The following is a 70,345-nucleotide window of genomic DNA, read 5'->3' on the forward strand; positions in this document are numbered from 1 at the left end:
TGACTGTGACATACAGGTCTGGATTCAATCAGAGGTACTTTGTAGACCTCTGTTGACAGTGACATAGAGGTCTGGATTCAATCAGAGGTACTTTGTAGACCTCTGTTGACAGTGACATACAGGTCTGGATTCAATCAGAGGTACTTTGTAGACCTCTGTTGACAGTGACATACAGGTCTGGATTCAATCAGAGGTACTTTGTAGACCTCTGTTGACAGTGACATACAGGTCTGGATTCAATCAGAGGTACTTTGTAGACCTCTGTTGACAGTGACATACAGGTCTGGATTCAATCAGAGGTACTTTGTAGACCTCTGTTGACAGTGACATACAGGTCTGGATTCAATCAGAGGTACTTTGTAGACCTCTGTTGACAGTGACATACAGGTCTGGATTCAATCAGAGGTACTTTGTAGACCTCTGTTGACAGTGACATACAGGCCAGGATTCAATCAGAGGTACGTTGTAGACCGCTGCTGACTGTAAATACATTTTCAATTAATTCCAGTGAGAGATCCTGAATATTACCTCTAGATGTGTACGTGATAACGAGGCTAAGCTGTTATTGTTTTTTTTCCTACACCCACGGCGACGGACGTTACACCGCTGTCTGAGGCCAACCAGGCTGGAGGAGCACTCGCTGAACATACTTCCATCACAGCAACTAATAGAAGCAACACTTTTGCACCAATAACAACTGGGAATTCAGTTCAAGGGAACCTGATCTATTATTATGGTGAGAAGCTCATCTCCAGACAGAAGATGGTTTGATTACCGTTTTCATTTGATGGTGTTTAAAAAAAAAATGTTCCCTCTCTCTAGGCCATGCCAGGCAGACAGGTGTGGACCCTGGACCGGAGATGGTTGACCAGGTAATGGATAGGTTTTATAATTTATTATACACAATCTTCATAATATTGTTCTACATGTTTTGAAAATGTATCTACTGTTCTGTCTTGTTAACTTCCTGTAGATGACACAACCAAGACTGGTGCCACTGAATGACCAGAGCAAGAAGAAAGAAAGTAAGTCAAATTCAGTTGGTACCTCAGATGAAGAAAAAAAGACAATCTATTAATTTCACCCAAAGTAATATATATATATATATTATTTTTTTTCTTTGCAGACACCATTCGCCTCAAAGGCAAGATCAAATTAGCCCTTAAGAAGAGGTCCGGGAGCATACTAGAGGGTGTGACACAAAGTAAATCAGCCCTTAACAAGGTCTACACAGAGACTTATATGGTCACTTGTGATTCTGCCACCGTCAATAAAGAACATGAGGTGTGGCAAGCTGAAACCGCACACCTCCAAAACACCTCGGAGGCCTCCGTCATAAAATGTCAAGATATCTTCAAGCATGATGAAGAAGAACCCATCAGATGTGTGGTGTCAAAGGGAGTAGCTGGCATTGGGAAAACTGTGGCAGTCCAGAAATTCATCCTGGACTGGGCAGATGGGAAAGAGAATCAACATCTAGACCTTTTAATTCTCCTTTCTTTACGGGATCTAAATTTGGTTAAACATGGGCAATGCAGCCTGCATGGACTTCTTCAGGTCTTATACCCTGAACTTAAGGACATAGACATAAAGATGTATGATGACCATAAGATTTTGTTCATCTTTGATGGCCTGGATGAGATCCATATGCGCACGTATGAAATGTTCCATATGAATTGTACATCCATTACCTAGTGAACCAAACAATTGTCAGTTTTAAGAAGTACGATTCAACTCATGAAGATACTTTGAAGCAAAACAAAGACGTCATTTTCAAATTGGGACAGCTAGCGTATCAGAACCTGTTAATTCAAAACGTGCAGTTCACAGAACAGGACTTGGAGGACTGTGGTATTAGTGTCATGGATGCTGCTAAATGCCCTGGCCTGTGTACTGAAGTTGTACAATTAGAGCATGGACTGTATCCCAAGAAACTGTACTGTTTCATACACCTGAGTGTTCAGGAGTTCTTCGCTGCTCTGTACGCATTTCATGAATTTGAAAACCGCAGGATTGACTCAGTGAAAGCCTTAATCAAAAAGAAGAATGAAAGCACTCCCATTGATTTTTTTAAATATTTTCTCAAAGGTGCTATGGACAGTGCATTAGATAGTAAAAATGGACACCTGGACCTTTTCACACGCTTCCTTATCGGGATTTCTCACGACTCCAGCCGGGGCCTCCTTCAAGGACTTCTGGGAGAGACACTCAGCAGTTCAGAACACAACAAAAAGTGAATTGGATACATCAAGGTGTTGAAAAGAAAGTCCCTCTCCCCAGAGAGATGCATCAACATGATCCACTGTCTGCTTGAGCTGAAGGACCACACTATACTACAGAATGACAACCAAGTATCGTCTTCAGACACACCGCTAACTCCCTTTCAGTGCTCTCTCTTGGCTTTTATGTTCATGTCAGAGAAGCCTGAAGAGTTTGACTTCAGGAATAAACAAACTTCAGAGGAGGGTTTCTACAGACTGTCTCCTGCTTTGCGGTCTTGCACTACAGCATTGTAAGTATCACTGTGAAATGTGTATCATTACATTAAGTGTGTATATCAAACATGTGTACGTTTGCATTGTGATGTTCAAATTGAAAAGATTAAAACAGCAATTTTGAACTCACTCTTTCACAGGCTCAACTGGTGTTACATGACACCACTGCTATGTGCAACTGTGGCCTCAGTTCTCCGATCTCTGATTCGTCCCACCTTGAAGCTTCTGACCTTGGACCTCAGCTACAATGACCTTGGGGACTTGGGGTTGGAGTCCCTTGCTTTTGCCCTTCACGAGCGTTGCACGCTGCAGGGACTGAGGTATGTACAGCAGTATGTACACATTAAGGGTTTGCCTTAATCGCTGAACTCTGCTGACCTGTGGCTATAGATGCTTCTTCAATGTTCCTAGTTTTAACGGTGAATCAAATGTTTATTTCAGAATTATTTTCCCTATTCATTTACAGACTCTCTGGTTGTTTGATCACATTGCCTGAGACCGTGTCCTCTGTACTGGTCATAGGTTTGAGGTCCGACCCCTTCCAGATGAAAGCGCTGGATCTGAGCTACAATCCCCTCGCAGACATTGAATTGGATTTCCCTTTTCAGCTGAAGCTGAAGTGAGTTAGATTGTGTAAAAGAATACCAATGTGCTTCTAAATCAAATATTCACAAGTAGATATAAACGTTGACAGATTAGAACAACAACAATGATCTGTTAGTGAATTACCTTTAGCTATGACCCTTGTTGCATCCTAGTGTCAATATAATTTGGGGTGGCAGGTAGCCTAGTGGTTAGAGCATTGGGCCAGTAATGAAAAGGTAGCTAGATCAAATCCCCGAGCTGACAAGGTAAAAACCTGTCGTTCTGCCCCTGAACAAGGCAGTTCATTTTAGTGGGAAATCCACTGTTCCTAGGCTGTCATTGTAAATAAGAATTTGTTCTTATCTGACTTGCCTAGTTAAATAAATAGAAAATATACTGCATCGCCTCAGTAGTTTGAGCATTTCCAGGTTTTCATTCCTCCCTCTTTATTTTGTGTCTTTCAGCCTGGAGCACAGAGGAGAGAACAGGAATAAACCAGGTCTGCAGAAATGTGAGTAAATATTCATCTATCATTCTCACCTTTGCGAACACAGTAATTCACAGTGGCCTCTGTGGAATATTTGACATCTAGCGGTGTACCGATGTACCAATACATGTGTAAAGTGTGACAGCAAAGCTTGTGTTACAGATTGTCATATAAAATTCTTCCCAGTGTGAGAAGATTTCCCAATCGTTCTGATTGTGTTGTTATTGAGAACTTGAACTTGTTCTCAACTAGCCTACCTGATAAAATAAAGGTGAAATTTATCCCAGCGTGAAAATGTTCCCAGTTCAATAATTGCACGCTGTGATAAATTGTACAGCATGCCGTCACGATCAGATTGATTGGGAACTGTTTCACGCTGGGAAGATTTTTACTTGACACAGGTAACTGAAACCTTCTAATTCTAATCTGAACACATTTCAGATGCATGTGAACTCACACTAGACCCCAGCACAGCCAACTGTTTTCTCATTCTGTCTGAGGGGGACAAGAAGGTGACGCGCCAGAGCAAGAAGCAGCTGTATCCCATCACCCAAGACGGGTTTGATAAATGCAACCAGGTGCTGTGCAAGGAGGGCCTCGACAAGCGGCATTACCTGGAGGTGGAGTGTCTACACAAGGTTCACATAGGCATGGCCTACAAGGGAATAGAGAGGAAAGGAACCGGGGAAAGCGTAACACTAGGATGCAATGCCAATTCTGGGACTTTGTACGCCTCGAAGTATAAGGGCCATGCGCAGCACAAAGAAATTCTACACAGGTTACAGCTCCCCAAAATCAAAGCACATGTGCCCTACAGGGTAGGAGTGTTTCTGGATTGGCCGGCCGGCACTTTGTCCTTTTACATGGTCAACCAATTGGGCACACTGACCCATCTGTATACATTCCACACCACATTCACTGAGCCTCTCTATCTTGGGTTTGGACTGAACTCTCTGACTGCAACCATTCATCTCTTATAGTCACAGCCTACGACAGTCTTACAGACATGTTTTGCTGTGTCACATGGTGGAGTGGGAGAGGGGTTTAGACAGTGGTGTAAAGTACTTCAGTAAAAATACTTGAAAGTACTAAAGTAGTTTTTTTGGGGTACCTGTACTTTACTATTTATAGTTTTGACTTGGACTACTTTTACTTCACTACATTCCTAAAGAAAATATTGTACTTTTTGCTCCATACATTTTCCCTGACACCCAAAAGTAGTCATTATACTTTGAATGCTAAGCAGGACATGAAAATGGTCCAATTCACACACTTATCAATAGAACATCCCTACTGCCTCTGATCTGGTCGACTCACTAAGCGCATGCTTGGTTTGTAAATGATGTCTGAGCATGCCCCTGGCTATGCGTAAGTATAAAAAAAACTAGAAAATGGTGCAGCCAGGTTTACTTTATAAGGAATTTGAAAAGAGTTATACTTTAACTTTTACTTTTGATACTTAAGTATATTTTAGCAATTACATTTACTTTAGATACTTAAATATATTTTAAACCAAATACTTTTAGACTTTTACTCAAGTAGTATTTTACCGGTTTGACTTTCATTTATACTTGAGTCATTTTCTATTAAGGTGTCTACTTTTACTCAAGTATGACAATTGGGTACTTTTTCTACCACTGGGTTAAGACTGTATTCTCTTGTATCAAAAGGAGCAGGTCCCTTGGCTTTAATGTCATGGTAGGGGACACAATGGTTACTGCCAAAGATACCATAAGCTACCTTGGATGGAAGTTAGATAGATGACTATCTGGCGACAGTTTGGCCTTAAAAGCTCTCAATCAAGCTTGGTTAACTATAAGGTGTCTGTACCACATCCATACTGTAATGCAATTGTGTTATGCATTAAAGAAAAAAACATCAGTGTTGCTGCACAGTCATTGCATGGGCCACGTTCAGTCTCCAGATAGAAATGCCAGTAATAGAGCCGACATGATTCATTGTTTTACATGTCATGGAGACATGTTTGTTCTACATAAAAAAAATGTCTATCTGAAGATTCCACAACGTTGTGTCCTGCTGAACATGCCCCTTGTCTAGGCCATGTTTTTTTATTGCACAAATCACATCTACAATACAAAACAGATGAAAGTGTAGACTACAAAGCGTAGCATAGGCTTTTACAAAAATACCTTGAAGTACATCCCACAGGTGTTTGATAACTCTTTGTTGCTTTCTTAGCCTATAGCCTAGTTTCTAATGACTGTCTCTGAACAGAACATAAGAAACATGTACAGGAATTTGTTTTTTCTTGGCAAATCATGAATGTTAATCATGGTTACCTGGGGGGGGGGGGGGGCTACGCTGCAGTAGATGGGACAGACTCAGGGTGGACTTAGTGGTTTGGAGGCCCATGTCTATAGAGAGCAATATAAATAGTGTATTTTTGTAGGCACCGAAGCTATTCGGAACTAGGAAACTCAGAAATGTCCTACTTGCTGATTCGTTGAACACTGCACGTATATGTTTTATTTATTTATTTCACCTTTATTTAACCAGGTAGGCAAGTTGAGAACAAGTTCTCATTTACAACTGCGACCTGGCCAAGATAAAGCAAAGCAGTTCGACACATACAACAACACGATATAACTACTACCAGTTAGCAAGTTGGAAATGTGAGTTTTTTTCAACTAGCACTTGAAAGCAGCGTAACTCTGCAATGGCTCATTGGCCAAAGCTTATGGGGAAATGAATGTTTTTTTTTGATAAATGGCAAAAATAAGGTCTGTGCCTTGACTAATTAAGCAAATACATACATAGATTTTCTGCCAGACACATTTAAATCGCATTACAAACTAACAAGCCTATGTCTGAGGAAAATATTTGGATCAGTTAGGCCTATGGGTCTCCTTTTGATAGTTTCCCGGGTATAGTGATGCACATTAGCAGGACAGTCATATTGTTACTAGGATATACTGTATATTGGTATTAACAGATACAATTAGAGTTATGGGCTTCTCCTGATTCTGAGATACACTGCCTGTCCTGGTCTGGTGGAACATCATTCTTCTGAGTGCACTCTAGCCTATTCGTATCGCAGTTTGAAACATTTCAATCATTTTAAAATCATAGCCACACATTTCTCTATCCCAGGCCCATCGAACATTGGAACCCTTGCTCCGCCAGTGGCTACAGCTGAGAGACAGAAGTAGTAAAATGTACGCATGCAGTCTTTTTCTTCTTGATACAGAGTCCGAAACCCTCCCAGCCCACATCAATTCTCAGAATTTGAGACCCAGCCCGGTAAAAGCCTCAAGCATGAACATTAAGGCAAATTATGTAGGCCCCGTTTTATTTTGTTACCATTATTATATTTTTTAAATACATATTTCAAAATAAAGATGGCGCATGAATGAAGATAGTTTACTCAGGCCTTTTATCATTGAAAAACATTGTCAGTTCCGGACTGGGTGACTGCCATAGACACCAATGGAATAGCAGCTGGATTTGGTCAACTATAGTTCATTGACTTTTATTGAACCAGAAAAAAAAGTGAGTGGGGTGTCTAGCTTCCTCTTCCGTATCGGTTGACTTATGCCTAATTGTAAATCTGCCACTGAGACGGGTGTAATTGCAGACCGCAATTGCAGGCGTTTTCTGATATAGCCATTTCTTGAGTTAAATCACACCCATTGATGCTCGTCATTGGTCCGTGGCCGTTTCTTTCGCATTGGGGACAACAGCTGTTGACGACTAGCAATAGCTAGGTTTCCATCCAATTGGTGACAGATTTTCATGCGAATATTCTCAAATCCGCATAAAAACAATATGCGCATTTTCTCAACAGACAGGTGTTTTCATCAACTTGACTTGTTGCAGATAAAAGGCTGTGCGTGATGACGTAGTGCACATAAAATACCTTTTGCCGTTAAATTCCCCATGTGCCAAATAAAGATAAAGCACTTATCAAAAAGCAATCAGTTTTGCATTGGAGCACACAGAATAGTACTCATCAATCCACGTTAAGTCACATCTGTTTTCACCCGACTTCGCCATGGAGGCAGCCAGGTTCCAAATCTATTGCGATCAACTTTCAGCTGGTGTAAAACGGGCGCGATTAATCGATCCTACTCACTGTAGTGAAGCCTAACCTGCTATAAAAACAAATAATGTGTCGAGAAACGGTCAGTCTCATTATCATCGGAACTGACCAAAGACAAGCGCCAATGGGCGTTTCCTGATGTCAAGAAACGATCACGTCAAGAAACAATGCGAATTGCGTTCTGCAATTGCACCATATTAGAGACTGCGTAGACTACAAAGTGGTTACATGCACACAATAATACGATTATTGTGGATAGTCAGATTAATATAATAGTTCGTTTTAAAACGTTTACATGTTTTGCAAGAATAACGATTTCCCTAATAAGCCTGTTTATATGGCCACATCTGAAATCAGGCTACTGATGAATTTTGATAAATGCAGAAAATCGCCAATCAAAATAAACGTTCTACCACGGTGACCATGTTATCTTTGCGAAGACTATTGGATTCTGAGTTAGGACATATAAAGACAAAGTTTGTATGTGAAAATTGTTTCTAAGATGCATACTTTCAGTTTTTCAGAACTCATCTCATTCGCGCCTAGGCGCGAGGCTCGCGCTACCGGGTGCTACACCGATTATGCTGTTGACGTGTCCTAATCATTTTTAAAACATTGCTCAGAAACCCAGGTGTTTTAATCAACGTGTGCTTACTTCGACCATGACCTTTCGCCGATTAAGATAAGAAGAGCAAGGTGTTTACAAGACTATTGCCGTACTCGGCCTACACCCATAATCAGTTTAATATGAAATAATTCGTGTGAACGTAAACGTACTAAGTGATCGATTGACCGACAACCAATTAGAATGTCGTTGTTGAGGAAACGTTGTGCGGAGTGGGCGGGGAGAGAACGACAGACAGACCGCTTCACAAACTGCCACTTTCTCTCACAGTCGCCCTAGTAGGAGAACCTGTTTTCACACTTCTGACCCTCGACATGTCAAACAACAACGCCAGCAGCAACCTGGTCGTCGCTCAGAGAGTAGTGAAGCAGCTGCGGTTGGAGGCCAGTGTCCGGAGGATTAAGGTAAACGGGGTAGCATCAGCAACACTAACGCCAAACAAACACGGAAGAGCTGTTAACGACACTCCTGTCGCTGGGACAGCGTAGCCGCTCTGAGTATGCTAGGCTAGTGACGTGAAACAAAGTAGCCAACACGAAGTTACAATGATGCAAAGGTTGCTTTATGAAGTTGTCATGTTCGGTATAATAGAGTTGTAACTGTTTCTACCTTGTATCAAGGTTGTCATGTTACAAATGTCTATTGAACAGTAGGCTAGTCTACATCGTCGCCTCCTGTCTGTCAGTAGGCTAGTATTGTTGACATAGCCAAAATAATAAAGGCGATCAAATAGGAAAGTAATTCATAATTCAATCAACTTTTGCGTGTTATCGAGACAGTCCTTAGACCATGGTCCTACATCGGTGGCCTAGTGAAATAGATTGGAAGTCGGGTCAGAGTGTAGGCCTATCTTGGATGAGTCGGTACACTGACATTCCCACGGGTTAGTAATATTCCGAAGCCATTTTTTCTTTCTCTAAGTAAACTTGTCATACAAGTGCCTCTGCCTAGTGTAGCTAGGTTACTTCTAGCTCCCGAAAAGCCTTTTCCGCATGTATGGTTTTCAGTCATTACATTCGCCCACATTTGGCTCTGTGTATGTAAACTACAATTCTGAAACTGTGTTTTAACGTCAATAATCATCGCTTTCTGAACCTATGCCACTTGTCTTTCCTCAGAATCTTTTAAATAAAAAAGATAGTTACTGTAGCCATATACGCTGGATGGGTGGGTGGGGCGGGGCTATGTCTACAGTAGGTGTATATTTTTTATTTGAAAGATTGTTTCTAGCTGACATTAAAGATAAGGAGCATAGGTTACGAAAACCGTTTCGGGAAATCGATGATCATTGACGTGTGTATCTAATTGTAGCCATAGGGGGCGGCATTTCTCCCCGCTCTACTGACCAGTATTTTGCTCGGCCCATACACGAGTAGCCTTAAAGGCCTAGTGCACTAATTTGATTTGATGGGGGGGGGGGGGAATATGAATGATCTTTTAACTGATTTGTCACGGGGTGCTGCAGCACCCTCAGGACCACTCCCCTTGGCTATGTGCATTTCACACTGTTGACGTTAAATCTGAGTAATTATTTTATGGATGTCATCAATCAACTGCATTAGTTTAACGACTGACTACCAGCAATGATCTCTGTAGGCTAGTTATGCTACCAGTTTATACGAATGGTAGTTAGCATTTAGCAGTCACTTCTTCTAAACCTGAAAAGGAACAACTTCTAAATGTTATGCAGTGAAAACAGCCAAATATATCTAAATCAGATTTGAGTAACCACAGTGTGGGCCTCAATACATCAATCATGACGGATTTGACAAATATCCACTTTATTTCAAATGTGTTGGCTGTGCACCAATCCAGCATCCTATCCCCCACTGTCTGCATTCCAATGACCTCTTTACCGCATCTATCCCCACTACCTCCCCGATCTCTTTCCAGGAGTTCAAACCAATTTTTCGTTACGCACAGGTGTTTGGAGCAGCTAGATAGGCCACCACCTGTGTTAATTAGCTATGTCTTCCGCAAACAAGCGCTGTAACATGGACATATGTGGGAACACTAACCCTAACTATATTATGGTGTGTAATCATTTACATGTTGTTTTTTTATTTTTATTAATTTCTCACTGACATGAGATATTTATTTATTTATTTAACCTTTATTTAACTAGGCAAGTCAGTTAAGAACAAATTCTTATTTACAATGCCAGCCTACCCCGGCCAAACCCGGACGACGCTGGGCCAATTGTGCGTCGCCCTGTGGCACTCCCAATGACGGCCAAATGTGATACAGCCTGGAATAGAACCAGGGGCTGTAGTGACGCCGCTTGATGCGTTCCTTATGTTTCCAAAACAGTACCAGGAGCGATGTGTTTTCATGTTTATAGCAAGCATCAGGGCTCCTAACAAACATCCCCTGGTCAGAAGACACTTATCGTCAATAAGCACTAAAGTAGTTAGCATCTATGAATGGGGTAGGCTACTTCCTGTACAGGGCATGAAGTACTCTCTTCTTTGCAGGGATACTGGAGGGATGGAGGTAGATATGTATAGGGGTAAGGGGACAGGGTTACTGGAGGGCTGGAGGTAGATATGTATAGGGGACCGGGCAACAGCATAAGACACACACTGCTGCTACTCTCTGTGTGTGTGTGTGTGTGTGTGTGTGTGTGTGTGTGTGTGTGTGTGTGTGTGTGTGTGTGTGTGTGTGTGTGTGTGTGTGTGTGTGTGTGTGTGTGTGTGTGTGTGTGTGTGTGTGTGTGTGTGTGTGTGTGTGTGTGTTAGACCCAGTGCATAGATTGAAATAAAGATCCAAGGTAAACTCTTATCTATTTATCAGTTGTATTGCTCTGGGATAGAAGCTATTCAAGAGCCTGTTGGTGTCAGACTTGATGCACCAGTACCTGTTGCTGTGTGGAAAATAGTCTATGGCTTGGGTGGTTGGAGTCTTGGACGATTTTCCCGGGCCTTCTTTTCCCACCGCCTGATATAGAGGTCCTGGATGGCAGGGACCTCGGACCCAGTGATGTACTGGGCTGTCCGGTAACAACCTTCTGTAGCGCCATGCGATCCAGGGCGGTGCTATTGCCATACCAAGCAGTGATGCAGCTGTCAATATGCAGTACGGAGCCCTTGTTTCCTCCATGTCAGCTCTCCACTGTGTCTACACCTGTCATGTGTTAGTAGCATACAGGCCCGGGTTCCCAGATTAAACCTAGTCCTGGACTAAAAGCATGCTCCATTGAGATTCTCTATTTAAAGCTCATGTTAATCCAGAACTAGGCTTGATATGTGTCCGGGAAACCGGTCCATAGTGTATATAGCTCCTGTAGGTTTTCACTCCAACTCCAGTTGTAAATAACCTGGTTCAGCGTATCAACCAGCTAATTATTAGAATCAGGTGCGCTAGATTAGTGTTGGTGTGAAGATACAGGAGGGTATCTCTCCAGGAACATGGTTGGAGTGAAGCTACAGGAGGGTATCTCTCCAGGAACGGGGTTGGAGTGAAGCTACAGGAGGGTATCTCTCCAGGAACGGGGTTGGAGTGAAGCTACAGGAGGGTATCTCTCCAGGAACGGGGTTGGAGTGAAGCTACAGGAGGGTATCTCTCCAGGAACGGGGTTGGAGTGAAGCTACAGGAGGGTATCTCTCCAGGAACGGGGTTGGAGTGAAGCTATAGGAGGGTATCTAGGGGCAGTTTCCCAGACACAGATTAAGCCTGGTCCTGGACTAACAGCAGCTTTTAATAGATATTCTCCATTGAGATCACTGTCTAGTTCAGGACTAGGTTTAATCTGTGTCTGGGAAGCCGCCCCATAATGCATCAGTCCCAGTCATATATGTTGTTGTATTCTGTAATGAATCATTATTATAATGAACCCCCAGGTGTCTCAAGCTGCGGTGGACCTGAAGAACTACTGTCTGCAGAATGCTCACCAGGACCCTCTCCTGATGGGGGTACCCTCCAGTGACAACCCCTTCAGACCCCCCAAGTCCTGCAGCCTGTTCTGAGGTAGCCTAGAACACCTTCGTCCGCTCTCCTCCTCTTCCTCCTCCTCTTCTCGGCAGGTCGCATCAAGGTTAGAGCATTGGACCAGTAACCAAAAGGTCGCTGGTTCGGACACCGGAGCCGACAAGGTGAAAAATCTGTCGCTGTACCCTTGAGCAAGGCACTTAACCCGAATTACTCCAGGGGCGCTGTACAATGGTGACCCTGGTCGTGACCCCACAGGGGGAGTTGGGATATGCAAGAAACACATTTACATTACACACTTGTGTAACAGGACAAATATAAGCCCCCCCCCAAAAAAATATTATTATTACCTCTCTTTCTGCCAAGTCCTGCAGCCTGGTCTGAGGTAACCTAGTACACAATCTCCTTTCCTCCTCTTCTTTTCTCACCCCCCTAATTCCTGCAGCCTGGTCTGAGGTAACCTAGTACACAATCTCCTTTCCTCCTCTTCTTTTCTCACCCCCCTAATTCCTGCAGCCTGGTCTGAGGTAACCTAGTACACAATCTCCTTTCCTCCTCTTCTTTTCTCACCCCCCTAATTCCTGCAGCCTGTTCTGAGGTAGTCTAGGACACGTCATTGTTCCAGTCTCCTCCCCTCTCTTCTCCACTCTCTCACCTGTTCCAGTCTCCTCCTCCTCTCTTCTCCACTCTCTCACCTGTTCATCTCCTCCTCCTCTCTTCTCACCTGTTCCAGTCTCCTCCTCCTCTCTTCTCCACTCTCTCACCTGTTCCAGTCTCCTCCTCCTCTTCTCACCTGTTCCAGTCTCCTCCTCCTCTTCTCACCTGTTCCAGTCTCCTCCTCCTCTTCTCACCTGTTCCAGTCTCCTCCTCCTCTCTTCTCACCTGTTCCAGTCTCCTCCTCCTCCTTCTCACCTGTTCCAGTCTCCTCCTCCTCTTCTCACCTGTTCCAGTCTCCTCCTCCTCTTCTCACCTGTTCCAGCTCCTCCTCCTCCTCTTCTCACCTGTTCCAGTCTCCTCCTCCTCTCTTCTCACCTGTTCCAGTCTCCTCCTCCTCTTCTCCACTCTCTCACCTGTTCATCTCCTCCTCCTCTCTTCACTCTCTCACCTGTTGCAGTCTCCTCCTCCTCTCTTCTCCACTCTCTCAGCTGTTCCAGTCTCCTCTCCTGTCTGGGTTTTGGATGAGATAGATGCTGGTGAATTGGCAATATGTCAGATGCTTCTAATTCTAATAATTATGTGTGGTTGACAGTGTTTTGTTTCTTTACCATCTCTCTCTCTCTCTGTCTGTGTGTCTCTCTCTCCCCAGCCCCTCTGTCTCTCTCTGCAGCAGCAGTCAGTGTATGGAGGAGGAGTTGTTGCTGTATGTCCTATGAAGGACCCTTCCTCTTCTTTCTCTACTGCTGGTCCATTTGTGTGCTGAAGCTATCCCAATGTTAACCTCTAGCCTGATCCCAGATCTGGCATGCCAAGGCATGACAATGACCATATAGAAGTTGGCAAGACCGCACAAACAGATCTGGGACCAGGCTAGACAGTCCATGTATTAAGATAAAGCCTAGTAGTGCCATTATACATGTATGTTCAGGATGTTGATGTGTTATCCTATTTGTTATGATGATTGTATTAGGGTTGTAACTTCCTGAAAATTCCCCAGTGTTCCAGAAATTCCTGTTGGAAGATTCCTGGAATCAGAAGGGAATAAGCAGAAAATCCAGGGATCTTCTACTGGAATTTCTGGAAAATCTGGCAAGTTTTGGAAAGTTACAATGTAGGGTTGCAGAACTACAGTATCTATGCACTGTACTTTCCACCAGTATGATATCAGCCTCTGACAGGCAGGCAGCCCGTAAATGTGCCTTTGAGGTTGTCTCTTTGTTTCCAAATCGCACCCTATTCCCTATATAGTGCACTACTTTTGACCAGAGCCCTATAGGGCAGTACATAGACAATAGGGTGTTATTTGGGATGCAACTTATGTGTCTGACGACATGTACAGCACAATAAGGAAGTGACCAACAGTTTAATGTTTTAACCAGGGTATGTATTGATATTTAGCCTACAGTTCTAGCCTATTGGCCTACATGCTGTCTTGTCACCTTCTATTGCTTGTGTTCCACATGCAGTATACTTCCTGGTACAAACTACCACATGGTACAGGTTGACATTCTCGACCCAGGGATACAGAACCATAGAATTAGAATATAGAATTCATGCAGAACACTAACCACATATCCCCAGTTGTACTCTATACAAGAGACTGGCAGTTACATGTTTCTTTTAAACTTTCGTCTATTTTATTTAAGATTTTATGAAATAATCAGCCTTTTTATCGAAGGGTTCGTTCATTCGGTTATGATGATACTGATGTGATCTTAAATGTTACATTGTTGTGCCCTCCTGTACCTTTTTTAGGAAGACACTCCTGTCCTGGCCTTTCTCCCTGGATATGCTCATGTCCTTCTCACGTTTTTCCACTAGCCTACATTCAGTCACCGATAACACTATAGCACATTTTCCACTAGTCTACATTCAGTCACCGATAACACTATAGCACATTTTCCACTAGCCTACATTCAGTCACCGATAACACTATAGCACATTTTCCACTAGCCTACATTCAGTCACCGATAACACTATAGCACATTTTCCACTAGCCTACATTCAGTCACCGATAACACTATAGCACATTTTCCACTAGCCTACATTCAGTCACAGATAACACATGGGAACGTATTTAACTAAGACAAACAACTCATTTCCATATGCCACAGCTGGTGCTTCAGCTTGTTTCAGGTTACTGATTAGCCACATCACCATCACTGCCATTTTTATGATTCCATCAGCCTATATCACAGTTTTTCTTTTTATCGTTGAACTGTCTAGCCTAGCTACCTGCCTGAATGATGAATTTTAATTTGATACCTGATATACTGTCAATCCTCTGTGCCTTAACTAACTTTGTAACTGTGTTTCCAACATAGTAAATCACATTTACCACTATGTGTGTGTGTATGTGTCTATTTTATGTATGTGGGTGGTTCTTTGGATAGATTGATGCCTAAACATTTTTGAAAGGCATACTTCCAATGTTCCAACAAAACACAAATTTCAGTTTCTTGGCAGCAGGCCAGCATTCGAGTCGCCTCTCCACTGTTGATGTTGAGACTGGTGTTTGGCGGGTACTATTTAATGAAGCTGCCAGTTGAGGATTTGTGAGGTGTCTGTTTCTCAAACTAGACAGTCTAATGTACTTGTCCTCTTGCTCTGTTGTGCACCGGGGCCTCCCACTCTTTCTATTCTGGTTAGAGCCAGTTTGCGCTGTTCTGTGAAGGGAATAGTGCACAGCGTTGTACGAGATCTACAGTTTCTTGGCAATTTCTCGCATGGAATAGCCTTAATTTCTCAGAACGAGAATAGACTGACGAGTTTCAGAAGAAAGTTATTTGTTTCTGGCCATTTTGACCCTGTATTCGAACCCACAAATGCTGATACTCAACTTGTCTAAAGAAGGCCAGTTTTATTGCTTCTTTAATCAGAACAACAGTTTTCAGCTGTGCTAACAATTGCAAAAGGGTTTTCTAATGATCAATTATCCTTTTCAAATGATAAACTTGGATTAGCTAACACAACGTGCCATTGGAACACAGGAGTGATGGTTGCTGATAATAGGCCTCTGTACGCCTGTGTATTCCATAAAACATCTGCCGTTTCCAGCTGCAATAGTCATTTATAACATTAACAATGTCTACACTGTATTTCTGATCAATTAGATGTTTTTTTTAAAGGGAAAAAAAATACATTTCTTTCAAAAACATGAACATTTCTAAGTGACCGTAAACTTTTGAATAAAAATATATACACACACACACACACACATTATTGGACTACCCTCTATCCCCCAGGTTTGAGAAACAAGGACAGATAGCCTTGTTATTTCACAAGATGCAGCTACTGCCACCCACTTACTGTGGGTGGCAGTAGCTAGTAGCACGGTAGTTTGCTTGATCGTGAAGTCTGAGCCGACGAAGCAAAGTCAAGTAGCGAAGATGGCGGTATCGGTGTTTCCCTGTGTGCGGTTGCGGTCCATCGGGGACGCGAACGGAGAGATCCAGCGACACTCCGAGCAACAACCCCTGAGGTTGGAGGTTAAAAGCACCCCAGACACGGCTCTCCTTAATCTCTCCAATAGTAAGTAGCTGCTATAACCAGCTCCCGGCGTATTGATTATCCGCTAGTTAGCTAGCGCTTCCTGCCTTCACGATGCTAGGAAGAATGAATAGGATTCAGTAAAGCGGCGGCTAACCAACTTTAGCATCTTGCTAGCTAGCTAACCAGGTAGTATTTCACTGTGATGGGCCGGTGCGTTGGGATAGCACAAGTTTACCCAAAATGTGTTTTTCAAATCGAACTAATGTTGCTGTTGTAGAAATTGGGTGGTTATTACCAGAATATCGATACAGTACATATAAAATATCATTTTATTAACGTTATGAGATAGCTAGTTCACTAGCATGCTAAGTTTGAGGCTGGCTATGCCTATACATCTAGGTGGCTTTGTCCTGTAGCTACAAGTCTTCATTGTAGAGTAACGTTAGCCCGTCAGTTAGCCTGGAAACCCGACGTTGAATTTCACTGAATTTGATGTTGGGCATAATTTAATCGTTGTGATCAGGAAAGTTAACTCTCTCGACCTCTGCAAGCCAGAATGTTGAATAAAAATATGTTTTAACTTACTTGAACCGTGCGGTTGGTCCATTAACAATACAAAAAAGTATAATTAAATAAACTTTTCAAAGTGCTAGTGTGTTAAAATGTCTCTCGCATGAAACATGTGCACAAGATGAAAATAGAAGCCTGCGTGCTTGCCAAGCTCTTGCACCTGTTTACATGCTTCTGCAGATGCTTCTGTTGAAGCACTGATAGTGACATTTTAACTCCCTACCAGTGCTTTGAAAAGTTGGTTTAATTCTACTATGGAAATATTGTGTGTGTGTGGCTTTATCTTACCTGTCTCTGATGGTTTGTCAACAGGCGATGAGACCTCAGTCTTCAAGTGTTCGTTGTCCAGGGAAACGGAATGCAGTCGTGTGGGGAAACAGTCATTCATCATCACACTGGGCTGCAACAGTGTCCTGCTACAGTTCTCCACACCTGCAGGTAGGCTGTGTGGATGTTTACAAAAGTTGTGCAATGATTGCCTCATCGGTGGTGATGTTCAGTCTGTTTCTAAGTGTGTGTGTGTGTGTGTATAGAGTTTACTTCCTTCTATAACATTCTGAAGAGTTGCCGGGGCCACAATGCAGAACACTCCGTCTTCAGTGACCGGACAGAAGAATCCTCTGCTGTGCAATACTTTCAGGTGGGATGCACACACACACACACACACACACACACACACACACACACACACACACACATCTGCGCTGGACTACTGTGAGTCCAAGGCAGTTCCATCTAATCCAACTCTCACACAGTAGTGTAGTGGAGGTGTAATGCAAGTAAACACAGTTTACACATCGTCTGCCAAAAAAATGCATTGAAAGAATAGGAAGCGTTACTTTTTCCACCGCGACTGGCGATCAGTTTACCCACCTATTTTTTTTATCACACACAGACACACACACACAGCGTTATCAAGTCTAAAAGACATTGGAGATAACTGCTGAATTTTGACTGATTGGCCTCTGAATGACCTTTGCCTTCTCCCTTGTCTCCCTCTAGTTCTATGGCTATCTCTCTCAGCAGCAGAACATGATGCAGGACTACGTTCGGACCGGAACCTACCAACGTGCCATCCTTCAGAACCATGTTGACTTTAAGGACAAGGTACCACACACAGGCACAGACACACGGTGACTGATTTTATGTGTGCTACCAATCCAATGATCTGTGATCTCTCCCTCTTCCCCCCTCTTCCTCCTCCCCCTCTCTCTAGGTGGTGTTAGATGTGTGCTGCCAATCCAATGATCTGTGATCTCTCCCCCTCTTCCTCCCTCTCCCTCTCTTCCTCCCTCCTCCTCTCTCTAGGTGGTGTTAGATGTGGGCTGTGGTTCAGGTATTCTGTCGTTCTTTGCGGCGCAGGCCGGAGCCAGGAAGGTCTACGCTGTGGAGGCTAGCACCATGGCCCAGCATGCAGAGGTAACACACAAACGCTGACCACCACACTGACCAGCACCACCACACTGACCACCACACTGACCAGCACCACCACACTGACCACCACACTGACCACCACACTGACCACCACCACCACACTGACCAGCACCACCACACTGACCACCACACTGACCACCACACTGACCACCACCACCACACTGACCACCACACTGACCACCACACTGACCAGCACCACCACACTGACCACCACACTGACCACCACACTGACCACCACACTGACCACCACACTGACCAGCACCACCACACTGACCACCACACTGACCACCACCACCACACTGACCACCACCACCACTGACCAGCACCACCACACTGACCACCACACTGACCACCACCACCACACTGACCACCACACTGACCACCACCACCACACTGACCACCACACTGACCACCACACTGACCACCACCACCACACTGACCACCACACTGACCACCACACTGACCAGCACCACCACACTGACCACCACACTGACCACCACACTGACCAGCACCACCACACTGACCACCACACTGACCAGCACCACCACACTGACCACCACACTGACCACCACCACCACACTGACCACCACCACACTGACCAGCACCACCACACTGACCACCACACTGACCACCACCACCACACTGACCACCACACTGACCACCACCACCACGCTGACCACCACACTGCCACCACCACCACCACACTGACCACCACCACACTGACCACCACCACCGCCACCACCACCACCGACCACCCACCACCTGCCACCACCACACTGCCACCACCACACTGACCACCACCACCACACTGACCACCACCACCACACTGACCACCACCACCACACTGACCACCACACTGACCACCACACTGACCACCACACTGACCACCACACTGACCACCACCACCACACTGACCACCACACTGACCACCACCACCCACACTGACCACCACCACACTGACCACCACCACCACACTGACCACCACACTGACCACCACCACCACACTGACCACCACCACCACACTGACCACCACCACCACACTGACCACCCCACCACACTGACCACCACCACACTGACCACCACCACCACACTGACCACCACCACACTGACCACCACCACACTGCCACCACCACCACACTGCCACCACCACCACACTGCCACCCACCACACTGCCACCACCACACTGCCACCCCACCACACTGACCACCACCACCACACTGACCACCACCACACTGACCACCACCACCGACCACCCCACCTGCCACCCACGCCACCACCGACCACCACACTGACCACCACACTGACCAGCCCACCGACCACCACACTGACCAGCACCACCGACCACCACACTGACCAGCACCACCGCCCCACACTGACCACCACCACCGACCACCACACCGACCACCACACTGACCACCACCACCGACCACCCACTGACCAGCACCACCACACTGACCACCACACTGACCACCACACTGACCACCACACTGACCACCACACCGCCACCCACCGACCACCACACTGACCACCACACTGACCACCACACTGACCACCACACGACCACCACACTGACCAGCACCAGCCACTGACCACCACACTGACCACCACACCGACCACCACACCGACCACCACACCGACCACCACACTGACCACCACACTGACCACCACACCGCCCCCACCGACCACCCACCGACCACCACACCGACCACCACACCGACCACCACACTGCCCCCCCGCCCCCCCGCCACCCACCGCCCCACACTGACCACCCACGCCCCCACTGACCACCACACCGACCACCACACCGACCACCACACCGACCACCACACCGACCACCACACCGACCACCACACTGACCACCACACCGACCACCACACTGACCACCACACTGACCAGCACCACCACACTGACCACCACACCGACCACCACACTGACCACCACACTGACCACCACACTGACCACCACACTGACCAGCACCACCACACTGACCACCACGCTGACCACCACACTGACCACCACGCTGACCACCACACTGACCACCACGCTGACCACCACACTGACCACCACACTGACCACCACCACACTGACCACCACACTGACCACCACACTGACCACCACACTGACCACCACACTGACCAGCACCACCGACCACCACACTGACCACCACACTGACCAGCACACTGACCAGCACCACCACACTGACCACCACACTGACCACCACGCTGACCAGCACCACCACACTGATCACCACCACCACGCTGACCACCACCACGCTGACCACCACCACGCTGACCACCACCACGCTGACCACCACCACGCTGACCACCACACTGACCACCACCACCACGCTGACCACCACCACGCTGACCACCACCACGCTGACCAGCACCACCACGCTGACCAGCACCACCACGCTGACCACGACCACCACCACGCTGACCACGACCACCACCACGCTGACCACGACCACCACCACGCTGACCACGGCCACCACACAGACCACGGCCACCACACAGACCACCGCCACCACACAGACCACCGCCACCACACAGACCAGCACCGCCACCACACTGACCAGCACCACCACCACACTGACCAGCACCACCACCACACTGACCAGCACCACCACCACACTGACCAGCACCGACCACCACACTGACCACCACCACACTGACCAGCACCACCACACTGACCACCACCACCACACTGACCAGCACCACCACACTGACCACCACACTGACCACCACGCTGACCACCACCACACTGACCACCACCACCACCACACTGACCACCACCACCACCACACTGACCAGCACCACCACACTGACCAGCACCACCACACTGACCAGCACCACCACCACGCTGACCACGACCACCACCACGCTGACCACGACCACCACCACGCTGACCAGCACCACCACGCTGACCAGCACCACCACGCTGACCACGACCACCACCACGCTGACCACGACCACCACCACGCTGACCACAACCACCACCACGCTGACCACGACCACCACCACGCTGACCACGACCACCACCACGCTGACCACGGCCACCACACAGACCACGGCCACCACACAGACCACCGCCACCACACAGACCACCGCCACCACACAGACCAGCACCGCCACCACACTGACCAGCACCACCACCACACTGACCAGCACCACCACCACACTGACCACCACCACCACCACACTGACCACCACCACCACCACACTGACCACCACCACCGACCAGCCCCCCACTGACCACCACCACCACACTGACCACCACCACACTGACCAGCACCACCACACTGACCACCACCACCACACTGACCAGCACCACCACACTGACCACCACACTGACCACCACGCTGACCACCACCACACTGACCACCACCACCACCACACTGACCAGCACCACCACACTGACCAGCACCACCACACTGACCAGCACCACCACCACGCTGACCACGACCACCACCACGCTGACCACGACCACCACCACGCTGACCAGCACCACCACGCTGACCAGCACCACCACCACACTGACCACCACCACACTGACCACCACCACCACCACACTGACCACCACCACCACCACGCTAACCACGACCACCACCACGCTGACCACGACCACCACCACGCTGACCAGCACCACCACGCTGACCAGCACCACCACGCTGACCAGCACCACCACGCTGACCAGCACCACCACACTGACCAGCACCACCACCACACTGACCAGCACCACCACCACACTGACCAGCACCACCACCACACTGACCAGCACCACGCTGACCACCACCACCACGCTGACCACCACCACCACGCTGACCACCACCACCACGCTGACCACCACCACCACCACCACGCTGACCACCACCACCACGCTGACCACCACGCTGACCACGACCACCACCACGCTGACCACGACCACCACCACGCTGACCACGACCACCACCACGCTGACCACGACCACCACCACGCTGACCAGCACCACCACGCTGACCAGCACCACCACGCTGACCAGCACCACCACGCTGACCACCACCACCACCACGCTGACCACCACCACCACCACGCTGACCAGCACCACCACCACACTGACCACCACCACCACCACACTGACCAGCACCACCACCACACTGACCAGCACCACCACCACACTGACCAGCACCACCACCACACTGACCAGCACCACCACCACACTGACCAGCACCACCACACTGACCAGCACCACCACACTGACCAGCACCACCACACTACCACACTGACCAGCACCACCACACTGACCACCACCACCACGCTGACCACCACCACCACGCTGACCAGCACCACCACGCTGACCACCACCACCACGCTGACCAGCACCACACTGACCACCACCACCACACTGACCAGCACCACCACACTGACCACCACACTGACCACCACCACCACACTGACCAGCACCACCACACTGACCAGCACCACCACACTGACCACCACACTGACCACCACCACCACACTGACCAGCACCACCACACTGACCACCACCACACTGACCACCACACTGACCACCACGCTGACCACCACCACACTGACCACCACCACCACCACACTGACCAGCACCACCACACTGACCAGCACCACACTGACCACCACCACACTGACCAGCACCACCACACTGACCAGCACCACCACACTGACCAGCACCACCACACTGACCACCACCACACTGACCACCACCACACTGACCACCACCACACTGACCACCACCACACTGACCACCACCACACTGACGGTACGAGTGTCGGTTTGTTTCTTTTGCTGTGATGTATTTTTATTATGATTGTTGGTGATAAAGCTGTTGTTAATTAGACTACACTGAGAGGCCTCCTCAACCACGCGCACTATCACACACACACCCTACCTCACACACACACACACCCTAACCCTGTGTGTGTGTAGGTGCTGGTAAACTCCAACGGAATGGGGGATCGTGTGGTGGTGATAGCAGGGAAGGTGGAGGAGATCTCTCTACCAGAGCAGGTGGACATCATCATCTCTGAGCCCATGGGATACATGCTCTTCAACGAGAGGATGCTGGAGAGCTACCTGCACGCCAAGAAGTTCCTCAAGCCCAATGGTGAGGGAGGGAGGAGGGAGGAAGTTAGAGAATGCTGGGGAGCTTCCTACATGCCAAGAAGTTGTTAAAGCTGAGGGAGGGAGGAGGTGATTGATGAGGGAGGGAGTGATGCATGAGAGAGGGTGGGAGGGATAGAGGAAGTGGGATGAGGGATGGATGAGAGAGAGAGAGAGAGAGGGAGGGAGGGATGGATGGAGGAAGTGATGGATGGGAGGGAGGGATGACGGAGGGAGGAATAGAGGAAGTGTGGATTACAGAGGGAGGGAGGGATGGTGATGGATGAGAGCGGGAGGGATAGAGGAAGTGATGGATGGGAGGGGGATGAGGGAGGGAAGGATAGAGGAAGTGATGGATGTGGGATGGTGATGGATGAGAGGGGAGGGGAGGGATAGAGGTGATGGGAGAGGGGAGGGATAGAGGTGATGGATGAGGGGAGGGATAGAGGTGATGGATGAGGGGAGGGATAGAGGAGGTGATGGATGAGGGGAGGGATAGAGGAGGTGATGGATGAGGGAGGGAGGGATAGAGGAGGTGATGGATGAGGGGAGGGATAGAGGAGGTGATGGATGAGGGAGGGAGGGATAGAGGAGGTGATGGATGAGGGGAGGGATAGAGGAGGTGATGGATGAGGGAGGGAGGGATAGAGGAGATGATGGATGAGGGGAGGGATAGAGGTGATGGATGAGGGGAGGGATAGAGGAGGTGAGGGAGGGAGGGAGGGATAGAGGAGATGATGGATGAGGGAGGGAGGCGATGGATGAGGGAGGGAGGCATAGAGGAGATGGATGAGAGAGGGAGGGAAGAATAGAGGAAGTGAGATGACGGATAGAGGAAGTGATGGATGGGAGGGAAGAATAGAGGAGGTGATGGATAGAGGGGGTGATGGATGAGGGAGGGATAGAGGGGGTGATGGATGAGAGAGGGAGGGATAGAGGAGGTGATGGATGAGAGAGGGAGGGAGGGAGGGATAGAGGAGGTGATGGATGGATGAGGGAGGGAGGGATAGAGGTGATGGATGAGAGGGGGAGGGATGCATACAGCCCAAGGGTAAGATGGAGGGAAGGATGGAGATGGAGAACAGGAGATATGGAAGGAAAAAAAGAGGGGATGAGGAAATGCAATTAGTAAAAAGGTGTATACAGGTGTTGCTGACAGCCCTAACCCTCTCTCCTCTCCTAGGTAACAGCCTTAACCCTCTCTCCTCTCCTAGGTAACAGCCCTAACCCTCTCTCCTCTCCTAGGTAACAGCCCTAACCCTCTCTCCTCTCCTAGGTAACATGTTCCCCACTTTAGGTGACGTCCACCTGGCTCCCTTCACAGACGAACAGTTATACATGGAACAATTCACCAAGGCCAACTTCTGGTGAATAACCTTTCACTTCATTTTTTACCTTCATTTAACTTCTATGGGCTAGGTGGGACGCTAGCGACAAAAACAACAAAATGTCATAATTCAACTTTCTCAAACATACAACTATTTTACACCATTTTAGGAGACTACATAGACAAAAATAATCACACAGCCATTTTCCAAGCAAGGACATGTGTCAATAAAACCCAAAACACAGCTAAATGAAGCACTAACCTTTGATCTTCACCAGATGACACTCCTAGGACATTATGTTACACAATACATGTATGTTTTGTTCGATAAAGTTCATATTTATATCCAAAAACAGCATTTTACATTGGCGCGTGATGTTCAGAAAATGTATTCCCACCAAAACGTCCGGTGAATGTGCACATCAATTTACAAAAATACTCATCATAAACTTTGACAAAATATATAACAATTATTTAAAGAATTATAGATGGACTACTCCTGGATGCAACCGCTGTGTCAGATTTTAAAATAGCTTTACGGAGAAAGCACATTTTTCAATATTCTTTGTACATAGCTCAGCCATTACGGCGAGCTATTCAGACACCCGCCATATTCTCTTACCTTTGCTGATCTTTGTCAGAATGCACTCCCAGGACTGCTACTTCCACAATACATCTTGTTTTTGTTAAAAATAATCCATATTTATGTCCAAATACCTCCCGTTTTGTTCGTGCGTACAGATCACTTATCCAAAGGCATAACCTGCGAGCGCGGAACGAGAGACAAAGTCAAAATGTTCCATTACCGTACTTAGAAGCATGTCAAACGCTGATTTTAAACAATCTTTATGGTATTTTTTACGTAAAATTGCGATAATATTCCAACCGGACAATAGCATATTCATTCAAGAAGAAAAAGGAGGGGCGCGCTCGCAGGACCGAGCATATCCTATCCCTTTGTTGCCAGGCAGACCACTCAGTAACTGAGCTCCTATTATCTGCCCCATGACAGGAAAATGCTCAAACCACTTTCCCCCACAGACACTGTAGTTTCGATAGAGAATCAAAAGAACTACAATTCTCAGACTTTCCACTTCCTGCTTGGAATTTTCTCAGGTTTTTGCCTGCCATATGAGTTCTGTTATACTCACAGACACCATTCAAACAGTTTTAGAAACTTCCGAGTGTTTTCTATCAAAATCTACTAATAATATGGATATTCTAGTTTCTGGGCCAGAGTAGTAACCTGTTTAAATTGGGTACGTTTTTCATCCGGCCTTGAAAATACTGCCCCCTAGCCCAGACAGGTTAACAAGCTACAGTCTAACTCTTAATTATGCAACTTCTGGTGAATAACCTTTAACTTTATTTACTATATTATTAAAGCTTCATTTTTACCTGGAAAGTGTTGTGGGTGAGGAGAGTGAATTCACCAGGCCTTTGTTACAACTATACAAAAATATTTAAGCCACTTCCCACGGTCTCTCTGTCTCTCTGTCTGTCTGTCTGTCTGTCTGTCTGTCTGTCTGTCTGTCTGTCTGTCTGTCTGTCTGTCTGTCTGTCTGTCTGTCTGTCTGTCTGTCTGTCTGTCTGTCTGTCTGTCTGTCTGTGTCTCTGTGTGTCAGGTATCAGCCATCGTTCCATGGTGTTGATCTGTCATCACTGAGAGAAGCTGCAGTAGACGAGTATTTCAGACAACCCATTGTGGTGAGACTCTCTCTCTCCCCCCCCTCCTCTATCTGGTTCTCATCCTCAGTTCTCTCTCTCCCCCCCTCTCTCCTCTCTCTATTCTGTTTCTCATCCTCAGTTCTCTCTCTCCCCCCCCTCTCTCCTCTCTCTATTCTATCTGTTTCTCATCCTCAGTTCTCTCTCTCTTCTATCTGGTTCTCATCCTCAGTTCTCTCTCTCTAATTCAGTATGCTTTAATGGCATGATTGACAAGGTGAGTGTTGCTGAAGCCAAGTGACTCAACAATTATCAAAACAACTAATAGTGGCTATAATTTAAAATAACTATATATACATACAGTTGAAGTCTGAAGTTTACATACACCTTAGCCAAATACATTTAAACTCAGTTTTTCACAATTCCTCACATTTAATCCTAGTAAAAATTCCGTTTTAGGTCAGTTAGGATCACCACTTTATTTTAAGAATGTGAAATGTCAGAATAATAGTAGAGTGATTTATTTCAGCTTTTATTTCTTTCATCACATTCCCATCGGGTCAGAAGTGTACATACACTCAATTAGTATTTGGTAGCATTGCCTTTAAATTGTTTAACTTGGGTCAAATGTTTCAGGTAGCCTTCCACAAGCTTCCCACAATAAGTTGGTTGAACTTTGGCCCATTCCTCCTGACAGAGCTGGTGTAACTGAGTCAGGTTTGTAGGCCTCCTTGCTCGCACACGCTTTTTCAGTTCTGCCCACACATTTTCTATGGGATTGAGGTCAGGGCTTTGTGATGGCCACTCCAATACCTTGACTTTGTTGTCCTTAAGCCATTTTGCCACAACTTTGGAAGTATGCATGGGGTCATTGTCCATTTGGAAGACCCATTTGCGACCAAGCTTTAACTTCCTGACTGATTTCTTGATGTTGCTTCAATATAGCCATGGAATTTCCCTTCCTCATGATGCCATCTATTTTGTGAAGTGCACCAGTCCCTCCTGCAGCAAAGCACCCCCACCCCCGTGCTTCACGGTTGGGATAGTGTTTTTTGGCTTGCAAGCCTCCCCCTTTTTCCTCCAAACATAACGATGGTCATTATGGCTAAACAGTTATATTTTTGTTTCATCAGACCAGAGGACATTTCTCCAAAAAGTACGATCTTTGTCCCCATGTGCAGTTGCAAACCGTAGTCTGGCTTTTTTATGGTGGTTTTGGAGCAGTGGCTTCTTCCTTGCTGAGCGGTCTTTCAGGTTATGTCGATATAGGACTCGTTTTACTGTGGATATAGATACTTTTGTACCAGTTTCCTCCAGCATCTTCACAAGGTTCTTTACTGTTCTTCTGGGATTGATTTGCACTTTTCACACCAAAGTACATTCATCTCTAGGAGACAGAACGCGTCTCCTTCCTGAGCGGTATGACGGCTGTGTGGTCCCATGGTGTTTATACTTGCGTACTATTGTTTGTACAGATGAACGTGGTACCTTCAGGCGTTTGGAAATTGCAAGCCTGGATGAACCAGGCTTGTGGAGGTCTACAATTTTCTTTCTGAGGTCTTGGCTGATTTCCTTTGATTTTCCCATGATGTCAAGCAAAGAGGCACTGAGTTTGAGGGTAGGCCTTGAAATACATCCATATGTACACCTCCAATTGACTCAAATGATGTCAATTAGCCTATCAGAAGCTTCTAAAGCCATGATATTATTTTCTGGAATTTTCCAAGCTGTTTAAAGGCACAGTCAACTTAGTGTATGTAAACTTCTGACCCACTGGAATTGTGATACAGTGAATTCTAAGTGAAATAATCTGTCTGGAAACAATTGTTGCAAAAATTGTGTCATGCAGAAAGTATATGTCCTAACCGACTTGCCAAAACTATAGTTTGTTAACAAGAAATTTGTGGAGTGGTTGAAAAACTAGTTTAAATGACTCCAACCTAAGTGTATGTAAACTTACGACTTCAACTGTATATCTCTATCTGTCCAATACAGAAATGTAATGATCTCTCTCTCTCTCTCTCAGGACACCTTTGATATCCGCATCCTCATGTCCAAGTCTGTCAAATACACCGTCAACTTCCTGGACGCGAAAGAGGGGGATCTCCACAGGTGAGTCCATCACCACCTCTTTCCTTCAGGGCCTGTATTTAGAGAGCTCCCCTTCTGGGGCCTGTATTTAGAGAGCTCTCCTTCTGGGGCCTGTATTTAGAGAGCTCTCCTTCTGGGGCCTGTATTTAGAGAGCTCTCCTTCTGGGGCCTGTATTTAGAGAGCTCTCCTTCTGGGGCCTGTATTTAGAGAGCTCTCCTTCTGGGGCCTGTATTTAGAGAGCTCTCCTTCTGGGGCCTGTATTTAGAGAGCTCTCCTTCTGGGGCCTGTATTTAGAGAGCTCTCCTTCTGGGCCTGTATTTAGAGAGCTGTCCTTCTGGGGCCTGTGTTTAGAGAGCTGTCCTTCTGGGGCCTGTGTTTAGAGAGCTCTCCTTCTGGGGCCTGTGTTTAGAGAGCTCTCCTTCTGGGGCCTGTGTTTAGAGAGCTCTCCTTCTGGGGCCTGTGTTTAGAGAGCTCTGCTCTCTCTCCTTCTGGGGCCTGTATTTAGAGAGCTCTGCTCTCTCTCCTTCTGGGGCCTGTATTTAGAGAGCTCTGCTCTCTCTCCTTCTGGGGCCTGTGTTTAGAGAGCTCTCCTTCTGGGGCCTGTGTTTAGAGAGCTCTGCTCTCTCTCCTTCTGGGGCCTGTATTTAGAGGGCTTTTCTTCTGGGGCCTGTATTTAGAGCGCTCTCCTCTCTCTTCAGAAAGAGACTTGGTGTAGGAATGCTGATCCAGGATCAATTTAGCCTATTTGTAGTTGATAATGAATGGACAGGGGGGCCTGATGTGTTTAGTCTGAGGGTTGTGGTGACAGGTTACAGTTGAGGGTTTACTCATCCTTAAACTTCTTCTCTCCCATCTCCCCTCTCTCTCTCCCCTCTCTCTCTCTCTCTCCCATCTCCCCTCTCTCTCTCTCCCCTCTCCCGTCTCCCCTCTCTCTCTCCCCTCTCCCGTCTCCCCTCTCTCTCTCCCCTCTCTCTCTCCCATCTCCCCTCTCTCTCTCCCGTCTCCACTCTCTCTCTCCCGTCTCCACTCTCTCTCTCCCGTCTCCACTCTCTCTCTCCCATCTCCACTCTCTCTCTCCCATCTCCACCTCTCTCTCTCCCCTCTCTCTCTCCCCTCTCTCTCTCCCCTCTCTCTCTCTCTCTCCCGTCTCCCCTCTCTCTCTCCCCTCTCCTCCTCTCTCTCTCCCCCTCTCCCCTCTCCCCTCTCTCTCTCCCGTCTCCCCTCTCTCTCTCCCGTCTCCCCTCTCTCTCTCCCGCTCTCCCCTCTCTCTCTCCCGTCTCCCCTCTCTCTCTCCCGCTCTCCCCTCTCTCTCTCCCGTCTCCCCTCTCTCTCTCCCGTCTCCACTCTCTCTCTCCCGTCTCCCCTCTCTCTCTCCCGTCTCCCCTCTCTCTCCCCTCTCTCTCTCCCCTCTCTCTCTCCCCTCTCTCTCTCCCCTCTCTCTCTCTCTCCTCTCCCCTCTCTCTCTCTCCCCTCTCTCTCTCCCCTCTCCTCTCTCCCCTCTCTCTCTCCCGTCTCTCTCTCTCCCGTCTCCCCTCTCTCTCTCCCGTCTCCCTCTCTCTCTCCCGTCTCCACTCTCTCTCTCCCGTCTCCACTCTCTCTCTCCCGTCTCCCCTCTCTCTCTCCCGTCTCCCCTCTCTCTCTCCCCTCCTCTCTCTCCCCTCTCTCTCTCCCGTCTCCCTCTCTCTCTCCCGTCTCCCCTCTCTCTCTCCCGTCTCTCTCTCTCCCTCTCTCTCTCCCTCTCTCCTCCCCTCTCTCTCTCCCCTCTCCTCTCCCTCTCCTCTCCCCTCTCTCTCTCCCCTCTCTCTCTCCCGTCTCCCCTCTCTCTCTCCCGTCTCCCCTCTCTCTCTCCCGTCTCCCTCTCCCTCTCTCCTCTCCCCTCTCTCTCTCCCGTCTCCCCTCTCTCTCCCTCTCCCCTCTCTCTCTCCCTCTCTCTCTCTCCCCTCTCTCTCTCCCCTCTCTCTCTCCCCTCTCTCTCTCCCTCTCTCCTCTCTCCCGTCTCCTCTCTCTCCCGTCTCCCCTCTCTCTCTCCCCGTCTCCCCTCTCTCTCTCCCGTCTCCACTCTCTCTCTCCCGTCTCCCCTCTCTCTCTCCCCGTCTCCCCTCTCTCTCTCCCCTCTCCCCTCTCTCTCTCCCCTCTCTCTCCCCTCTCTCTCTCTCCCTCTCCCCTCTCTCTCTCCCCTCTCCCCTCTCTCTCTCTCCCTCTCCTCTCCCTCTCTCTCTCCCTCTCCCCTCTCTCTCTCCCGTCTCCCTCTCTCTCTCTCCCGTCTCCCCTCTCTCTCTCCCGTCTCCCCTCTCTCTCTCCCGTCTCCCCTCTCTCTCTCCCGTCTCCCTCTCTCTCTCCCGTCTCCCCTCTCTCCTCTCTCTCTCCCCCGTCTCCCTCTCTCTCTCTCCCGTCTCCCCTCTCTCTCTCCCGTCTCCCCTCTCTCTCTCCCGTCTCCCCTCTCTCTCTCCCGTCTCCCCTCTCTCTCTCCCGTCTCCCTCTCTCTCTCCCCTCTCCTCTCTCTCCCCTCTCTCTCTCCCTCTCCCCTCTCTCTCCCCTCTCCTCTCTCCCCTCTCTCTCTCCCGTCTCCCCTCTCTCTCTCCCGTCTCCCCTCTCTCTCTCCCGTCTCCCCTCTCTCTCTCCCGTCTCTCTCTCCCTCTCTCTCTCCCCTCTCCCCCTCTCTCTCTCCCCTCTCCCCTCTCTCTCTCCTCCTCTCCCCTCTCTCTCTCCCCCGTCTCCCCTCTCTCTCTCCCGTCTCCCCTCTCTCTCTCCCGTCTCCCCTCTCTCTCTCCCTCTCCCTCTCTCTCTCCGTCTCCCCTCTCTCTCTCCCGTCTCCCCTCTCTCTCTCCGTCTCCCCTCTCTCTCTCCCGCTCTCTCCCTCTCCCCTCTCTCTCTCCCGTCTCCCTCTCCCCTCTCTCTCTCCCTCTCCCGTCTCCCCTCTCTCTCTCCCGTCTCCCCTCTCTCTCTCCCCTCTCCCCTCTCCCCTCTCCCATCTCCCCTCTCCCATCTCCCCTCTCTCTCTCCCTCTCTCTCTCCCCTCTCTCTCTCCCCTCTCTCTCTCCCCTCTCTCTCTCCCGTCTCCCCTCTCTCCCCTCTCCCGTCTCCCCTCTCTCTCTCCCGTCTCCCCTCTCTCTCTCCCTCTCCCTCTCTCTCTCCCGTCTCCCCTCTCTCTCTCCCGTCTCCCCTCTCTCTCTCCCCTCTCCCCTCTCTCTCTCCCCTCTCTCTCTCCCCTCTCTCTCTCCCTCTCTCTCCCTCTCCCCTCTCTCTCTCCCGTCTCCCCTCTCTCTCTCCCGTCTCCCCTCTCTCTCTCCCGTCTCCCCTCTCTCTCTCCCGTCTCCCCTCTCTCTCTCCCCTCTCCCCTCTCTCTCTCCCTCTCTCTCTCTCCCCTCTCTCTCTCCCGTCTCCCCTCTCTCTCTCCCGTCTCCCCTCTCTCTCCCGTCTCCACTCTCTCTCTCCCGTCTCCACTCTCTCTCTCCCGTCTCCACTCTCTCTCTCCCGTCTCCACTCTCTCTCTCCCGTCTCCCCTCTCTCTCTCCCCTCTCTCTCTCCCCCTCTCTCTCTCCCCTCTCCCGTCTCCCCTCTCTCTCTCCCGTCTCCCCTCTCTCTCTCCCGTCTCCCCTCTCTCTCTCCCGTCTCCCCTCTCTCTCTCCCGTCTCCACTCTCTCTCTCCCGTCTCCACTCTCTCTCTCCCCTCTCTCTCTCCCGTCTCCCCTCTCTCTCTCCCCTCTCTCTCTCCCGTCTCCCCTCTCTCTCTCCCCTCTCCCCTCTCTCTCCCGTCTCCCCTCTCTCTCAGGATGGAGATTCCCTTTAAGTTCCACATGATGACGTCAGGTCTGGTTCATGGTCTGGCCTTCTGGTTTGACGTGGCTTTCATCGGCTCAGCGTGAGTCCCCTGTATGTGTGTGTTGTTATGGAAACTCTGTCAGTCTTGATTGACCTGCTTTCCTTCAACTTTTCTGTGTGTGTTCCCATCTAACTGTGTGTGTGTGTGTTCCCATCTAACTGTGTGTGGTGTGTGTTCCCATCTAACTGTGTGTGTGTGTGTTCCCATCTAACTGTGTGTGTGTGTGTTCCCATCTAACTGTGTGTGTGTGTGTTCCCATCTAACTGTGTGTGTGTGTGTTCCCATCTAACTGTGTGTGTGTGTGTGTTCCCATCTAACTGTGTGTGTGTGTGTGTTCCCATCTAACTGTGTGTGTGTGTGTGTTCCATCTAACTGTGTGTGTGTGTGTCCATCTAACTGTGTGTGTGTGTGTGTCCATCTAACTGTGTGTGTGTGTGTGTGTCCCATCTAACTGTGGTGTGTGTGTGTGTTCCCATCTAACTGTGTGTGTGTGTGTGTGTTCCCATCTAACTGTGTGTGTGTGTGTTCCCATCTAACTGTGTGTGTGTTCCCATCTAACTGTGTGTGTGTGTGTTCCCATCTAACTGTGTGTGTGTGTGTTCCCATCTAACTGTGTGTGTGTTCCCATCTAACTGTGTGTGTGTGTCCCATCTAACTGTGTGTGTGTGTCCCATCTAACTGTGTGTGTGTGTGTGTGTTCCCATCTAACTGTGTGTGTGTGTGTGTTCCCATCTAACTGTGTGTGTGTGTGTTCCCATCTAACTGTGTGTTGTGTGTTCTCTAACTGTGTGTGTGTGTGTTCTCTAACTGTGTGTGTGTGTGTTCTCTAACTGTGTGTGTGTGTGTTCTCTAACTGTGTGTGTGTGTGTGTGTTCTCTAACTGTGTGTGTGTGTGTGTGTTCTCTAACTGTGTGTGTGTGTGTGTGTTCTCTAACTGTGTGTGTGTGTGTGTGTTCTCTAACTGTGTGTGTGTGTGTGTTCTCATCTAACTGTGTGTGTGTGTGTGTGTGTGTGTGTGTGTGTGTGTTATCTAACTGTGTGTGTGTGTGTTCTCATCTAACTGTGTGTGTGTGTTCTCATCTAACTGTGTGTGTGTGTATGTTCTCATCTAACTGTGTGTGTGTTCTCATCTGTGTGTCCAGGGTAACAGTGTGGCTCTCCACCTCCCCTACGGAGCCTCTGACCCACTGGTACCAGGTCCGCTGTCTGCTCCAGTCCCCTCTCTTCACCAAGGCAGGAGACACCCTGTCCGGCACTGCAACGCTCATCGCCAACAAGAGGTGAGCCCCACACACACACCCCCGGGTAACTTTACCACACACACCTAAACCGGTAACTCCCATGCACACCCACCTACACACCTAAACCGGTAACTTTACCACACACACCTAAACCGGTAACTCCCATGCACACCCACCTACACACCTAAACCGGTAACTCCCATGCACACCTAAACCGGTAACTCCCATGCACACCTAAACCGGTAACTCCCATGCACACCCACCTACACGCCTAAACCGGTAACTCCCATGCACACCCACCTACACTCCTAAACCGGTAACTCCCATGCACACCCACCTACACTCCTAAACCGGTAACTCCCATGCACACCCACCTACACTCCTAAACCGGTAACTTTACCACACACACCTAAACCGGTAACTCCCATGCACACCCACCTACACACCTAAACCGGTAACTCCCATGCACACCCACCTACACTCCTAAACCGGTAACTCCCATGCACACCCACCTACACACCTAAACCGGTAACTCCCATGCACACCCACCTACACGCCTAAACCGGTAACTCCCATGCACACCCACCTACACTCCTAAACCGGTAACTCCCATGCACACCCACCTACACTCCTAAACCGGTAACTCCCATGCACACCCACCTACACACACACCTGCCAAGGTACCCCCTTAAAGGATTCATCTGACCTGTGCACCCAGACAGAGCTATGACATCAGTATGGTGGCCCAGGTGGACCAGACAGGAAGCAAGTCTAGCAACCTGCTGGATCTCAAGAACCCCTTCTTCAGGTCAGAAGCACTCTCTACTTCTCATTCTTTCTCTCTGTTCCTTCTCTTTCCCACTCTCTCTGTTCCTTCTCTTCTCTCTCTCCTTCAAGTCGACACAACCTTCTCTCTCTCTCTCTCTCCTTCAAGTCGACAACACTATACCGTCTCTCTTCTCTCTTTCTGTGATTTCTTCAGGTCAGCACAGCATGGACATTCTACCATTTCCTTGTTTTCTCCATCTCTTTCCTTGTACAATTCTACTTACTCCCTCACTCCCTCTCTCTCACTCCTCTTCCACTTTCTATCCTTCTGTTGTTCCTAAAGCTGTTATTTATCTGCCATCTATCCTCCTCCTCTTCTTCATCGGGGTCTAAAACCTCCTCTTTCCCTGCTAGACACGTTTAAGTCCTCTGTATGTGATTGACTGTCCCTGAGCTCGCCTCCATCTGATTGGTTGATTGTGTGTTCCGCAGGTACACAGGCGGCACGTCAGCCCCGCCCCCAGGCTCTCACTACTCCTCCCCCTCAGAGAACATGTGGAGCAATGGAGGAGTCTACAACATGAACCAGGGTACGTACACACACACACACACAGACGGGGGATACAGAATAGTTTCTTTCCTGTAGTTAATTTGTCTCTCTGTCTGACAGGAGGGATGCCTGCTGTGTACGACGTCAGTACAGGGATTGGTGGCGGTGGCTCCACTGTGTCTCACAACAATCTCATCCCTCTTGGTATGCTGTGTGTGTGTGACTGACCAATCCCTACCCTCCTTACCGTTCTCTATAGCCCTTCCATTCACATCTGAAGCTCTAAGCCAGTGTCACTGTTTTTTAAGAGTTCATCCCTTCTAATCAGGGACTGATTAATGTCATGAATAATCAGGTAGAAAACCAGCAGTAGTCTTAGACTACAGTGTTACATTTGAATACCTCTGCTGTATAGGGTTACAAAATACTGGAAATGTCCCCCAAGCTTTCCAGAAATCCCAGTTAGATTATTCCAGGAAATGTCTGGAAAGGTTGGGAAAGTTATTGGAATGTTGCAACCCTAACTGTGCTGTGTGTAATGGCAGTTTTCTATCTATATGTTGGACTCCAGCTATATCTGTAACTCACCTTTTGTATACTAGTTTTGCTCTGTTTTGTTGCTCCAAATAAAATTTGCCAATTTGTGAATTATCTCCTCTCTCGTGTGTGTGTGTGTGTGTGTGTGTGTGCGCGCGCTTGCACGTGTGTGTGGGCAGTGAACACAGGGGTAGTGAACCATACATCTTCTAGAGTTGGGTCTATCATGAGTACAGGCGTGGGCCAGGGTGAGTGAGTGTGTCGCCATGGTTACAGAGCTACAGCTGTTTACTGTTGCTAATGTCGTAGTCTTGTCCACAGTTCCGTTAGTGTATGGTCTGACATTTTAATTGTTTTATTGTTTGTTTTATTTTAGATATAAAGTGCTTCTTAGTCCAGGCCTAGGTTTAATCTGGGTCTGGGAAACTGCCCCTAGCTGTTCTTTGAAGACCCCAATTCACTTCCTGTTTCTCTCTTCCTCAGGAGTGGCAACTGGCCAATCGGGGCCCGGCAACAGTCCTCAATACCCAATCAACAACAGCCAGTTCACCATGGGCGGGCCTTCCATCTCCATGTCGTCTCCCATGGCGATGCCTAGCAACACTATGCACTATGGGAGCTAAGACCTACCAACTGTCCATAGCTCCCCCTCTTCTCCTTCCTCTCCTTCTCTGGACTTCCAACAGCTGGAAGGAAACCAAACTGGACTGATAATATGGATGTCCCTCTCCTCCCTTCATCCCTCCGTTCTCTGATCTCTCAGGCCCAGTCCAGAATCAACTAGACACTGAAAGGATTGGATAGGTTTAGGGTTGTCAAATGTCCAGTTTTTCCAGGAATTCTGGTTGGAGGGTTTCTGATTTCCTACTTATTCCGTCTGGATTGCAACCCGTTGATAGGTTTAAGTAATGTTGCCTAAACATATCCTTTTGTCTCAACACATTCTGAGGCAGACTGAAAGGTGTGTGCTTGTAAGCATTATGTTTTATGTATCCACAGCCCACGTAGAAACATCCAGAAGGATCTTATGTACTTACTGTGGCTATAGGGGTTTAGAAACGTACACACACACAGCCTCCTGCAGGACAGAAAGGACTTTGAGCTTCTGTGAAGTTTTACCAATCACTCCCCTCTCCCCCCGTCGCTTTTAACCCAACGTCCCCATCAATAAATTCTTCAATCCTAACCTTTCACCCAAGGTTACCTTATTCAACCGACCAATCAAAGCAAACAGTCTGAGTGTCTAACCAAACCGGCAGCTGTGAGGGAGAGAAGGTGATCCAGGTTTTAGCCAATTGGGACAGGAGATGGTCTCTGTAGGGTGGGGTCTGTAGCCGCTGTAAACTAGCCAGGGGTTCTGTTCTGTAGGGCGGGGTCTGTAGCCGCTGTAGACTAGCCAGGGGTTCTGTTCTGTAGGGTGTGGTCTGTAGCAGCTGGGGTCTGTAGCCGCTGTAGACTAGCCAGGGGTCTGTAGCAGCTGTAGACTAGCCAGGGGTCTGTAGCCGCTGTAGACTAGCCAGGGGTCTGTAGCAGCTGTAGACTAGCCAGGGGTTTGTAGGGTGCATCGCTGCAGATAGAAATGCTACACTTATTATGTGTCATGTTAAAACAGGAGTCATGTGACCTTACTGAATATGGCCCCTGTTGTTTAGGGTATAATGTTTTATCTGTTTAACAAGTGTTTATCGGGACCTGTGAGAGACGTCATGCAGCCTCCTAGGATATCCCAAATGGCTCCATAAAGCCCAGTGTACTCATTTGATTAAGGTCCCTTGGGGCTCTGGTCTACAGTTGTATGCTATAATAGGGCGCCATTTGGGACACTGACAGTCTCTTTGCAGACACATGTAAAGTGTTGGTCCCATGTTTCATGAGCTGAAATAAAAGATCCCAGCAATTTTCCATACGCACAAATATTATTTCAAATTTTGGGGCACAAATTTGTTTACATCTGTTTTAGTGAGCATTTCTCATTTGCTAATCGACCTGACAGTTAAGGAATATCAAGAAGCTGATTAAACAGCATGATCATTACACAGGTGCACCTTGTGCTGGGGACAATAAAAGGCCGCTCAAAAATATGCCCTTTTTTTCACACAACACTATGCCACAGATGTCTCAAGTTGATGGAGCGTGCAATTGACATGCTGACTGCAGGAATGTCCACCAAAGTAGATCATTTAATGTTAATTTCTCTACCATAAGCCACATCCAACGTCATTTTATAGAATTTGTCAGTACGTCCAACCGGCCTCACAACCACAGACCACGTGTGACCACGCCAGCCCAGAACATCCACATCTGCCTTCTTCACCTGGGGGATCGTCTGAGGAGGAGGGGTGGTGCTGAGGAGTATTTCTGTTTGTAATAAAGCCCTTTTGTGGGGCGAAACTCATTCTGATTTGCTTGGCCTGCCTCCCAAGTGTGAGCATATACCCACCCAGTGTCTAGTCATGTGAAATCCATAAATTAGGGCCTAATTCATTCATTTAAATGAACTGATTTCCTTCTATGAACTGTAACTCAGGAACATCTCTGAAATTGTGTCATGATTTATTTATATAATTGCATTCCAACCTGAAGATCAGGATTGGTTGATTGATGGAGTCAGGTGTCGTAACGGGCTGGAGGAAAGTGTGACACTAATCAGGCCCCAGAAGACTGGAGTTACCCATCCCTGAGATAGACTCAGTCCCCCCTTACATCTTCTGTTTGGGAGTTACCCATCCCTGAGATATAGACTCAGTCCCCCCTTACATCTTCTGTTTGGGAGTTACCCATCCCTGAGATAAAGACTCAGTCCCCCCCTTACATCTTCTGTTTGGGAGTTACCCATCCCTGAGCTATAGACTCAGTCCCCCTTACATCTTCTGTTTGGGAGTTACCCATCCCTGAGCTATAGACTCAGTCCCCCCCTTACATCTTCTGTTTGGGAGTTACCCATCCCTGAGATATAGACTCAGTCCCCCCCTTACATCTTCTGTTTGGGAGTTACCCATCCCTGAGCTATAGACTCAGTCCCCCCCTTACATCTTCTGTTTGGGAGTTACCCATCCCTGAGATAAAGACTCAGTCCCCCCCTTACATCTTCTGTTTGGGAGTTACCCATCCCTGAGCTAAAGACTCAGTCCCCCCCTTACATCTTCTGTTTGGGAGTTACCCATCCCTGAGCTATAGACTCAGTCCCCCCCTTACATCTTCTGTTTGGGAGTTACCCATCCCTGAGCTATAGACTCAGTCCCCCCCTTACATCTTCTGTTTGGGAGTTACCCATCCCTGAGATAAAGACTCAGTCCCCCCCTTACATCTTCTGTTTGGGAGTTACCCATCCCTGACTATAGACTCAGTCCCCCCTTACATCTTCTGTTTGGGAGTTACCCATCCCTGAGCTATAGACTCAGTCCCCCCCTTACATCTTCTGTTTGGGAGTTACCCATCCCTGAGCTATAGACTCAGTCCCCCCCTTACATCTTCTGTTTGGGAGTTACCCATCCCTGAGATATAGACTCAGTCCCCCCTTACATCTTCTGTTTGGGAGTTACCCATCCCTGAGATAAAGACTCAGTCCCCCCCTTACATCTTCTGTTTGGGAGTTACCCATCCCTGAGATAAAGACTCAGTCCCCCCCTTACATCTTCTGTTTGGGAGTTACCCATCCCTGAGCTATAGACTCAGTCCCCCCCTTACATCTTCTGTTTGGGAGTTACCCATCCCTGAGCCATAGACTCAGTCCCCTTACATCTTCTGTTTGGGAGTTACCCATCCCTGAGATAAAGACTCAGTCCCCCTTACATCTTCTGTTTGGGAGTTACCCATCCCTGAGCTATAGACTCAGTCCCCCCCTTACATCTTCTGTTTGGGAGTTACCCATCCCTGAGCTATAGACTCAGTCCCCCCCTTACATCTTCTGTTTGGGAGTTACCCATCCCTGAGCTATAGACTCAGTCCCCCCTTACATCTTCTGTTTGGGAGTTACCCATCCCTGAGATAAAGACTCAGTCCCCCCCTTACATCTTCTGTTTGGGAGTTACCCATCCCTGAGATAAAGACTCAGTCCCCCCCTTACATCTTCTGTTTGGGAGTTACCCATCCCTGAGCTATAGACTCAGTCCCCCCCTTACATCTTCTGTTTGGGAGTTACCCATCCCTGAGCCATAGACTCAGTCCCCCCCTTACATCTTCTGTTTGGGAGTTACCCATCCCTGAGATAAAGACTCAGTCCCCCCCTTACATCTTCTGTTTGGGAGTTACCCATCCCTGAGCTATAGACTCAGTCCCCCCCTTACATCTTCTGTTTGGGAGTTACCCATCCCTGAGCTATAGACTCAGTCCCCCCCTTACATCTTCTGTTTGGGAGTTACCCATCCCTGAGCTATAGACTCAGTCCCCCCTTACATCTTCTGTTTGGGAGTTACCCATCCCTGAGATAAAGACTCAGTCCCCCCTTACATCTTCTGTTTGGGAGTTACCCATCCCTGAGCTATAGACTCAGTCCCCCCCTTACATCTTCTGTTTGGGAGTTACCCATCCCTGAGCTATAGACTCAGTCCCCCCCTTACATCTTCTGTTTGGGAGTTACCCATCCCTGAGCTATAGACTCAGTCCCCCCTTACATCTTCTGTTTGGGAGTTACCCATCCCTGAGCTATAGACTCAGTCCCCCCCTTACATCTTCTGTTTGGGAGTTACCCATCCCTGAGCTATAGACTCAGTCCCCCCTTACATCTTCTGTTTGGGAGTTACCCATCCCTGAGCTATAGACTCAGGTCCCCCCCTTACATCTTCTGTTTGGGAGTTACCCATCCCTGAGCTATAGACTCAGTCCCCCCCTTACATCTTCTGTTTGGGAGTTACCCATCCCTGAGCTATAGACTCAGTCCCCCCCTTACATCTTCTGTTTGGGAGTTACCCATCCCTGAGATATAGACTCAGTCCCCCCCTTACATCTTCTGTTTGGGAGTTACCCATCCCTGAGCTATAGACTCAGTCCCCCCTTACATCTTCTGTTTGGGAGTTACCCATCCCTGAGATAAAGACTCAGTCCCCCCCTTACATCTTCTGTTTGGGAGTTACCCATCCCTGAGCTATAGACTCAGTCCCCCCTTACATCTTCTGTTTGGGAGTTACCCATCCCTGAGCTATAGACTCAGGTCCCCCCCTTACATCTTCTGTTTGGGAGTTACCCATCCCTGAGCTATAGACTCAGTCCCCCCCTTACATCTTCTGTTTGGGAGTTACCCATCCCTGAGCTATAGACTCAGTCCCCCCCTTACATCTTCTGTTTGGGAGTTACCCATCCCTGAGATATAGACTCAGTCCCCCCCTTACATCTTCTGTTTGGGAGTTACCCATCCCTGAGCTATAGACTCAGTCCCCCCTTACATCTTCTGTTTGGGAGTTACCCATCCCTGAGATAAAGACTCAGTCCCCCCCTTACATCTTCTGTTTGGGAGTTACCCATCCCTGAGCTATAGACTCAGTCCCCCCTTACATCTTCTGTTTGGTCAAATGGTCTAAAATGTTCATGGTTTTGTTTTCATCTCTTTGTTTTCTTCCTTTTCCCCAAAAATAAAAAGATAAAACAGAAATGCCCTCTAAAGAAGCAAATTAAACATTGCTGGAGAACTAGTCAGCTTTCTAATTTAGATATATTGTATGGATTCTTCCTAATATATAGTTGTGTGCATTCTCAGATTTCTAATGTATGTGGACTGTCTCATGGCAATATTAAGTATTTAATGAGCTCCGTCCATTTTATAGGGAGAAGGTGATGTATGTTGATACTTTCAAATCATATTTTATTTGTCACATACACATGGTTAGCAGATGTTATTTGTCACATACACATGGTTAGCAGATGTTATTTGTCACATACACATGGTTAGCAGATGTTATTTGTCACATACACATGGTTAGCAGATGTTATTGGTCACATACACATGGTTAGCAGATGTTAACGCGAGTGTAGTGAAATGCTTGCGCTTCTAGTTCCGACCATGCAGAAATATCTATCAAATAATCTAACCTTACAATTTCACAACCACCTTATACACACACAAGTGTAAAGGAATGAATAAGAATATGTACGTATAGAATATATAAATGAGCGATGGCCGAACGGCATAGGCAAGATGCAGTAGATGGTATAGAGTACAGTATATACATATGAGATGAGTAATGTAGGGTATGTAAACATATAAAGTGGCATTGTTTAAAGTGACGAGTGATACATTTATTACATCAGTTTTTCATTATTAAAGTGGCTAGAGATGAGTCAGTATGTTGGCAGCAGCCTGTACTGTAGGCCCTAGAACCCTCAGACTCCACTCTGGACCTGGAAGTCAGTTCCACTGCATTCTTCCCGTTGTTCCCCTCTAATCAGGGACTGAGTTAGCCCTGGGACACCATGTGGGTGGTTCCCCTCTAATCAGGGACTGAGTTAGCCCTGGGACACCATGTGGGTGGTTCCCCTCTAATCAGGGACTGAGTTAGCCCTGGGACACCATGTGGGTGGTTCCCCTCTAATCAGGGACTGAGTTAGCCCTGGGACACCATGTGGGTGGTTCCCCTCTAATCAGGGACTGAGTTAGCCCTGGGACACCATGTGGGTGGTTCCCCTCTAATCAGGGACTGAGTTAGCCCTGGGACACCATGTGGGTGGTTCCCCTCTAATCAGGGACTGAGTTAGCCCTGGGACACCATGTGGGTGGTTCCCCTCTAATCAGGGACTGAGTTAGCCCTGGGACACCATGTGGGTGGTTCCCCTCTAATCAGGGACTGAGTTAGCCCTGGGACACCATGTGGGTGGTTCCCCTCTAATCAGGGACTGTGTTAGCCCTGGGACACCATGTGGGCGCAATTCATTATTAGGTAGAACAGAAAACCAGAAGGCTCCTGGTAGGGTAAGAGTTGAATACGTTTGCCCTAGAATATAAAGCAGGGGTGCCTAACTCAATTCCTGGAGGGCCGAGTGTCTGCTGCTTTTCACTCCTCCCTTGTACTTTACTGCCCTCCAGGATTTGAGTTTGACACCCTTGATATAGATAATCAACATTTACATTACACACTATTATAGGCCTACATCATTTTATTCCAAGCCATTTTAAATGGATTGTCAGTAATCAAAATGGCTTACATTTCGCCAATCGTTTTACACACGTAGGTCGTGTTCCCCTGCTCAGATGTTGCATGCATCAACCAATGGTTGCGTGCAATGTCATCGACTGTGCTGTCGGGTACCAGATTGCTGTAACGTGGTTAGCTGATACACATTGTATTCTGTAGTGTTAAGAATTCCCTTCACTGCAACTAAGGGGCCTAGCTCGAACCATGAAAAACAGCCCCAGACCATTATTCCTTCACCAAACTTTAGAGTTGTCACTATGCATTCAGGCAGGTAGCGTTCCCCTGGCATCCGGCAAACCCAGATTTGCCCGTCGGACTTCCAGATGATGCAGTATGATTTATAACTCCAGAGAAAGTGTTTCCACTGCTCCAGAGTCCAATGGCAGAGAACTTTACACCACTCCAGCCGACGCTTGGCATTGTGTACTTGGCAGTGGGAACCCATTTCAAGAAGCTCCCGTCGAACAGTTATTGTGCTGCCGTTGCTTCCAGGGGCAGCTTGGAACTCGTTACTTAGCGTTGCAACCGAGGACAGACCATTTTGACGCACTTCAACACTCAGGGGTCTCGTTCTGTGAGCTTGTGTGGTCCTACCACTTCACGGCTGAGCCGTTGTTGCTCCTAGACGTTTCCACTTCACAATAACAACAACAACACTTACAGTTGACAAGGTCAGCTCTAGCAGGGCAGAAATTTGACTTACTGACTTGTTGGAAAGGAGGCATTCTATGACGGTGCCACGTTGAAAGTCACTGAGCTCTTCAGTAAAGCCATTCTACTGCCAATGTTTCTCTATGGAGATTGCATGGCTGTGTGCTCAATTTTATACGCCTGTCAGCAACAGGTGTGGCTGAAATAGCCAAATCCACTAATTTTGGTGTCCACATACTTTTGTATATATAGTGTAGGTAAAATACCTATCCAGGCATTGTAAGGTCTGTTATGCGTCAGCAATACCAATAACTGAGCGGAGGAACACGACCAAACAGTATGAAAAAAGAATGCTGTGAGCATGTCAATCAAGGAGGTTATTGATTAGCTGAAATGCTAGCACCTGGTTGCACTTTCCAGGTGGCAATTAAAGATGGCTGCCAATGAAGTAGCAGACCTCTCTGCTCAGCTAGAACGGCCAACACAACACCTACAGTACACACACCTGAATACCTGTTAAGCTATTTACTGTCCGTGATAGTAAACGTTAACACAGATGGCTTCTAGATGTGGGCAGGGACAGGCAGCAGGATCCCAGCCCCAGAGAAGACGACAGGAGTGCTCAGGTAAAGTTTTATATTAACACACACCTTGACGTGGGAGGAAAATCTACTGAACGTGGCCCCCTTCTCTCACTTCTGCATCTATCTACCCAGTACTTGACTTGGGCAGGAGCTCACGGGAACTGAGTACCGGCACCTCAAATGTTCTACTGCTTGAGCTCCTGTTCCTCTTATAAAATATTAGCTCACAAGTATTGTGGAGCTCCTGCACCTAAATATAAACAGTACTGTCACCTAAAATGAGTACCGGAACCTATTTCAGTCCAAGTCAAGCACTGTATATACCTCTTCCCTCATCTCACCGGCTGTGATTGGGAGTCCCATAGGGCGGTGCTCAATTGGCCCAACATCGTCTAGGTTTGGCAGGTGTAGGCCGTCATTGTAAATAATTGTTTGTTCTTAACTGACTTGCCTAGTTTAATAAAAAATAATCTCTTACCTCCTTTGCCCCTCCCTCTCTCCACTAATACCACCATCCAATCCCCTCCCTCTCTCCACTCATACCACCCTCCAATCCCCTCCCTCTCCTCTCTCTCTGTCCCCAGACCTCCAGGACACATACCTCCTCCATGGGGAGCCAAGCCCTCCTCTCAGTAACCTGTCTCTCCATGCCTCCTGGTGGTCCGGCAGGGACGAGCACAGAGAGACTGGGCCCTCCCTTGGGGTAAGCTTGTGCGTGTGGTGTGTACTTAACAAATAAACATTGTGGGTTTGAGAGTCAGTCAGTCAGGTGAGAATGTGAGTGATAGAATAGTGTGTTTTCTGGGTTAACAACTTATGCCAGCAGCATCCCACTGCTGGCTTCCATAGCACCCTGCATCCCACTGCTGGCTTCCATAGCACCCTGCATCCCACTGCTGGCTTCCATAGCACCCTGCATCCCACTGCTGGCTTCCATAGCACCCTGCATCCCACTGCTGGCTTCCATAGCACCCTGCATCCCACTGCTGGCTTCCATAGCACCCTGCATCCCACTGCTGGCTTGCTTCTGAAGCTAAGCAGGGTTGGTCCTGGTTGGTCCCTGGATGGGAGACCAGATGCTGCTGAAGTGGTGTTGGAGAACCAATAGGACCCACTCTTTCCTCTGGTGTAAAAAATATCCCAATGCCCCAGGGCAGTGATTGAGGACATTGCCCTGTGCTGTCTTTCGGATGGGACGTATGTACCTCTGCCTAAACGTCAGCCCTACAGGTAACTTCCACAAAGCTGTGAACGATCTGAGAGACAAGGCAAGAAGATCCCATGGGCCTTATCATAAGAGTAGAGTGTTAACCCTGGTGTCCTGGCTAAATACCCAATCTGGCCCTCATACCATCATGGCCCCCTAATCATCCCCAGCTTAGAAATGGCTCCTTCATCCCCTCCCTCCGTTCCCCAGGTCATTGCTGTAAATGAGAACGTGATCTCCGTTAACTTACCTGGTAAAATATGGGTTGATAAAGAAGAAAGTATTTTGTTCACAGGAGCAACTGGTTGAGAGAAATCAGCACGTTGCCAGACTACAGGATTCACTGAGACGCGAGCGAGAGAAGGTGTGTATCATGAGTTTGATGGAAAATATCAACCATGTTGATGAATAACCTTTTCCCTCTTGCACACACACACTGAAGGGTTCCAGCCTGCAGTCTCGGTGTAATCAGCAGGGGTCAGAGTTGAGGCGTAGAGAGCAGCACAGCGCCAGACTGAAGGAGAGACTAACCCAACTTGCAGAGAGACACAGAGAGAGAGGCGCCTGTAAGGATCTCTGTCTAACCATCTCTCGCACTTAATGTGCTCGCTCATATTCTATACCACTCCCATCTTTCTCTCTAAATTTCTCCCAGTCTCACACCCACACCATTCTATCACTCTCCTTGTACCTACCTATTGTAATGACCTCTGCAGAGAGGGAGAGGGCTTCAAAGGCCTCTGCATTTGGGTGGGGGAGGCTGTGAAACTCTCCTGCCATTGTTGGACTCATGGGCTTTGACACTTCACACCTCAGTGCTAATTGAAGTTGCTAGCAACCAAGGTAACCTTAGCATTCAGTCCTTATAAATAAATTGCAGTAATATATTTTACTTTCTCTTATTGGCTTTAAGGATCTGCCCCTTTTTAAAATGTTTGCCTAAAATGACCCAAATCTAACTGCCTGTAGCTCAGGAACTGAAGCAAGGATACACATATGCCTGATACCATCTGAAAGGATCTGGTAAAGTTATTTTTGTACCATCTTTGAAATGCAAGAGGAAGGCCATAATGTATTATTCCAGCCCAGGTGCAATTTAGATTTTGGCCACTAGATGGCAGCAGTATATGTGCAAAGTTTGACTTATCCAATGAATCATGCAGAATCTCAATTTTGTGTTTGTCCCATTTTGTGAATTCTTGGTTGGTGAGCGGACCCCAGACCTCACAACCATAAAGGGCAATGGGTTCTATAACTGATTCAACTATTTTTAGACAGATCCTAATTGGTATGTTGCATTGAGTTCCTTTTGATGGCATTGAAGGCCCTTGCCTTGTCTCTCAGATCGTTCATAGCTTAGTGGTAGTTACCTGTGGCGCTGATGTTTAGGCCAAGGGTATGTATAGTTTTGTGTGCTCTAGGGCAACGGTGTCTAAATGGAATTTGTATTTGTGGGCCTGGCAACTGGATCTTTTGGAATGCCATTATTTTTGTCTTACTGGGATTTACTGTCAGGACCCAGGTCTGGCAGAATCTGTGCAGAAGATCATGGTGCTGCTGTAGGCCCTCCTTGGTTGGTGAAAAATGCACCAGGTCATCAGGAAACAGTTGACGTTTGACTTTGGATTCTAGTAGGGTGAGGCCGGGTGCTGCAGACTGTTCTAGTGCCCTCGCCACATCTTTGATGAATATGTTGAAGAAGGCGGGGCTTAACTGCATCCCTGTCTCTCTCCCGCTCTTTGTAGCCATGGAGCTGTTGAACCCGTTGCCCAGAGGTCAGGTGAAGAGGGACAGACCAGCCAGTACCAACAGAAGGTAAGAGGCTGAGTCCAAAATGGCACCCTATTCCCTTTATAGTGCACTACTGTTGACTACTGGGGCTGTAGACTCAAGTTGGGACACCAGAGGTCACCTATTCTGATCCAGGAAATTGAGACACAGGCTTTTGTTCCAGCCCAGCACTAATGCACCTGATTTAACCTTCACACACCAGGAAGGAGGAGGCAGCGCTACGTGTGATGCTGGAGCGGCGAGAGGCGGAGTTAAGGGAGGCCATGAAGCTCCGACACAAACTCACCACGCTACTGCACGCGCTCAGAGCAGACATGGAACGGGTTAGAAGGCTCCTATAGCTCAGAGCAGACACGGACCGGGTTAGAAGGCTCCTATAGCTCAGAGCAGACAGGGACCGGGTTAGAGGGCTCCTATAGCTCAGAGCAGACAGGGACCGGGTTAGAGGGCTCCTATAGCTCAGAGCAGACAGGGACCGGGTTAGAAGGCTCCTATAGCTCAGAGCAGACAGGGACCGGGTTAGAAGGCTCCTATAGCTCAGAGCAGACACGGACCGGGTTAGAAGGCTCCTATAGCTCAGAGCAGACAGGGACCGGGTTAGAGGGCTCCTATAGCTCAGAGCAGACAGGGACCGGGTTAGAAGGCTCCTATAGCTCAGAGCAGACATGGACCGGGTTAGAAGGCTCCTATAGCTCAGAGCAGACAGGGACCGGGTTAGAGGGCTCCTATAGCTCAGAGCAGACACGGACCGGGTTAGAAGGCTCCTATAGCTCAGAGCAGACACGGACCGGGTTAGAGGGCTCCTATAGCTCAGAGCAGACAGGGACCGGGTTAGAAGGCTCCTATAGCTCAGAGCAGACACGGACCGGGTTAGAAGGCTCCTATAGCTCAGAGCAGACACGGACCGGGTTAGAAGGCTCCTATAGCTCAGAGCAGACACGGACCGGGTTAGAAGGCTCCTATAGCTCAGAGCAGACAGGGACCGGGTTAGAAGGCTCCTATAGCTCAGAGCAGACACGGACCGGGTTAGAAGGCTCCTATAGCTCAGAGCAGACATGGACCGGGTTAGAGGGCTCCTATAGCTCAGAGCAGACAGGGACCGGGTTAGAAGGCTCCTATAGCTCAGAGCAGACATGGACCGGGTTAGAAGGCTCCTATAGCTCAGAGCAGACAGGGACCGGGTTAGAAGGCTCCTATAGCTCAGAGCAGACAGGGACCGGGTTAGAAGGCTCCTATAGCTCAGAGCAGACATGGACCGGGTTAGAGGGCTCCTATAGCTCAGAGCAGACACGGACCGGGTTAGAAGGCTCCTATAGCTCAGAGCAGACAGGGACCGGGTTAGAAGGCTCCTATAGCTCAGAGCAGACAGGGACCGGGTTAGAAGGCTCCTATAGCTCAGAGCAGACAGGGACCGGGTTAGAAGGCTCCTATAGCTCAGAGCAGACATGGACCGGGTTAGAGGGCTCCTATAGCTCAGAGCAGACAGGGACCGGGTTAGAAGGCTCCTATAGCTCAGAGCAGACATGGACCGGGTTAGAGGGCTCCTATAGCTCAGAGCAGACATGGACCGGGTTAGAGGGCTCCTATAGCTCAGAGCAGACAGGGACCGGGTTAGAAGGCTCCTATAGCTCAGAGCAGACAGGGACCGGGTTAGAAGGCTCCTATAGCTCAGAGCAGACATGGACCGGGTTAGAGGGCTCCTATAGCTCAGAGCAGACATGGACCGGGTTAGAGGGCTCCTATAGCTCAGAGCAGACATGGACCGGGTTAGAAGGCTCCTATAGCTCAGAGCAGGGTGAAGGTGGCCCTAGACACTGTTATGCATTTCCTCCACTAATGATTAAGGTTATGATTGGGGGAGGGGATGCTGGTCCTAGATCTGTACCTAGGGGAAACCCCTCCGGGTGTGTTTCCTGGTCCTAGATCTGTACCTAGGGGAAACCCCTCCGGGTGTGTTTCCTGGTCCTAGATCTGTACCTAGGGGAAACCCCTCCGGGTGTGTTTCCTGGTCCTAGATCTGTACCTAGGGGAAACCCCTCCGGGTGTGTTTCCTGGTCCTAGATCTGTACCTAGGGGAAACCCCTCCGGGTGTGTTTCCTGGTCCTAGATCTGTACCTAGGGGAAACCCCTCCGGGTGTGTTTCCTGGTCCTAGATCTGTACCTAGGGGAAACCCCTCCGGGTGTGTTTCCTGGTCCTAGATCTGTACCTAGGGGAAACCCCTCCGGGTGTGTTTCCTGGTCCTAGATCTGTACCTAGGGGAAACCCCTCCGGGTGTGTTTCCTGGTCCTAGATCTGTACCTAGGGGAAACCCCTCCGGGTGTGTTTCCTGGTCCTAGATCTGTACCTAGGGGAAACCCCTCCGGGTGTGTTTCCTGGTCCTAGATCTGTACCTAGGGGAAACCCCTCCGGGTGTGTTTCCTGGTCCTAGATCTGTACCTAGGGGAAACCCCTCCGGGTGTGTTTCCTGGTCCTAGATCTGTACCTAGGGGAAACCCCTCCGGGTGTGTTTCCTGGTCCTAGATGTGTACCTAGGGGAAACCCCTCCGGGTGTGTTTCCTGGTCCTAGATGTGTACCTAGGGGAAACCCCTCCTGGTGTGTTTCCTGGTCCTAGATCTGTACCTAGGGGAAACCCCTCCGGGTGTGTTTCCTGGTCCTAGATCTGTACCTAGGGGAAACCCCTCCGGGTGTGTTTCCTGGTCCTAGATCTGTACCTAGGGGAAACCCCTCCGGGTGTGTTTCCTGGTCCTAGATCTGTACCTAGGGGAAACCCCTCCGGGTGTGTTTCCTGGTCCTAGATCTGTACCTAGGGGAAACCCCTCCGGGTGTGTTTCCTGGTCCTAGATCTGTACCTAGGGGAAACCCCTCCGGGTGTGTTTCCTGGTCCTAGATCTGTACCTAGGGGAAACCCCTCCGGGTGTGTTTCCTGGTCCTAGATCTGTACCTAGGGGAAACCCCTCCGGGTGTGTTTCCTGGTCCTAGATCTGTACCTAGGGGAAACCCCTCCGGGTGTGTTTCCTGGTCCTAGATCTGTACCTAGGGGAAACCCCTCCGGGTGTGTTTCCTGGTCCTAGATGTGTACCTAGGGGAAACCCCTCCGGGTGTGTTTCCTGGTCCTAGATGTGTACCTAGGGGAAACCCCTCCTGGTGTGTTTCCTGGTCCTAGATCTGTACCTAGGGGAAACCCCTCCGGGTGTGTTTCCTGGTCCTAGATCTGTACCTAGGGGAAACCCCTCCGGGTGTGTTTCCTGGTCCTAGATCTGTACCTAGGGGAAACCCCTCCGGGTGTGTTTCCTGGTCCTAGATCTGTACCTAGGGGAAACCCCTCCGGGTGTGTTTCCTGGTCCTAGATCTGTACCTAGGGGAAACCCCTCCGGGTGTGTTTCCTGGTCCTAGATCTGTACCTAGGGGAAACCCCTCCGGGTGTGTTTCCTGGTCCTAGATCTGTACCTAGGGGAAACCCCTCCGGGTGTGTTTCCTGGTCCTAGATCTGTACCTAGGGGAAACCCCTCCGGGTGTGTTTCCTGGTCCTAGATCTGTACCTAGGGGAAACCCCTCCGGGTGTGTTTCCTGGTCCTAGATCTGTACCTAGGGGAAACCCCTCCTGGTGTGTTTCCTGGTCCTAGATCTGTACCTAGGGGAAACCCCTCCGGGTGTGTTTCCTGGTCCTAGATGTGTACCTAGGGGAAACCCCTCCGGGTGTGTTTCCTGGTCCTAGATGTGTACCTAGGGGAAACCCCTCCGGGTGTGTTTCCTGGTCCTAGATGTGTACCTAGGGGAAACCCCTCCACCAAAGGGGTGCACTTTATTTTTGCCTCAGCACTAACACATCTTGGTTCCCAGGACCAGGATTGGGGAACACTCAGTGGTGGAAAATGTACCCAATTTTCCTACTGGAGTAAAAGTAAAGATACTTGAGTCATTTCTTTAAAAAAAAAAAAAAAGGTAAGTCACCCAGTAAAATACTACTTGAGTGAAAGTATTTGGTTTTAAATATACTTAAGTACGAAAACTCAAAGTATAAATCATTAGTTTTTTTAATTTATGCATAGCCAGGGTCACAGTATATCATTCAAACATAATTTACAAACAAAGCATGTGTGTTTAGTGAGTCCTCCAGATCAGAGTCAGTAGGGATGACCAGAGATATTCTCTTGATAAGTGAGTGAATTTGAAAAATGTTCTCTACTACTGAGCATTGAAAATGTAACAAGTACTTTTGGGTATCAGGGAAAATGTAAGAAGTAAGGCATCCATTATTTTCTTAGGAATGTAGTGGAGTAAAAGTAGTCAATAGCCCATACATGTAGCCCATACAACCCTTCATAGTGCCCAGATCTGAGAGGACTAGATGTGTGGAAGCAGTACAGCAACAACTTAATATCCCTCCTATCAAGTCCCTTCAGATGGGGCGGGAGGAAGGGGCTACAGATGGGGCAGGGTCTTGGGGCGGGAGGAAGGGGCTACAGATGGGGCAGGGTCTTGGGGCGGGAGGAAGGGGCTACAGATGGGGCAGGGTCTTGGGGCGGGAGGAAGGGGCTACAGATGGGAACTGCAACTTGGGCACGGTCAGCAGGAGACATTTTGGAACGTTCAGCTATAAACATGTCACGTAGAACTAACATGCCTCTCGATACATAGAATAAGGAATCATGTCGGCTCTATTCATGGCATTTCTATCTGCAATATTCAGCAACATTTGGCAACTGAACCCAAGCCTGGGTATGGTGAGAGGATTGAGCTGATTGGCCGAAAGCTACTACTTTGTCACTTTTCCCACAGACCCTATTGGACACTGTGGGTGACCAGGAAGAGGATGGAGACAACGCCAAGATGCTGGTCCAGTCAGAGGAGTCCCTGGGCGACCATGTGACAGGGGGTGTGGTCCAGGGATGGAAGAGTGTGCAGAGGAGACTAGGGGACCTCCTGAGTCAGGGTGAGAGGGGATGAAGCACGAAATGGCACCGTATTCCCTATGTAGTGCACCACTTATGAACATAGGGCCATTTCAGACGCACATAGCGACTTGTAGGAGATAAACATGAATTTGTTTATGACTAAAGAAATATTCAGTGTTTTTTGTGTGTGTGTATAGGTCACGTGGCTGTGGGGACTGACCAGGATAAGCTCTTGGCCCAGCTAGAGACAGAGTTGGATCAGAGTCAACAGCTGGTCAAACTGCAGCAGCATCTACTACAGGTGGACTACAACCGCTACAATGTTACAAAAAACACTGACATGCTACAATGTTACGGCTAGTTACTAAAGAAAATGACACACGGTACAATGTTACGGCTCGTTACTAAAGAAACCGACAAGCAACAATGTTACGGCTAGTTACTAAAGAAACCGACACGCTACAGCTAGTTACTAAAGAAACCAACACACGCTACAATGCTACGGCTCGTTACTAAAGAAACCGACACACGCTACAATGTTACGGCTAGTTACTAAAGAAACCGACACGCGCTACAATGTTACGGCTAGTTACTAAAGAAACCGACACGCGCTACAATGTTACGGCTCGTTACTAAAGAAACCGACAAGCTACAATGTTACGGCTCGTTACTAAAGAAACCGACACGCGCTACAATGTTACGGCTAGTTACTAAAGAAACCGACACGCTACGGCTAGTTACTAAAGAAACCAACACACGCTACAATGCTACGGCTCGTTACTAAAGAAACCGACACACGCTACAATGTTACGGCTAGTTACTAAAGAAACCGACACGCGCTACAATGTTACGGCTAGTTACTAAAGAAACCGACACGCGCTACAATGTTACGGCTCGTTACTAAAGAAACCGACAAGCTACAATGTTACGGCTCGTTACTAAAGAAACCGACACGCGCTACAATGTTACGGCTAGTTACTAAAGAAACCGACACGCTACGGCTAGTTACTAAAGAAACCAACACACGCTACAATGCTACGGCTCGTTACTAAAGAAACCGACACACGCTACAATGTTACGGCTAGTTACTAAAGAAACCGACACGCGCTACAATGTTACGGCTAGTTACTAAAGAAACCGACACGCGCTACAATGTTACGGCTCGTTACTAAAGAAACCGACAAGCTACAATGTTACGGCTCGTTACTAAAGAAACCGACACGCGCTACAATGTTACGGCTAGTTACTAAAGAAACCGACACGCTACGGCTAGTTACTAAAGAAACCAACACACGCTACAATGCTACGGCTCGTTACTAAAGAAACCGACACACGCTACAATGTTACGGCTAGGTACTAAAGAAACCGACACACGCTACAATGCTACGGATCGTTACTAAAGAAACCGACACGCTACAATGCTACGGCTCGTTACTAAAGAAACCGACAAGCTACAATGTTACGGCTAGTTACTAAAGAAACCGACACGCGCTACAATGTTACGGCTAGTTACTAAAGAAACCGACACACGCTACAATGCTACGGCTCGTTACTAAAGAAACCGACAAGCAACAATGTTACGGCTAGTTACTAAAGAAACCGACACGCACTACAATGTTACGGCTAGTTACTAAAGAAACCGACATGCGCTACAATGTTACGGCTAGTTACTAAAGAAAATGACACAAGCTACAATGTTACGGCTCGTTACTAAAGAAACCGACAAGCTACAATGCTACGGCTAGTTACTAAAGAAAATGATACACGGTACTATGTTACGGCTCGTTACTAAAGAAACCGACACGCTACGGCTAGTTACTAAAGAAACCGACACACGCTTCAATGCTACGGCTCGTTACTAAAGAAACCAACAAACGCTACAATGCTACGGCTCGTTACTAAAGAAACCGACACACGCTACAATGTTACGGCTCGTTACTAAAGAAACCGACATGCGCTACAATGTTACGGCTCGTTACTAAAGAAACCGACACGCGCTAAAATGTTACGGCTAGTTACTAAAGAAAATGACAAGCTACAATGTTACGGCTCGAAACCGACACGCTACGGCTAGTTACTAAAGAAACCGACACCAGCTACAATGTTACTGCTTGTTACAAAAGAAACCGACACACACTGGGGTTCATAGAAACACACAGGTATGTGACCAGCTGGGTTCAAACCCATGAAACAGAGGAATGTTAATCCGCTGAGCTAGTCTAGTCACTAATTTGGCAGTTAATGCAAGCTTTGAAATTTCAAAGTTACTTAGTCATCTTTCTCTCTGGTTCTCCATGTCATCCCCCTTTTCCATGTCATCTACCTCTCTCCATGCCCTCTCTCCATGCCCTATCTCCCCACGCCTCTCTCTCCTCTCCTCCATCTCCACCTACCTTCCCTCATCATCTCCCCCTCCCCAGGACAGTGTGATCATTCCGGTCCCAGCCGCTCTGACAGACTGCTACTTCCTGGAAGAGTGGGAGCGGCTTCAGGGCAGCTGGGCGGAGCTAGAACACCAGAAGCGGAGCTTCCATAGGGAGAGACGGGCCTTCACCGATGCCGCCATCCGATTGGGCCACGAGGTGAGGGGCGGGAGAGACGGGAAGGGGGAGGGAGTGAAAACGGTCTCCTTGGATTGAAAGATTAGAGGGATGGGTGGTTAGGGAAACGGGGATACCAAGTCAGTTGTACAACTGAATGCAGTCACCTGAAATGTGTCTTCTGCATATAACCCAACCCCTCTTAGTGAAGTGTTTGACTGTGGTTATTTTATTATGTACTTACAGTGTGTCTCAAATCAATTCAAAGTTTTATTGGTCACATACACATGGTTAGCAGATGTTGGATGTTATTGTGAGTGAAGCGAAATGCTTGTAATACATACAATAAATACTGCAAAGTGTCTGCCTGCGTGTGTGTAGAGGCGTGAGTTTGAGCAGCAGAGGGCCTGTGTGGTGAAGCGGCAGTATCTGTTTGACTCTCCGTTGGGGAAGACGTTGCAGCGTCACAACAGGAGAGAGAGCACCGTCCTCAGTGAGTCAGCAAAAATCTTGTTCTATACATCTACTGTATATACATGCATGACCAAAAGTATGTGGACACCTGTTGGTCGAACATCTCCTTCCAAAATAATGGTGATTAATATGGAGTTGGTCCCCCCTTTGCTGCCATACCAGCATCCACTCTTCTGGGAAGGCTTTCCACTAGATGTTGGAACATTGCTGTGGGGACTTGCTTCCATTCACCCACGAGCATTAGCGAGATCGGACTCTGTTGTTGGGCGATTAGGCCTGGCTCGCAGTCGGCGTTACAATTGTTCCCAAAGGTGTTCGATGGGGTTGAGGTCAGGGCTCTGTGCAGGACAGTCAAGTTCTTCCACACCGATCTCGGCAAACCATTTCTGTATGGACCTTGCTTTGTGCACAGGGAAATTGTCATGCTGAAACAGGAACGGGCCTTCCCCAAACTGTTGCCACAAAGTTGGAAGCACAGAATTGTCTAGAATGTCATTGTATGCTGTAGCGTTAATATTTCCCTTCACTGGAACTAAGGTGCCGAGCCCGAACCATGAAAAACAGCCCCAGAACATTATTCCTCCACCACTAAACTTTACAGTTGGCCCTATGCATTGGGGCTGGTAGCGTTCTCCTGGCATCCACCAAACCCAGATTCGTCCATCGGACTGCCAGATGGTGAACTGTGATTCATCACTCTAGAGAACGCGTTTCCACTGCTCCAGAGTCTAATGACAGTGAGCTTTACACCACTCCAGCCGACACTTGGCATTGTATATGGTGATCCTAAGCTTATGTGCGGCTGCTCGGCCATGGAAACCCATTTCATGAAGCTCCCGACGAACAGTTCTTGTGCTGATGTTGCTTCTAGAGGCAGTTTGGAACTCAGTAGTGAGTGTTGCAACCGAGGACAGATGATTTTTACTCGCTACGTGCCTCAGCACTCGGTGGTCCCGTTCTGTGAGCTTGCGTGGCCTACCACTTTGCGGCTGAGCCGTTGTTGCTCCTAGATGTTTCCACTTCACAATAACAGCACTTAGAGTTGACCAGGGCAGAAATTTGATGAACTGACTTGTTGGGAAGGTGGCATCCTATGACTGTGCCATGTTGAAAGTCAGTTAGGCCATTCTACTGAAAATGTTTGTCTATGAAGATTGCATGGCTGTGCTCGATTTTTATACACCTGTCAGCAACGGATATGTCTGAAAAAGCAGAAGCCACTAATTTGAAGGGGTGTCCAGATACTTTTGTCATGTAGTGTATATTGGGATTCCCGAGTGGCGCAGCGGTCTAAGGCACTACATCTCAGTGCTTGATGCGTCACTACAGACACCCTGGTTTGATTCCAGGCTGTATCACAACCAGCCGTGATTGGGAGTCCCATAGGACGGCGCACAATTGGCCCAGCGTCGTCCGAGTTTGGCTGGGGTAGTCCGTCATTGTAAATAAGAATTTGTTCTTATCTGACTTGCCTAGTTAAATTTAAAATTTTGGCCCATATAGCACAAACCCCTGAGGTGCCTTATTGCTATTATAAACTGGTTACCAATGTAATTACAACAGTAAATTGTACTTTTTTTTTGTTATACCCATGGTATACGGTCTGATATACCATGGCTTTCAGCCAATCAGTATTTAGGCTCCAACTACCCCGTTTATAATCAACAATGACCACTACATACTGCTAGATATTTGCAAAAGCTTTACTAGTTTGGTTTCAGCTATAGTTATTGCTTTACTAACAGGTTTGTCTATAGCATCGTCTTTTAGTCACTTCAGGGGATTTGTGTGTGTGTGTGTGTACGCTCGCAGATCTCTCAGATTCTGATCACGTGATCCTGTCCGGCTGCCGCCAGGCCACGCCCTCCTCTGCCGAGTCTGGGATCATGCCCTGGTTAGGGTCATCGGGGTCTCTGCAGGTTCATGGCAGGGTCAAAGTTCACACCCCCAGCACCCCAGAGCTCTACTCTGCCCTCCAACTGCCCTACAGCTGCAGGTCAGGCCCAGACATGTCCTGGCTCTGTTCCAAATGGCCCCCTATTCCCTATTTGGTGCTCTGTTATTGACCAGGGCCTGGTCAGAAGTAGGCCACTATATATGGAATGGGGTGTCATTTAAGATGTGGACCTAGTTACTAACTGTTTCATCCATCCAGTATTTGTCCTCTTTCTTCAATAAGATTGATTTTATACATATTTTATTAATCATTATTAGGGATTGAGGTAATCACAGATACTATATGACAACAGATGGGTTTTTGTTGTAGATTGGTGTGTGTGTGTGATAGATGTCTGTGATGTCTATCTAAATTCCGCCATTACCCCGCCCCCTCCCATCCCTCCAACTCCGCAGGTCCAGTGAGAGTGATGCTCAGTCAGAGTGCTGGGATGTGGGGGCAGAGAGGCTCCAGTTCGCCGCCCCTGGTACTCGCCTGGACTGGTCATTTCAGTAGGATGGCTGTTTATCTAGTTTCCATTGTATGTTTTATAATACTTTCTGTTTCAGTTGTTCCTTTGTTTCTCTTGTGTTTTAATGAAATCGTTTTTCAATGTGATTAATAAAGATGAATTGTTTGACACGTTCCTTCTCTACTCATGATTACTGGAATGATTCGATGAGCCAGGAGAAATGTTACATTAACTTAATGGTGGTGGTAGTAGTGAACAGCAAGTTAGTCGGAGCCGTTTTGAATTTTAACAGAGAAAGAAGGCGACCTGCTCAGTGACATTTTGTTCTTAAAATGGGATATTATCAAACAGCTTCCTATAACTAAGATTTAGATGTCCTATCAATTTAGACCCTAGAATAGATTCAACAGTTATATTTGAAGTGTTTTAATGTTGTTGCGTATAACTGTATCCAAAATAGTTGTTCTTCTAAAATGACCAATTTAGCCGTTTGAAACCATTTGATTGGCTGTTGTCGCGTGTCACGGACTCCGCACTGCTAGCGCACCACACCATCTGAATGGCTGCTTTCCAAAACATGGACAAGCCCAAAAATGCATGTTGTCAAACATGCCTTCAGTTGAGTTCTCAATTAATTGAACCCATCGCATTGTTCAGAAGTTTAGACACCACGTTCTTTATTCTGGTACATTCTGATCGTTATCAAACACTAGTCTGTTGGGATATAAAAAATACAAGTGATCGTATGAACGCTATGATTTGTCAACTCCAAGACCTACCGCCTTACATGGAGTCCGAAAACAAGAGTTTCCAACCGTGGCGGGACTACATGAAGCTAGCTGACCTAGTGCGGGAGATGCAGTTAGGCAAGTTCACCCCAGAACCGTTAACCGTTGAGGGTCATGACTCCGGGATATGCTCGACCATGGTGGAATTTGAAGAGTTTCCGCCGCGAGCCTTGCTGTCACCGATAACACCTGTGGCGACACCACCACTATGGCACGAAATGGAACCCCTGGATTCCGAAATCGTCCTCTTGCATGAAGACGCTCCTTTATGGCCGAGCAGCAGCGAGGGTCCCGAGCCCCCTACAGCAGCGTCCAGATCCCCCGCGGGCACCCGGGGCCAGAGGGAGAGAGAGAAAGCGACCCGCTCCAAGACGCCGGAGGAGGTGCCATCACCCGAGCGTCAGTTCTGCAGCTTCTGTAAACACAACGGGGAGTCAGAGTCTGTGTTTGGGTCCCACAGTCTAAAGGACCAGGATGGGGATGTGGTGTGCCCGTACCTGCGGCAGTATATCTGTCCTCTCTGCGGGGCCACCAAGGCCCAAGCCCACACCAAGCGCTTCTGTCCCCGGGTGGAAAACACCAACTCTGTCTACGTCAAGTGATAGAAGCGCTAGCTCTGGTCCAGGCCGTTACTGCGCTCCCCTCTAGACTTACTAACAGAGGCAACTCGTTGTTGCGAGATGGGTGGGACCAGAGCTAGAGAAGCACTGAGGAGACTGTTCAGGCTGTTGTGTTGGCGACTTCCTTTAGCGTCTCTGCGGACAATTGTAAGAGGATTTACGAGTAGATATTTAGCTTAGACGCAGTTTGGAATAGACTGACTAGTTTGTAGACTGTGTAATAAATAGCCTGTTAGTCGTGTGATTTGTATTATTTATTTCCTTTACTTTTTCTCGTGTGTTTTCAACTATTGTAGCTTATTTCTATGTATTTATGACGTGTGGTTTTTGATTATTTGCGTGCCCGTGCACGTGTTCTTTACAACACATTTTGGGTTTCAGTTTTTACTTTAAAGTGTAAATGTCTCTGTCTGTGACCAAACTAACTGCTTCTTTACATGTTGCTGTGAGATTTTGTAAAACCTCAACCTCTTACTGTGTCGCCTACTGAACCGCCCTTATCAACAAACTCTCACTGCAGAATTAGACGTTTATCCACGTTTCTCCCTGCTATTTTGGGAGGAAAAACGGAAGTGTTGTCTTGTTTTGAGACTTGTTTTCCTGACTTTAAAACGACATGCCCTAATCTAACTGTACATCTGCAAGTCTACAGGCCTAATATCACTATTATAAGAACATCACTATTGACAACAAGACAACTGCTAGTTTATGACGTGATGTGCAGAGCTACTTTGTATTTCTCATTTACCGTGCTAGCTACTATTTTAAACTGTTATACTTGTATTTTAATTACTTTAATAGATCTAGAAGTGTTGTTTTTTTATTTTAAATTTTACTTTTCAACCTCGATGCCCCTTACATTGGCTGTACAGGACTTTAATGTTAAATCTAATTTCACTTTAAAGAACCTTATGTTTAAATAGAATGTTTGTTTATTATTATGCATGTCTTCTATAATAATAACAATAATATCTGCATTGGCTACTCCTGTGTGTCTTAATTATCAGCGAGGTGTCCCTAAAAAAGTGGCCCTGTCTGCACACCATGGGTGTATCCCAAATGGCATTCTATTTCCTAAATAGTGCCCTACTTTTGATCAGGGGCCTTAGGGCTGTGGTGAAAAGTAGTGTACTATATAGGGCTGTGGTGAAAAGTAGTGCACTATATAGGGCTGTGGTCAAAAGTAGTGCACTATATAGGGCTGTGGTCTAAAGTAGTACACTATATAGGGCTGTGGTCTAAAGTAGTGCACTATATAGTGCTGTGGTCTAAAGTAGTACACTATATAGGGCTGTGGTAAAAAGTAGTACACTATATAGGGCTGTGGTAAAAAGTAGTACACTATATAGGGCTGTGGTAAAAAGTAGTACACTATATAGGGCTGTGGTCTAAAGTAGTGCACTATATAGGGCTGTGGTAAAAAGTAGTACACTATATAGGGCTGTGGTCTAAAGTAGTGCACTATATAGGGCTGTGGTAAAAAGTAGTACACTATATAGGGCTGTGGTCTAAAGTAGTGCACTATATAGGGCTGTGGTATAAAGTAGTGCACTATATAGGGCTATGGTCTAAAGTAGTGCACTATATAGGGCTGTGGTCTAAAGTAGTGCACTATATAGGGCTGTGGTCTAAAGTAGTGCACTATATAGGGCTGTGGTCTAAAGTAGTGCACTATATAGGGCTGTGGTCTAAAGTAGTGCACTATATAGGGCTGTGGTCTAAAGTAGTGCACTATATAGGGCTGTGGTCTAAAGTAGTACACTATATAGGGCTGTGGTCTAAAGTAGTGCACTATATAGGGCTGTGGTCTAAAGTAGTGCACTATATAGGGCTGTGGTCTAAAGTAGTACACTATATAGGGCTGTGGTCTAAAGTAGTGCACTATATAGGGCTGTGGTCTAAAGTAGTGCACTATATAGGGCTGTGGTCTAAAGTAGTACACTATATAGGGCTGTGGTCTAAAGTAGTGCACTATATAGGGCTGTGGTCTAAAGTAGTGCACTATATAGGTCTGTGGTCTAAAGTAGTGCACTATATAGGGCTGTGGTCTAAAGTAGTGCACTATATAGGGCTGTGGTCTAAAGTAGTGCACTATATAGGGCTGTGGTCTAAAGTAGTGCACTATATAGGTCTGTGGTCTAAAGTAGTACACTATATAGGGCTGTGGTCTAAAGTAGTGCACTATATAGGTCTGTGGTCTAAAGTAGTGCACTATATAGGGCTGTGGTCTAAAGTAGTGCACTATATAGGGCTGTGGTCTAAAGTAGTGCACTATATAGGGCTGTGGTCTAAAGTAGTGCACTATATAGGGCATTGTCTACAGGTGGACTTTAGATCTTAGTGGTAAAGGTGATCTTTATGTTGCAAATCTTTTCAGACTGGTTAGTTATAAAAGCAACATGTTTCATAGAGCCACGACTGACATGAGGAGATGTACAATAACCAAAGATTCACCTTAGTAATGATTTATTCAATAACACATTCTACAAAACACAGTAACTACATACTGTTCCTAACTGATGTCCTCAGCATTAGGAAAGACAGAGGAGAAGAAAAGAACCCTTAAATGGTATTATAGACCAGCATTATGATTATAATGTTGTGTCCATATAACTTGACAAACATTCAGTTCTAATCTGGGTTGATACTTTGGATCATTGTTCTCAAACTGATCTTGAGTTTTCAAGTCAAAACATAAATACAAATCAACTTTCAAGTGAGCCTCCGCTATGTGAAGACTGTTACCCATGAGCCTTTGGGGGCGTTGGGATGATGGTTCGTGTTTTTCCCCAATTTATTTTCCCTTTTGTAGTTGAACTATTTGCACATCATTACAACACTGTGTATATACATAATGACATTTGAAATGTATTTATTCTTTTGAAACGTTGTGTAATGTTTACTGTTCATTTTTTTATTTAACTTGAAACCTTGAATTGAGAGAGAGAAGAGACGGAGGAGGGCTTGGAGAGTTTACAACTTCTCCTCTCCTGTGTTAACTGAGGAGAGATCCTAATCTATGTGTCCATCTGAGCAGACAGCCATCTAGCCAATCAGAGCTCAGAGATCTGTGGGGCGGATCAGGCTGACTTCTAAAGTTCATTAGGTCAAAGGTCATCACTAGGAGAAAGTGGTGAAGAAGTAGAAGGACAGAGAGAGAGGAGGGAAAAGAGAGGAAGACTCACTTTAGGTAGGAGAGTTCTCTGATTAGGCCACAGACCAGTTCTGTAGCGTCTTCATGCCCTTCCTCTTTCTCCTCTTCGTCTTTCTCACTAGTTAAGGGGAAGAGAGAGACGGAGAATGGCACCATTCCCTATATAATGCACTACATTTGACCAGGGCCACATGTGCGCTATATGGGGAATAATGGTTCATCGTAGGCTTTACAACAAGCGAATACAAACTTCTGAAATAGTGTACTGGTTCTAGGAAGATAGATAAATGTATCTGACCAGTAATGTTACTGAAACAAGATGAAATATCTAGATCAGTGGTTATCGTGCGTACTGCAGGTGGTCCGCAATTTGGGAGGGATAAAAAACAACTATCTTCCAAAAATAATAATAATTGAGGTTACTGAGCTCTTCAGTAATGCAGTTCTTTATTTTGTTTTACTGTTTACCCCTTTTCCTCCCCAATTTCGTGAATTGGTAGTTACAGTCTTACCCCATCGCTGCCACTCCAGTACGGACTCGGGAGAGGCGAGGTTCGAGAGCCATGCGTCCTTCGAAACATGACACTGCCAAGCCGCACTGCTTCTTGACACACTGCTCCCTTACCCGGAAACCAGCCGCACCAACTCTCCATCCCGCCAACCTCTCCTCCACACCCCTTTCCTCCAGCCATCCCTCCAACTCCGCAGTACCAATACTAATGATTACTGAATTGATTCGATGAGCCAGGAGAAATGTTACAATAACTTAATGGTGGTAGTAGTGAACAGCAATTTAGTCGACGCAGTTTTGAATTTTAACAGAGAAACAAGGCGACCCGTTGAGTGATATTTTGTTATTACAATAGGCTATTATCAAACAGCTTCCTATAACGAATAATTAGAATCTAAGTCCTATCAATTTAGATCCTAGAATAGATTAAACAATTATCTTTGAAATGTTTTAATATTGTTGAGGTGTTAAATTGTATTCCAAATAGTTTATTTCTAAAATGACCAATTTAGCTGTTGTCCGTTTGAAACCATTTGATTGGCTGTTGTCACTTGCCACGGCCTCCACACAACGCCATCTGATTGGCTGCTTTCCAAAACACGGACAGGTCAAAACGTGCGTGTTGTCCAACTTGCCTTCAGTTTAGTTCTCAATTCATTGAACAATGGTATCGTTTAGTTCTCAACTCCAACACCTACCGAAAATGGAGTCCGAAAACAAGGGTTTCCAACTGTGGCGTGACTACATGAAGCTAGCGGACGCAGTGCGGGAGATGAAGTTAGGGAACTTCACATCAGAACCGTCAACCGTTGACGGTCATCACTCCGGGATATGCTCGACCATGGTGGAACTTGAACAGTTCCCGTCGCGAGCCTTGCTGTCACCGATAACACCTGTGGCGACACCACCACTATGGCACGAAATGGAACCCCTGGATTCCGAAATTGTCCCCGTGCGTAAAGGCCCTCCTTTACATCCGAACAGCAGCGAGGGTCCCGAGCCCCCTACAGCAGCGTCCAGACCCTCCGCGGGCACCCGGGGCCAGAGGGAGAGAAAGAAGGCGACCCGCTCCAAGACGCCGGAGGAGGTGCCATCACCCGAGCGTCAGTTCTGCAGCTTCTGTAAACACAACGGGGAGTCAGAGTCTGTGTTTGGGTCCCACAGTCTAAAGGACCAGGATGGGGGCGTGGTGTGCCCGTACCTGCGGCAGTATGTCTGTCCTCTCTGCGGGGCCACCGGGGCTCAAGCCCACACCAAGCGCTTCTGTCCCCGGGTGGAAACCACCTACAACTCTGTCTATGTCAAGTGATAGAAGCGCTAGCTCTGGTCCAGGCCGTTACTGCGCTCCCCTCTAGACTTACTAACAGAGGCAACTCGTTGTTGCGAGATGGGTGGGACCAGAGCTAGAGAAGCACTGAGGAGACTGTTCAGGCTGTTGTGTTGGCGACTTTCTTTAGCGTCTCTAACACACTGTAAGCGGACAATTGTACGAGGATTTAGGTGTGGATATTTAGCTTAGACGCAGTTTGCAATAGACTGACTAGTTTGTAGACTGTGTAATAAATAGCCTGTTAGTCGTGTGATTTGTATTATGTATTTCCTTTACTTTTTCTCGTGTGTTTTCAACTTTTTTCACTTATTTCTATGTATTTATGACGTGTGGTTTTTGATTATTTGCGTGCCCGTGCACGTGTTCTTTACAACACATTTTGGGTTTCAGCGTTTTTACTTTAAAGTGTAAATGTCTCTGTCTGTGACCAAACTAACTGCTTCTTTACATGTTGCTGTGAGATTTTGTAAAACCTCAACCTCTTACTGTGTCGCCTACTGAACCGCCCTTATCAACAAACTCTCACTGCAGAATTAGACGTTTATCCACGTTTCTCCCTGCTATTTTGGGAGGAAAAACGGAAGTGTTGTCTTCTTTTGAGACTTGTTTTCCTGACTTTAAAACGACATGCCCTAATCTAACTGTACATCTGCAAGTCTACAGGCCTAATATCACTATTATAAGAACATCACTATTGACAACAAGACAACTGCTAGTTTATGACGTGGTGTGCAGAGCTACTTTTGTGTAATTGTAATTTAGAGTGCTAGCTATTATTTTAGTGTTATACTTGTATTTTAATAGATCTTGAAGTGTGGTTTCTTGTTGTGTTTTTTTGACTTTCCAACGTGTATGCTACTTAGATTGGAGAGGAAGGCCAAAAAATGGTCGAAGACTTCAGTCATCCAAATCATAGACTGTTCTCTCTGTGGGGCCACCGGGGCCCAAGCCCACACCAAGCGCTTCTGTCCCCGGGTGGAAACCACCTACAACTCTGTCTATGTCAAGTGATAGAAGCGCTAGCTCTGGTCCAGGCCGTTACTGCGCTCCCCTCTAGACTTACTAACAGAGGCAACTCGTTGTTGCGAGATGGGTGGGACCAGAGCTAGAGAAGCACTGAGGAGACTGTTCAGGCTGTTGTGTTGGCGACTTTCTTTAGCGTCTCTAACACACTGTATGCGGACAATTGTATAAGGATTTAGGTGTGGATATTTAGCTTAGAAGTCGTTTGGAACAGGCTGACTAGTTTGTAGACGGTGTAATAAATAGCCTGTTTAGTCGTGTGATTTGTATTATGTATTTCCTTTACTTTTTCTCGTGTGTTTTCAACTTTTTTCACTTATTTCTATGTATTTATGACGTGTGGTTTTTGATTATTTGCGTGCCCGTGCACTTGTTCTTTACAACACATTTTGGGTTTGAGTTTTCTGTTTTTACTTTAAAGTGTAAATGTCTCTGTCTGTGACCAAACTAACTGCGTCTTTACATGTTGCTGTGAGATTTTGTAAAACCTCAACCTCTTACTGTGTCGACTAATAAACCGCCATTATCAACAAACTCTCACTGCAGAATTAGACGTTTATCCACGTTTTTCCCTGCTATTTTGGGGAGGAAAAAACGGAAGTGTTGTCTTGTTTTGAGGCTTGTTTTCCTGACTATTATTTTAAAACTATGCTCAAATCTAAATGTACATCTGCAAGTCTACAGGCCTAATATCACTATTATAAGAACATCACTATTGACAACAAGACAACTGCTGTTTTATGACGTGGTGTGCAGAGCTACTTTTGTGTAATTGTAATTTAGCGTGCTAGCTATTATTTTTGTGTTATACTTGCATTTTAATAGATCTAGAAGTGTGGTTTATTTTATTTTTTTGACTTTCCAACGTGTATGCTACTTATATTGGAGAGGAAGGCCCAACAAATGGTTGACGACTCCAGTCATCCAAATCATAGACTGTTCTCTCTGCCAGTGCACGGCAAGCTATACCAGAGAGCCAAGTCTAGGTCCAATAGGTTCCTTAACAGCTTCGACCCTCGAGTCATAAGACTGCTGTGGCCACCCGGACTATTTACATTCACACTTTGTTTTTACACTTCTGCTACTCGCTGTTTATTATCAATGCATAGACACTTTACCCCAACCTAAATGTACAAATTACCTTGACTAACCTGTACCCCCGCACATTGACTCGGTACTGATACCCTTAAACCAGGTGCTAGCTTTTTATGCCAATTCAACCCTGCTAGTTAGAGGCTGCTGCACTATACACACAGACATGGAATCACTGGCCACTTTAATGTTTATATGCTGCTTTACTCATCTAATATGTATATACCATACAGCGTAGCGTGCTGGTTAGAGCGTTGGACTAATAACCGAACGGCTGCAAGATCGAATCTCTTGATCTGACAAGGTACAAATGTGTCGTTCTGCCCCTGAACAAGGCAGTTAACCTAACCCACTGTTCCTAGGCCGTCATTGAAAATAAGAATTTGTTCTTAACTGACTTGCCTAGCTAAATAAATAAAAAAAAGTAAAACTATATTATATTCTACTGTATTTAAGTCAATGCCACTCTGACATTGCTCGTCCTAATATTTATATATTTCTTCATTCCATTATTTTAATTTTAGATTTGTGTGTATTGTTGTGAATAGTTAGATACTACTGCACTGTTGGAGCCAGGAACACAAGCATTTCTCTACACCCGCAATAACATCTGATAAATATGTGTATGTGGCCAATGAAATGTGATTTATAGAACTGCATTATTATTATAACGTTGTGTCCATATAACTTCACACACTTTCAGTTCAAATCTGGGTTGATACTTTTCATCTTTCTTCAATTCGATGGATTTCAACCTAACTTTATTGATCCCCCCCCAAAGGGAAAACCATTATTGGTGATTGAGGTAATCATTGATCTTATATGATTACAGAAAGACTTTTGTATAGATTGTTGCTTGTGTATTTATTTGACTGTAACTAAATTCCTCCCTCTCCCCATTCCTCTAATCCCGGTATTCCCCTCCGTCCCACATCGCTCTCTCCAAACCCCGATTACCCCAACTCCCGTCCCCGTCCCGTCCCTGCCTGGACTGGTCATTTCAGTAGGATGCCTGTTTATGTCGTTTCCATTGTATGTTTTATAATATTGTCTGTTTCAGTTGTTGTTCCTTTGTCATTTCCATTGTGTTATAAAATCGTTTTGGTAGTAGTGAACAGCAAGGACGTCGAAGCATAGTGAACAACAAGGAAGTTCACTGTATATAGACTTTTTTTCTATTGTGTTTATCTTGTCCAGGTCGCAGTTGTAAATGAGAACTTGTTCTCAACTGGCCTACCTGGTTAAATAAAGGTGAAATAAATAAATATTAAAAAAAGAAAAAAAGCAGTTTTGAATTTTAACAGTTATTTTACTGATATTTTCTTATTACAATTGGCTATTATCAAACAGCTTCATATAACTAAGAATTATAATCTAAGTCCTATCCATTTAGATCCTAGAATAGATTAAACAGTTATATTTGAAGTTTTTAATATTGTTGAGGTGTAAAATTTTATCCCAAATAGTTGATCTTCTAAAATTGCCAATTTAGCAGTTGTCAGTTTGAAACCATTTGATTGGCTGTTGTCACGAGCCACGGACTCCGCACAACGCCATCTGATTGGCTGTTTAACAAAACACTGACAGGTTAAAACGTGAACGTTGTCAAATTTGCCTTCAGTTGAGTTGTCAGTTTAGACCCAGCGTTCTTTATTCTGGTACATTCTGATCGTTATCAAACACTAGTCTGTTGGGATATAAAAAATACAAGTGATCGTATGAACGCTATGATTTGTCAACTCCAAGACCTACCGCCTTACATGGAGTCCGAAAACAAGAGTTTCCAACCGTGGCGGGACTACATGAAGCTAGCTGACCTAGTGCGGGAGATGCAGTTAGGCAAGTTCACCCCAGAACCGTTAACCGTTGAGGGTCATGACTCCGGGATATGCTCGACCATGGTGGAATTTGAAGAGTTCCCGCCGCGAGCCTTGCTGTCACCGATAACACCTGTGGCGACACCACCACTATGGCACGAAATGGAACCCCTGGATTCCGAAATCGTCCTCTTGCATGAAGACGCTCCTTTATGGCCGAGCAGCACCGAGGGTCCCGAGCCCCCTACAGCAGCGTCCAGATCCCCCGCGGGCACCCGGGGCCAGAGTGGGAGAAACACGCCGGAGGAGGTGCCATCACCTGAGCGAAAGTTCTGCAGCTTCTGCAAATACAACGGGGAGTCTGAGTCTGTGTATTCCTCCCACAACCTCAAGGACCAGGATGGGGACATGATGTGCCTGTACCTGAGGCTGTATGTCTGCCCTCTCTGCGGGGTCACCGGGGCCCAAATCGCCACCAAGCACCATTGTCCCCTGGTCGAAACCACCTACAGCTCTGTCTATGTCATGTCCAGTGGTGTAAAGTACTTTGGTGAAATACTTGAAAGTACTACTTAAGTAGTTTTTGGAGGATCTGTACTTTCCTTGGGCTTCCGAGTGGCGCAGCGGTCTAAGGCACTGCATCTCAGTGCTTGAGGTGTCACTACAGACACCGTGGTTCGAATCCAGGCTGTATCAGAACCGGCCGTGATTGGGAGTCCCATAGGGCGGCGCACAATTGGCCCAGCGTTGTCTGGGTTTGGCCGTCATTGTAAAAACGAAGCTGTTCTTAATTGACATGCCTAATTAAATGAAGACTTTTACTTCACTACATTCCTAAAGAAAATGATGTACTTTTTACTCCGTACATTTTCCCTGATACCCAAAACTATTGTTTACATTTTGAATGCTTACCAGGACACGACAATAGTTTAATTCACACACTTATCAAGAGAACATCCCTACTGCATCTGATCTGGCCGACTCACTAAACACATGCTTCGTTTGTAAATGATGTCTGAGTGTTGGAGAGTGTCCCTGGTTATCTGTGAATTAATAAAGAACAACAAAAAGGTGCCATCTGGTTTGCTTTACTTTTTTACTTTTCATACCGTAGTATATTTTAGCAATTACATTTACTTTAGATACTGAAGTATATTTTAAACCATTAACTTTTAGACTTTTACTCAAGTAGTATTTTACTGGGTGACTTTCACTTATACTTGAGTCATTTTCTATTAAGGTATCTACTTTTACTCATGAATGTGCTGGCAGAGAGGCTCCAGTTCGCCGCCCCTGGTACTCGCCTGGACTGGTCATTTCAGTAGGATGGCTGTTTATCTAGTTTCCATTGTATGTTTTATAATACTTTCTGTTTCAGTTGTGTTTTTCCTTTGTCGTTTCCATTGTGTTTTATAAAATACTTAGTACACCTGATTCTATTTGTCAACTAAACATCAAGCCCTCATTGAGTTGAATCAGGTGAGTTTGTCCGGGGCTACAACAACAATATGTACTGTTGGGGGACTGGAGTTGGGAAACACTGATGTAAGGAAACAGACACGTTTCAATCTTGTCAATAGGCCATCTTTTTAAACTCCCAAATTAACAAACTAAGTAGGGCAGTACAAGACACACAACCAGCTTTCTGGATCAGCCCAGTTCTTCTAGAATGCTCCACAGATAGACAGTCATCAAACCATTGTTGTCTAGGCCCAAATCACCATATGAGTCTAGGACCCTGAGATGGGCCGTTAATCATCACTTTTCTGTAAATCGAGGTTAGTGACCCAACCCTGGCAGTCTCCAATGAATTGATGTGTGTCCAATTGACTTGAGTGGTTTGCTATTATTCTATACATTTAATGTAAATAAATTGTAAATGGACACTCAAAACCGGTTCAGGATAATTTGACAACACAATTCTCCCATTCCATTCGTGCATGTACATAATGTATTTCAGCAGATTTCGTGCGTTTTTTTGTGGTTTAATTCGTGAGAAAAGACAAGAATTTAAACACGATAGCCAATTTTTTCTTCATTATTGAACGTTATGAATATACCTTAATGTTGTATTTATTTAATCCCGTTTTATAAATGGTGTTTGTATTGCTATATATACTGTTTTCGAAGTTTCTGAGCAGACTTTCTGAACAGAATTTGTGGGAAAAGACACAAATTTATGTGCGACTTAATTCGTGGGAAAACCATTTTTATTAATTCCAATGCTGTTTTCTATGATTGATTTCGCTTAATACTTTGGGATACTGGTGCACTTGTAGTCAGAAAGGCCTTTTTTTCGTGAAGGCAACAGTACACGATATTCTTCATAACGCATTTCATATTTCGTGAGCCTAAATCACACAGTTTTCTTCATAATGCATTTAGTACCAGTTAAACAGGTTAATGTAGAATAATAAATTATGTTGGTTTACACTTATGGCTCTTCCAAGGCCGTTTTATGATGATTTTTACGGTGTCAATCATGTCAGCGAGTCAGAAATGTCCGTTTCCTAGTAACGACTAGCACTTGAATGCTGTATTATGCTGGCTTCATATTCTCCTGGGACACTGGAAAATGGGAAGTCGTAACTCCGACATAATTGTGTTCAAGTTCTTTTCAAGTCGGAACAATTCTTAAACCAATAGATTTGCAACAACATTTTCTTCGTTTCACACTGTAATTCAAAATTTGAGGTATGAATGTCCTCCTTTAACCAATGCTCTATAATTAACAATGTCTACACTGTATTTCTGATCAATTTGATGTTATTTTAATGGACCATTTTTTGGCCTTTTCTTTCAAAAACAAGGACATTTCTAAATGACCCCAAACTTTTGAACAGCAGTGTAATGACTTATCTAGGATCAACTTTCTCTCCCCAAGC

At 47.1% G+C, this 70,345-nt stretch overlaps 7 protein-coding genes across 9 annotated transcripts; all 7 read left to right on the top strand.

The window, feature by feature from the left end:
- The first annotated feature begins 2,294 nt into the window (after positions 1-2,294).
- Positions 2,295-5,469, top strand: LOC145859352 (neoverrucotoxin subunit beta). Its single transcript, XM_082958412.1, has 5 exons — positions 2,295-2,351; positions 2,718-2,815; positions 2,962-3,114; positions 3,545-3,591; positions 4,009-5,469. Exons 1-5 carry the CDS (start codon positions 2,295-2,297, stop codon positions 4,545-4,547), a joined length of 894 nt encoding a protein of 297 aa, XP_082814538.1. The 3' UTR covers positions 4,548-5,469.
- A 2,906-nt stretch (positions 5,470-8,375) lies between these two features.
- Positions 8,376-15,179, top strand: LOC106592341 (guanine nucleotide-binding protein G(I)/G(S)/G(O) subunit gamma-5). Of its 2 annotated transcripts, none has more exons than XM_014183679.3 (3): positions 8,376-8,656; positions 12,092-12,218; positions 13,507-15,179. In XM_014183679.3, exons 1-2 carry the CDS (start codon positions 8,567-8,569, stop codon positions 12,215-12,217), a joined length of 216 nt encoding a protein of 71 aa, XP_014039154.1. In that variant the 5' UTR covers positions 8,376-8,566; the 3' UTR covers position 12,218; positions 13,507-15,179. The 2 variants fall into 2 exon arrangements, with proteins under 2 accessions (XP_014039154.1, XP_045546751.1); XM_045690795.2 differs by having other exon boundaries at positions 8,389-8,656; positions 13,486-15,179.
- A 950-nt stretch (positions 15,180-16,129) lies between these two features.
- LOC106564271 (histone-arginine methyltransferase CARM1) lies at positions 16,130-37,351 on the top strand. Of its 2 annotated transcripts, XM_045690796.2 has the most exons (16): positions 16,131-16,367; positions 17,211-17,336; positions 17,432-17,538; positions 17,901-18,005; positions 18,207-18,317; positions 23,273-23,450; positions 24,723-24,813; positions 26,399-26,480; positions 28,465-28,550; positions 32,303-32,392; positions 33,496-33,633; positions 34,313-34,402; positions 34,855-34,952; positions 35,033-35,116; positions 35,629-35,697; positions 35,933-37,351. In XM_045690796.2, the coding sequence occupies exons 1-16, from the start codon at positions 16,226-16,228 to the stop codon at positions 36,070-36,072; spliced, it is 1,737 nt and encodes a 578-aa protein (XP_045546752.2). In that variant the 5' UTR covers positions 16,131-16,225; the 3' UTR covers positions 36,073-37,351. The 2 variants fall into 2 exon arrangements, with proteins under 2 accessions (XP_045546753.2, XP_045546752.2); XM_045690797.2 differs by lacking the exon at positions 35,629-35,697 and having other exon boundaries at positions 16,130-16,367.
- A 6,280-nt stretch (positions 37,352-43,631) lies between these two features.
- si:ch211-286b5.4 (afadin- and alpha-actinin-binding protein) lies at positions 43,632-57,169 on the top strand. Its single transcript, XM_045692054.2, has 12 exons — positions 43,632-43,850; positions 44,393-44,511; positions 45,311-45,379; positions 45,458-45,581; positions 46,761-46,830; positions 47,009-47,129; positions 51,588-51,741; positions 51,901-52,004; positions 54,124-54,285; positions 54,625-54,736; positions 56,530-56,713; positions 57,070-57,169. The coding sequence occupies exons 1-12, from the start codon at positions 43,781-43,783 to the stop codon at positions 57,167-57,169; spliced, it is 1,389 nt and encodes a 462-aa protein (XP_045548010.1). The 5' UTR covers positions 43,632-43,780.
- Positions 57,170-57,701: 532 nt separating this feature from the next.
- Positions 57,702-58,744, top strand: LOC106564276 (nanos homolog 3-like). Its single transcript, XM_014130320.3, has one exon. The coding sequence runs from the start codon at positions 57,703-57,705 to the stop codon at positions 58,513-58,515; it is 813 nt and encodes a 270-aa protein (XP_013985795.3). The 5' UTR covers position 57,702; the 3' UTR covers positions 58,516-58,744.
- Positions 58,745-61,898: 3,154 nt separating this feature from the next.
- LOC106564253 (nanos homolog 3-like) lies at positions 61,899-65,067 on the top strand. The gene has a single exon (XM_014130299.3). The coding sequence runs from the start codon at positions 62,863-62,865 to the stop codon at positions 63,505-63,507; it is 645 nt and encodes a 214-aa protein (XP_013985774.3). The 5' UTR covers positions 61,899-62,862; the 3' UTR covers positions 63,508-65,067.
- Positions 65,068-67,281: 2,214 nt separating this feature from the next.
- Positions 67,282-68,036, top strand: LOC145859353 (nanos homolog 3-like). The gene has a single exon (XM_082958413.1). It carries the CDS (start codon positions 67,362-67,364, stop codon positions 68,034-68,036), a length of 675 nt encoding a protein of 224 aa, XP_082814539.1. The 5' UTR covers positions 67,282-67,361.
- Positions 68,037-70,345: the final 2,309 nt, after the last annotated feature.

The sequence above is a fragment of the Salmo salar genome, chromosome 12 (genome assembly GCF_965601325.2).
Source record: "Salmo salar chromosome 12, fSalSal1, whole genome shotgun sequence".
NCBI lineage: Eukaryota > Metazoa > Chordata > Actinopteri > Salmoniformes > Salmonidae > Salmo > Salmo salar.

Excerpts from the sequence above, each read along its gene's own strand:
- LOC145859352 (XM_082958412.1), top strand. The coding sequence starts at position 2,295 with ATGATCCACTGTCTGCTTGAGCTGAAGGACCACACTATACTACAGAAT. Across the intron at positions 2,352-2,717 it reads TACTACAGAATGACAACCAA|CTTCTGACCTTGGACCTCAG; the intron begins GTATCGTCTTCA and ends CCCACCTTGAAG. Across the intron at positions 3,115-3,544 it reads CCTTTTCAGCTGAAGCTGAA|CCTGGAGCACAGAGGAGAGA; the intron begins GTGAGTTAGATT and ends TGTGTCTTTCAG.
- LOC106564271 (XM_045690796.2), top strand. The coding sequence starts at position 16,226 with ATGGCGGTATCGGTGTTTCCCTGTGTGCGGTTGCGGTCCATCGGGGAC. Across the intron at positions 16,368-17,210 it reads TCTCCTTAATCTCTCCAATA|GCGATGAGACCTCAGTCTTC; the intron begins GTAAGTAGCTGC and ends GTTTGTCAACAG. Across the intron at positions 35,117-35,628 it reads CAACAATCTCATCCCTCTTG|TGAACACAGGGGTAGTGAAC; the intron begins GTATGCTGTGTG and ends GTGTGTGGGCAG.
- LOC106592341 (XM_014183679.3), top strand. The coding sequence starts at position 8,567 with ATGTCAAACAACAACGCCAGCAGCAACCTGGTCGTCGCTCAGAGAGTA. Across the intron at positions 8,657-12,091 it reads CCAGTGTCCGGAGGATTAAG|GTGTCTCAAGCTGCGGTGGA; the intron begins GTAAACGGGGTA and ends ATGAACCCCCAG.
- si:ch211-286b5.4 (XM_045692054.2), top strand. The coding sequence starts at position 43,781 with ATGGCTTCTAGATGTGGGCAGGGACAGGCAGCAGGATCCCAGCCCCAG. Across the intron at positions 44,512-45,310 it reads AGACTGGGCCCTCCCTTGGG|GAGCAACTGGTTGAGAGAAA; the intron begins GTAAGCTTGTGC and ends TTTTGTTCACAG. Across the intron at positions 54,737-56,529 it reads GAGAGAGAGCACCGTCCTCA|ATCTCTCAGATTCTGATCAC; the intron begins GTGAGTCAGCAA and ends GTACGCTCGCAG.
- LOC106564276 (XM_014130320.3), top strand. The coding sequence starts at position 57,703 with ATGGACAAGCCCAAAAATGCATGTTGTCAAACATGCCTTCAGTTGAGT.
- LOC106564253 (XM_014130299.3), top strand. The coding sequence starts at position 62,863 with ATGGTATCGTTTAGTTCTCAACTCCAACACCTACCGAAAATGGAGTCC.
- LOC145859353 (XM_082958413.1), top strand. The coding sequence starts at position 67,362 with ATGAACGCTATGATTTGTCAACTCCAAGACCTACCGCCTTACATGGAG.